This window comes from Magnolia sinica, chromosome 1 (genome assembly GCF_029962835.1).
Source record: "Magnolia sinica isolate HGM2019 chromosome 1, MsV1, whole genome shotgun sequence".
Lineage (NCBI taxonomy): Eukaryota > Viridiplantae > Streptophyta > Magnoliopsida > Magnoliales > Magnoliaceae > Magnolia > Magnolia sinica.
In genome coordinates, this window is record NC_080573.1 from 101,521,777 (window position 1) to 101,593,865 (window position 72,089).

A 72,089-nucleotide genomic window follows, 5' to 3' on the forward strand; every position below is an offset into this window, starting at 1 on the left:
CTTTTGACGAGCATGTCGTCGATGTAAACATCCATGGAGTGCCTAATCTATAGAGAGAACATTTTGTTGACAAGCCTTTGGTATGTGGCGCCGGCATTCTTTAGTCTGAAAGGCATGACCTTGTAGCAGTAGATCCCTTTGTCGGTGACAAATGTCATCTTTTGCTTATCATATGAGTGCATAGAAATATGGTTGTAGCCTGAATAGGCATCCATGAAGCTCAACAGCTCATGCTTAGTCGTGCTATCAACAAGCTAGTCGATCCTGGGTAAAGGGAAGTTATCTTTGTGGCAGGCTTTGTTCAAGTCTATATAATCAACACAGACCCGCCACTTCCCATTAGACTTTTTAACTAAAACTAAGTTAGTTATCTAGTCCAGATAGTAGATCTCTTCGATAAAGTCGGCTTTGATAAGTTTTTCGACTTCTTCTCCGATTATGGCGTATCATTTAGGTTCGAACACCCTTCGCTTATGTCGGATTGGTCGATGGTCGGGGTTGACATTCAACCATGGATCATGACTTTTGGTCGGGCATATCCTGATGAGACCATGCAAATACATCGGCGTATCCTCAAAGGATGCTCATGATTTCGTCTCACAAAAGTGGCATCAGGGATGACCCGAACTGCACCGTTCGACTTGATTCTGAATTGTCAAGTGAGACGAATACAAGGTCCTCCATAGGACATCCTCTTTCACTTGAATCTTCTCAGGGATTAAGAGAGGTGATCGCCATTGCTTGTTGTTGGGTTCTTAATGCCATGGTATAGCATTGTTGAGCTTCCTGTTCATCTCCCCTAACCAATCCAGCATGATGCACAGTGGGGAACTTCATCGCAAGATGGTATTTCCACACAACAGCCCGTAAAGCGTTGAACGAACGTCGTCCAAGAATAACGTTGTAGACGAACGAGCAGTCTACCACTAGGAAGTCGATCATGGTCATTATCTGGTTTTGCCCGTCCCCAACTATGACTGGGAGCTGGATCGATCCTTCTAATGTGACCTTGTCTCCCACAAACCCGTTGAGGTCGCCCAACTCTCATCTTGTCAAATGCTTCGGCAAAGAGGATTTTTGTCGAGTTTCCAGTGTCCACTAGGATATGGAACACTCTGTGGTTGGCTATTGTCATAATTACAATGAGTGCATCGCCATGGGGGTGGTGAACACCTCGGGCGTCCTCTTCTGTGAAGGTCAGATCACAAGGCATTATTTTCTGCTCTTTCGGGGGCCTACTAGTGACGAGGACTTGATGCTCCAAGTTGGAGGTGCTGATACTTCTGGCATTGGCTTTCCAAGCTTAATTCTAATCACCTTCACCAGCCGGCCCTCCAAAGATTGTGCGGATCTCCCTGGTTGGTTCGTTGTTGATGGGTTGTTCATTCTTTGGGTCGGCCTGTTCCTCTCTTCTGTTGACATATTCGCACAAGTGCCTGTTGCGGATCAGGGCTTCGATTTCTTCCTTCAGGTTGAAATATTTGCCAATAGAGTGGTTGTGGTCTTGATGGAAGTGACAATATTTTCGCTTGTATCGCCTGTCTGCTTCAGATTTCATCTTGTTAGGCCATTTGAGGATTCGTTTGTCTCAGACCTCCATGAGAACCAACTTAAGCGTCGCATTGAGAGGAGTGTATGAGTTGAACCTGCTGTTAGGTCATCTACTCAAGCGGTGGCCTCTAGGAGTTTCATCATCTTTTCTCATCTTATTGTTGTTGGTCGAGGTTGGTTCCTCCTTAGGATGTTTTTCCTTGGTCGAGCTCTCTTTGCGCCGAGCCTCTCTCTGCAGGCCAGCAACTTCCTCCACATTGGATTATTTCTGGGCTCTGTCAAGGAGGTCGACCATCGTCGTGGGAGGAATCTTGTCAAGTGAAAAGAGAAATCTCCCTTCTCTCAGTCCTCTCATCATGGCAGTCAGGGCAATACCCTCCGAATGAGCTTGCACTTGCATCATTTCCAAGTTCAATCGCTTGATGTAGTCGTTGAGCAGCTCAACTTCTTTCTGGACAATGTGGAGGAGATGAGAGGCCGATTTGAGGCTTTCTTTCCCCCGATGAAGTTGGTGATGAAGGCTCTATTAAGCTGTGTGAAAGAACTAATCGATTGTGGCTTCAGTTATTGGAACCATTTCCGAGCTACACCTGTCAGGGTTAGCGAGAATGCACGGCACATGACCGCGGTCTATGCACTATGTAATTCCATCTAAGCCCTGAAGGATTCCAAATGCTCGGTTGGGTCAGCGGTTCTGGAATATTGGGTGATCTGCAGCATATGGAATCTTGGTGGTAATTATGCATGCATGATGTCGGTGGTGAACGGAGGCTCGATCTCTTCTAGTATCGCTTTCACTGAGGTCGGAGCATTCGCATGGTAGGCCTGCTATATGTCGCCGATCTAGCCCCGCTGGTCATTCAGCTCGGCTTCCTAGGGGTCGTCGCTTTTAGCGGTGCACATCGAACCGGTAAAACCATGGAACCGGACCGGGACTGACCAAACAGTCCAGTTTGGTCCGGTTCTAGAGTGTATTGGTTCCGGTTCTAAAAATCAAAGAACCATGTAGTTCGATTCAGTTCTCTATTTAGGGGTATGTAGAATTGAACCGAACCGAATCGTGAACCGATCCATGGATCCAAATCGTGGATCCGAACCTAGAACTAAAACTATATTTAAAATAAAAAAACCTAAACCCTAAGTCCCTAACCCTATTCACTTTGACCCGGCCCTGCTGCGGCTCCCCTCTCTCTGTTGTCGGTCCTCTCTCTCTCTCCATCATTGTTCCTCTCTCTCTCTCTCTCTCTCTCTCTCTCTCTCTCTCTTTGTCGACGATTATCTCTCTCTCTCTGTTGCTAATCCTCTCTCTCTCTCTCGCTGGTCCTCTCTCTCTCTCTTGCTATTACCGGTCCTCTCTCCCTCTTGCTGGTCCTCTCTCTCTCACTGATTGGATTGGATTATAAAAAAACCTAGAACTGTGGAACCGAACCAGTTTTAACAGTCCGGTTCCGGTACGGTTATAGGGTGGTAACGGTCCGGTTTCGATTCTGAAAATCCTAGAATCATTAGGAATGGTTCGATTTCGATTTCACCCAAGAACCCGACCGAACTGACCCATGTGCATCCCTAGCCACTTTCAGCCATAGCCTCAGTGGCTACCTCAGGAGCTTTGTTGCACTTATTCCTATCCAACTCATGACGGAGGTCAGAAGCGGCCAATGCTGTGGTGCCAAAGATGTGAGAGGGTACCAACCTTGATGTTCCGAGTTGCCGGCTTCTACAAGAGACAGCGGGTACATCAGAAGGCTCGGGGGGCTCCTAGAACGTTGGTCCCGCTGCCTGCTCGACCCCTTGCATAGGTCAAGGCTGTAATTGTTCCAATAGCTGCTTTATGAAATTCATGTTATTTGTTCAACGCTTTGACTTGTTGTTCGAGGGAGACCAGCCATCCTCCCTGATTACGGGATCATTGCCTCAACCCTGCAAGCGCGGAATTAGCCTGCAACTGGGAAGTGGAATCCTGGTGGCTGGCAGACTGATCTGATAATGCAAGGTTGGGCACAACAGAGGACACCTGGACCGTCTTCTTCCCTTTCACCATTGCTGAACTTATGGTGAAATGAGAACGACTTTCGATGTTGGTTCCCACAGACGGTGTCAAACTGTTGTTGCAAAAATCTGGTTAGCCCCTGCTGGACCTGCTTACCTGTACAAGGAACAGACAAGGAAGGCCCTGGCTAGAGCAGGGGACCCTCCGAAGCCTAAGTCAAGAAAGGGATATGGGTATAGTCGAAGATTGAGAGTTTAGGGTTAAAGATAATGCGTACCTTTCACCATTAGAGGCCTCTCTATTTATAGCTTATGAGAAGCAGTGGTGTAGAAGTGATCTACCTATTTAGTAGGTGCATTTTGCAGAAGGATTTAGATCCCAGACTAATAGGAGGAAGTTCCGAGATCCTGAGCTAGGATCTCGGGATTTCGAGCGCGTCGCAAATATCCCTCAAGATCTTTGGGGAAGACCACTAGCGGATCCCCCTTGGATGAGGCTTGACTCCCCGAAACCATCGAACCATTAGAGACATGCGGTGGGAGGCCGAGGTGGTCTTGGCCGACTTGGGCATGTCGACTCGGGCATGCCAACCTGGATAACGCCTACCTGGGTCATGCCAACCTGCCTTCTTAGTCAAGTAGGAAGAAAGGGGGTCCTGACGAACTTTGGAGATCTTGGAGTCGACGAAGGTGGTGCTCTTATGGGCATGTCGCTTTATCACGATCTGGGAGTAGGAAGCGAGCCCTCGTAAGATCCGGGCTCCATGTTGGTCTTTTGCGAGGCCGAGCTCACAAGGTTCCGACCTGACCTTTCATTATAGGTCGGTCCATTTTTCCCCATAACACAACATATATAATATCCATGGTTTTAAGACTTGTCTGCATCAAGTGCAATTTGCACTAGTCCACACGGACTCAGCAGGACTCAAGGGTGACTGTTCTGAGTGGAAGCAGATTGCATACTACGTAAACTTTGTGGGGTCCACCGTGATTTATGTATTTTATCCACTCCATCCATCCATTGTACTGGATAATTTTAGGTCGTGAGCCCAAAAACAAAGCACATCCAAAGCTCAAGTGAACCACACCAAAGGAAACAGTGTAAATTGAACGTTTAACATTGAAAATTTCTTAAGGGCCACAGAAGTTTTTTTATCAAGTTGATATTCGTGTTTTCCCCTTCATCCATGTCTGTGTGATCTTATGAATAAGTTGGATGATAAATAAACATCATTGCGGGCCATTGTCATGTGGACCCTAGCAAGGTTTCAACGGCATAAATCATTATTCCCGTTGTTTCCTGTGTTATGATACAATTGAGCATGTATATGCTTAAATTTTGGGTCAACCCCTAAAACGAGCTGTAAAAATGAACAGACAGTGTAGATAAACCACACATTTCAGTGGTACAATAAAAGCACATTAAGCAATCCGATTTCCTTCCCAATTGGGTGGGACTGAGGGATATGGCTAAGTTCTGTTAAGTTGGTCTGGCCCCACTTGTCTCCTCTTCACTCTTTTTGCGGGTGATAATTGTTCATCCCTATTTTTGCCAATTCCTACAAGAGCCAATCAAAAAAGGTTGCATGTAATCACAAGGGAGTTCATGGTGTATTTGAAGATCTTCAAATATATATATATATATATATATATATATATATATATATATATATATATATATATATATATATATATATATATCGGCAATATAACTAGTGTTTATCGAGTAGTGCCATGTCATCCATTAAGAGAAAGTGGTCAAGCAAAGAGTAGTCATGTTGAAGTAGTTATCAGGAAGATGGGAGGTTTAGAAACAATAAAAGCAAGTAGTGCTAAATCAGTTATAACAACCATTAGAACGTGGGAAGCATCTAGATCATCGATATATAAAAGCAACAACATTTACGTACTTGACTTGACCATGTTCGGTCGGATTGTGACTATGTGTAAACACCCTACCCTAGGCCAATAAGCTGATTGAGATTGTAAAAACCTTAATCCAAACCCTGATCCATTCCTAAATCCTAATTCAAGCCCTAAACTCTAATCCAAACCCTAAACCCAAATCCAAATCCTAATCCAAGGCAAACCCTAAACCCTATAAGCTTGAAGCCTAAAAGCCAACATTAAACCTAGTCAACCTAGTTAGATAGACTAGATAGAAACCTAACCTTAAGAAAAACTAGTCAACCCGCTAAATCAGTTCACTTAGTCAGCCAACCTAGTCAACTCACCTTCTCAAACTAGGCCCAAATCTATTTTAGTCCAATTCCAATCGGAGTACAGAGGGAGACAGCAAAGCAGCCACGTTTATCCAGAGCTCCCCACATGAGTGGGAGAGCTCGCCTACCAAAACTGGAGAGTTGGCAAGGTACAAGCGGCCCCTAGGATACCACTCACCACGTGGCTCATTTCGTACTTTTACAAGCTGTTCATCCGTGTGTGGCTAGTTTTTTGCAAGCTCCAAGCATGTGGAAATGTTGAATTACTCCGATACCCATCCCTTGTGCTAAAATTATGCTTTATGCCATCCAATGCAACCCATGAGATTTTGCCACATGACAATCTCAAATATCAGTCATTCAAACACTTTCTAACCCCAAGCTTTATAAGAATTACCAGAAAACCAAGTTGGGGGCTATAAATACCCACCTTCCCTTCACATTTCACTCCATCCCAGAAAAATTCAGGTCTCCTCACTCACCTCTTAAGCCTTTATCCTAACCACTCCATTCTTCTACCAAGGAGAGAAAAGAGTCCAACCCAGGTTAAGCTTAGCCCAACCTAATCTAGAGCCTCATGTGCCATTAAGATCTCAATCCAATACACGCAATCCAATCCTTGCAATACTACCGTCCATCCAGCCGTTTAATCTCCATTCTCCTTCGTCTAAATCCCACCATTAGCATTGTGCAACACTTACTTACTTCTCAACCCCCTTGCTCATCTATTTCATCATTGCTACATAACATTGCATCTTGTACCTAGCCAGTATAAAGGTATGCTCTATGGCTTGCCAACTTAGTAAGATCCTCAAAAAATTGTACTGACTGGTTTATTACTTTGACAAGTAGTGAGGGCGGGTTATCCATCTCGAATCTAAGCCTGTCATAAGCTTTGCATTCAACACATCAATCCATACATGTTTGCATCATTTTTATAAGAGAATTGATCCCTAACCCTCAAAAATAAGTCAGATCTTGTGAGGTAGAGACCGTAGGACAGTACAGGCAGAGTGGTGCCTAACATCTTCCCTCTCTATAACTGTGGTCGCTTACCTTGAATCTCTGGTAATAGAATCATTGTAGGATTGAGAATCCTCGGATCCTCTCTCTTAGCGTTTTTATAGGGTCTAATTGACTATAGAGATGAGGAATCTGGCTAGTGGTGACTTTGGTCAAACATAACACCATTTTAATCACAACACCTTGAAAAAGGCACCCATAGAAACACGAGTCAATTCCACTACTCGGGATCCAACGTCGACACTATGGCTCCACCTTAATATATATGTTGTATATCCATGCCGTCCATCCGTTTGGCCAGGTCATTTTAGGGCATGGGCCCAAAAATGAAGCATATCCTAGTCTCGGGTGGACCACACCATAGGAATCATTGATAATTGAACACCCACAATTAAAAAATTCCTAGTGTCGCCGTAATGTTTATTTTCCATCCAACCTATTGATAAGGACAAACAAACTTGGATGAAGGGAAAACACAAATATTAACTTGATCCAAAACTTTTATAGTCATCAAAAAGTTTTCAGTGGTCAATCACCATTGTTTCTTGTGGTGTGGTCCACATGAGATTCAGATCTGCTTCATTTTTTGGCCTATTTGTAAAATGAGCTAGCAAAATGAATGGGCATCATGGATATACAACACATACATCGAGGTAGCCCCCACAGCCATAACTTTGACTTGATTAAACCCACGTTGGTTAAAACACTGGTAATAAATAACTAATGGGCATTTTTTTGGGTTTATAAAAATATGGTTTCTCAAATATATCTACACATTGACATACAATGGTAGGTATCCAGATGTCTAATGGTGCAAAAGTTACTAGCTTTATTTTAAATATTTTAAAAGTTGATGGTTTTCATTCCATAACCCAAAGGGCAAGCGGTTATATGAAAATTTTGTTTTTATTTTTTATTGTTAAATAAATTTTGATGAAATAGTTAATAAGATAATATAAAATGTCTAACTTAGGGTTCATTTATACATCTAAAGTGAAATCATAATTTAAATAGTTTTCATGTCCTCATTCATGCCTCAATCGTAGACTCACAAGAGTTTCAACATGAGGTTATAGGTTTTAGTACCCATTGTGGTGTGCGTGCATGGGTGTGTATGGGGGTGTGTAGCAAAAAAAAATAATAGTTCAATTTAAATGCTATGTGTTAGCTGCTCGGTTTGTTTTTAATTATGCAGGCATGTTATAATCGATACAACAGCTCAATCCAAACTAATTAACTTTGACCCCAAATGCCAAAAGAAGTAGATACGTCCAATGTGAACGTATATGACCAAATTCTGAGAAGATCGGTCACTTACTCAAGCACTTGCAGAATTTGATAGTGATCAGGCGATAATCAAAAGATGAAGTTTTTCCTCCGAAGATAGATTACTTTGTGCCCTTCACAAGAAAGGACTTTCAGAATACCATGCAATCAAACAAAAGGAAAAACTCACAATCGGTCACTAGGAGCAAAGACAAGAATGTCTCTTGAAAGAACTGTATGATATTAGATAAAAAGAACAAATCCAGCATATGAGCATAGACTTGGATTATAAATAAAGATTATAGCTAACAATTACCGCTACTACATTATTTCTATTCCTAAGATAAGATGAGATCAAGAAAATTTTGTTATTAATCGTTGAAAAAAAAATTTAACTATCACATTCTTTTGTTATTTATAGATTTCTGTTATAGTTTATTCTTCCATTATTGTAACGGTTATAGTAGTCAAAATGCCTCTCTCTAGATCCTTCTCTTTTTACACTTCTCTTTTGCAACCTTTCCTCTTCCAAACACCTCTCGACCGCCTACTTCACTTTTGTTGGCTAAGGTTTTGTTTTGGTTGTCCTCGGTCACTCTTCATATCTTTAAACAACTTAACCGCACTTCTCGTACATCGACTGTAATATTTTGTTTACCATCCTCTGACATGTAAAAGTAAACCTACGCCATCTGCAATCCCACAAAAAGTGCTCCAAATCTTTAAAAATCTTTTTTAAAGATTTTGTAATTTCCCTACTAATTTTCTCAGAATTGTCAAAATTAAGGTACAACATTACTTGTCTAATTTATCAATGCCTGCTATCAATGATGACGTTGCCAAGACTATAAAGTTTTTCCCTAGATGTGTTAGGAATTTTGATACTCTCGTATAGAGCAACGATTTATAATCATTCATGATGTTGAATGGTATTTAAAGGACATGGCCCTCATCCACTCATTCGAATGGAATTGTGTCCAGTAGGGGTGTACATCGAGTCGAACCAAGTCGAGCTGGCCTCAGCTCGGCTCGGCTTCGTCACCAGGCACACCCAGCTCGAACTCGGCTCAATGACCAAGCCAGCATCTCCAGCTCGGCTCGATTCAATCAATAATCGGACCAGTTCGAGCCGAGTTCGAGCCAGGTTCGAGCTTTTGAGCTGAGTTTGATTCGAGTGCTTATCGGCGGGCAAAGGGCGAGCAGGCGAGTTGCTGGTCAAGCAAAGGGCTCTGCTGGTCGGGCAGGTTGCTACTGGTCGAGCGGCGGGACGAGCAGAGAGAGGCAGAGGGCCTCCTGGTCCGACGGTGAGAAGAGCAAAGAGAGGCAGTGACAATACACGCGAGCCAGTCGCTGGCTCGTTGCTGTTGGGGCAGCGGGACGACCGGATGAATGAGCAGAGAGAGACTAGAGAGCTAAGAGGGGAGGCCGAAGCGAGAGAGAGAGAGAGAGAGAGAGAGAGAGAGAGAGAGAGAGAGAGAGAGGTAGGAGTTTGGAACAAGCAAGGAGAGATAGGGAGCAGGGACGAGCAGGGGCCAGGGAGCATGGACCGGTGTTTGGGATGAGCAAGGGCCAGGGAGCAGGGAGATAGGACTAGGCGGGAGTCGGACGAGTTGGGAGAGAGGGAGCAGGGAGATAGGTTTAGGCGTGTAAGGAAATGTAAAAGGGGGTAGATTTAGGATTTTAGGTTTTTTTTTTAATATACCAGATGACCGAGTCGAGCTGAGCCATATATTGATCCGAGTCAAGTCGAGCTAGGGCCAGCTCGAACTCGGTTCAAACTCATTTTCGAGCGGTAAAAAATGGCTCAACTCGGATCAAACTCAACTTCGATCTGGCCAAGTCGACCGAGTTGACCGCGGTGGCTCGGTTCGTGTACACCCCTAGTGTCTAGTATAGGGCACTGGACGCAGCCAAATCAAAAGTCACCGTGTGAGGCGTGAGATTCACGGTAAAAATTAATAAAAAAGATTGAAATAATAATTTCGTGCAACGAATCTTCACTCCTTTTTTTTTTTTTTTTTTACGGGTCACATGTTGTAATCTACGGTAGTGCTTTTCCAAAGGTTATGGACACAATCTGCACTCCCCTGCTTTTCACCTTAGTCCACTTGGTTTAGTCGTGAAAGACTCTAACAAGCTGGTTGGTCCCATCACCTTAACCAAAAGCTATTTGGGATCGGCCGACCCACCACAATGTCCATGTTGTCCACCACACCTATTTACTACACTTTTATGTCTGGGTATTGAAGTAAAAAAATGAAAATAAAATCAGGCAGATTCAAAACTGAGCCTGTTTGGCACGTGGGATTAAATGTTATAGAATTGCATTAGATGCAATTAACATCATTATTGCACAATAATTGCATATAGAGAAATATTGTAATATGTTTGGAATCAAATTCTTTCTTTGAGAAAAGTACAGTATTAAGTAAAGCTTCCGTTTGGTGGACCATGGAATTGCAATCAATAGATCAGATATTACAACCAAACATGGAATTGCAATCAATAGATCAGATATTACAACTAGTGATGACGATCACGTGTATACATATGCAACTTGAATGTCACATGTAAATGGTGCGTATGCATGGACGGCTTGGATAAAACACATATCAACGTGAGGCTCTCAAATGCAGTGGATTTCAAAATCTATAGAAAATCTTACAGCATGTGCTACTGGCACGGGATGATGTGATACCGGGATAGGAGAATAAAGAGATTGAGAGCCTGCTATTGTTACTTTCTCGAAAGCTTTGGAATGTCTACGCATCAAGCTCAGAAGTTAGTTGTCTTCAAAACTCACCTAGGCCACACAAGAAACTGGGGGATTAAATGCGCAGCCTTACAACTAAGGCCCTTTGAAGTTTTGGATCAAGCTGATATTTGTGTTGTCCTTTCATCCTGGCTGGAACAACCTTGCGAATGACTTAGATGGCATGTAAACACCGTAGTGGCCCCGGGAAGATTTCAATGGTAGGTGCTACATCCTCCATACTATTATTTGATTTTAACAATAGCTTGTCAAATTGATGGACAGATTAGATGTCATATAAACAACACAGTGGGCCCACAGAACTTGGTTCAATTATTTCTCATTAACTACAAAGTACAAAGGTACATAGTGTAGTTGAGAGAGAGGGAAGCGGATTGGCTGGTGTACCACACATCAGCTGTATAACTGGTGTAGGTACTGTCGTGCGAAGACGACCGCTGACGCTCCTCGAGCTCCCAATTCGACTAACGGTTCAAAGGAGATCAAAGTTACATGGCCCCACAATTATGTATTTATTATATCCACACCGTTCATCAATGTTTCGAGTTCATTTTAAAGTACTATCAAAAAAATGAATCATATCCAATTATCAACTGGACCACACCACAAATAGAAGTGGAGATAATGATTTTCACCGTTAAAATTTTCGTAGGGCCCACCATAACGTTTATTTTCCATCCAATCTATACGTAAGGTAAAAAAGACCTGGATGAAGAGAAACAACAAATTTCATATTGATCCAAAACTTCTGTAAACCCCAAAAGGGTTTCAATGGCAGACGTTCAATCCCCACTGCCTTTTGCAGTGTGGTCCACTTGATCTTTAGATCTGACTTATTTTTCCTCTGAATCTTTGTGACTAGCTCGCAAAATGGATGGACGGTTTGGATATAACACATACCTATACCAGCTATATAGCTGTTGTAGGTACCTGTCTTGCGAAGACGAGCGCTGACGCTCCTCGAGCTCCTAGTTGTACGAACGGTCAAAAGGAGATCAAAGTTACATGGCCCCACAGTGATGTATTTATTATACTATACCGTTCATCTATTTTTAAAGATCATTTTAGAGCGTTATTCAAAAAATGAATCATATCTAAATATCATCTGGACCACATCACAACTGGCAGCAGAGACAATCATTTTCATTGTTAAAAAATTCATAGGGCTCACAATAACGTTTATTGTCCATCCAATCTATTCATAAGTTCACAAAGACCTGAATTAAGAGGAAAAATAAATTTCATATTGATCCAAAACTTCTGTTACTCTAAAAAGGGTTTCAATGGTAGACGTTCAATCTCCCACTGCGTTTTTCTGTGTGGTCCACTTGATAGTTAGATCTGTCTTATTTTTCGTCTCAGACCTTAAGATGATCTCTTCAAATGGATGGACGGTTTAGATATAACACATACCTTGTGATGACCCACATAACTTGTTGACGTCAATATAGCTGTATAGCTGTGAGGTACACCAGCCAATCGGCTTCCGCTTCCGAGAGGGAGGTACTACTCCCACCAGGACCTGGCTAGACACCGCTCTGCCTTGGTGAGACCCTTTAACCGGCTACATGGGTGCGACCCTGACCGTAGGGGCCTATCTTGATGCGTGCATTGTATATCCATGCAGTTCATCTGTTTTTCCAGCTGATTATAGTCTATAATACCTAAAATGAAACAGATAAAATTTAAGGTGGACCGCACCACAGGAAACAGTGGTTAGTTAATGATTAATGAAGCAGATACATGAGCCGAGCTTCTGAAATTGATGGACCGATTGGATGTCATATGGACATCAAGGTGGGCCCATAGAACTCTGCCCAATTATTTTTCATTAACTATAAAGTACAAAGGTACAAAGGTGTAGATGGAGAGAGAGAGCATGTACTGGATAAAGAGACTCGGCTTGGGTACTACTCCCCAAACCAGCAATGTGGGTGAGATCTTGACTGCAGGGGCCACCTCGATGTATGCATTGTATATCCATGCTGTTCATCTGTTTTTACTGCTTATTAGAGGCCATGGTCCCAAAAATAAAATAGATACAAATTTAAGTTGGACCACACCATAGGAAACAGTGGTTAATGACTATTGAAAACCTTTTGTGGGCTATAAAAATTTTAGATCAAGCTGATATTTGTTTTTCCTTTAATCTAAATCTCTTTGACCTTGTCAACAGGTTGGATGGTAAATAAACATTATGGTAGATGCTAGGAAGGCTTTAACGGTGGAAGCTGAATGACCACTGTTTCACGAGGTGTGGTCTATTTTAAACTTATATTAGCTTCATTTTTTAGTCTTAATCTTAAAATAAGCTGGAAAAATAAATTGACGGTGTGGGTATACAATGACTACATCGAGGTGGGCCTTACAGTCAGGTCTCACCCACATTTCTGGTTCTGGGGTGCAGCCAAATCAGGACGTTCTATCAGGGGCTCTGTTGGGACCACCATGATATATATGTTTTATCCATATTATCCATCCATTTTGAATGATATATATGTTTTATTCATGTTATCCATCCATTTTGAAATATCATTTTAAGGCATGAGCCCAAATTTGAGACAATCGATGGTTAGGTCAATCGCACTGCAGGAAGCAGTGGAGATTGAAATCCTAACATTGAAAAAGTGAGCTAATGGCATGGCATGCTAGTGAGACAATCGATGGTCAGGTCAATCGCACTGCAGGAAGCAGTGGAGATTGAAATCCTAACATTGAAAAAGTGAGCTAATGGCATGGCATGCTAGTGACGGTCCTAACATAAAGTAAGCAATTGCAATTTGATTCTTGCGGGGCACAGAAGTTTTGGATCAATCTAATACTTATGCTTTCCCTTCATCCAAGTCTAGGTGACCTTATGGATAGGTTGGTTTGCAAATAAACATCACCATGGCCCTTGGAAGTTTTCAATAGTAGAAGTTTAATTCTCATTGCTTCCTGTGGTGTGGTCCATTTGAGCCTTTGATTTGCCTTTTTTATGGGCTTATGCTCTAAAATGATCTTTCAAAATAGATGGACCGTGTGTGTGTGTATATATATATATATATATATCTATCTATCTATCGGAAACGCTCACCTGCGAACCAGTTCGTACGTATTACTTACGAACTTTTTTGAGAACCCATCCTACGTGATGTGGATCCAAAATCTGAACCGTTCATGTGAAGCAGCACCTCGTGAAACCCCCCGGGCCCAAGTTTTACTTTGATCTAAAACTTTGATGGCCCATGAAAAATGAAAACATTTTCCTCCCTTGATTTGCATTTCTCTTTGTTATGGCCCAAAAGAATATTAGATCAGAGTGAAAATTTGTCACATGGGGTTTCATGGAATTCCGCATCACATGGACCGTTCAGATTAGACACCCATGACACGTGTGAAAAGGTGCGCACATGCGTAGGTGCGCAGGGGAGCATGACTCTCTCTCTCTCTCTCTCTCTCTATATATATATATATATATATATATATATATATATATATATATATATATATATATATATATATATATCAAGGTATGCCCATTGAGGCCCTAACAAGATTGCCAATCTCTAGCTAGTCCCGGTGGAATAGTACCCAATCGGTGTCTTTGGACAAGTAGAGGTGTGAAAGCTTCTAAGTTAATATATTATTGTTGTGGTTCGAATTTAAATTTGGTCACGTGATTAGTGAGGGCGTGCCACAATTGAATGTGTGACTTAATTTAAATCAAACAACTACGATCCTAAGCTCAAAGATAGATGAATATATTAGAAATTAATTATATATGATCAAGTTCTAATAAAATCACTCGCTTATTCAACCACTTACACAATATTATCTAAGATAATCAACCGACAATTAGAGAGTGGGGTTCATCATTTAAAAATGAGCCACACTTCTTCCTTCCATACGAAAGAACTTTTTTCTCTTCAACGAGGCAGCAATCATATGAAAGTCTCACGTAACCACATAACTTCTAACTAGCACAACAGGGAACATTTAACAGATACCAAATGAAAAGTAATAAATGGTCCACTTCCAACAAACAAATGTGCATTAATCAGAGTTCAAGATCATCTAATTAGCAATGACAAAGATGGAGTCAGGTGCATCACCTATACTCCATGTACCTGCATTCAATCAAAACCTACTTTTATTTTATACAATGAGAGAGTACCACGGTACACATGCACCTAGAAATTCCACCCTCCACGTTCATGTAACTCAGATAAATTGTCCAAATCATGCACCCACTGCAGATAGGTGACAATGTAAAAATCAGATTATTTGAGTAATTGAAACTGATGATTACGTTTTATTTAATTCTTTTTTTTTTTTGTTGAATATGGCTTTTTTTGTTGGGATTTTTATATAAAGCTGCCCATTTTTTTAAACCTAATTAGATAAGACCATCTTGAATAATTTTTTTCATTGAACTTTATTGTACCTATTTCAGCCCATTTCAACAAGTCAATCACCTTTTTCTTTTCTCTTTTTTAATTGGCTAAATTATACTAACCTGCACAATTCCCTGATGTGGATAGTACACTTTATGTGGATGAAATCCATCCCATTCATCAGGTTCACTACCTTTTGTCGGCACTAGATCCCAAAAATCAGGTAATTTGAAGCCGAGGTGGCTACATCATTGGGAATGATTGAGATGGGAAGTCCCACCGTTAATATCATCCAAATTTTATGTGGGGACTGGTGTATACATGCCATCCAATCTACTCCCTGACATGACACACCAGAGTTGAATGGATTCCTCGAAAATCATGACGTTATTAGACTTATGTCACACCACGTCAAAGTAGAGTTTTTAGGCATGATTTACACTATTCCATATGGTGTGGCCCACCTAAGTCTTTTATGAAATTTATTTTTAGGATCCACGGTGAAAACTTAGTGACGCACCCGATGGATGGGGTGGATCTGATTTGCATTCTCCCTCATGTGGTGTTGGGTTAGTTGTAGGCACGTAGTGGACGCTTAAAACATACACGCTATGCCGGACCAGCATGTTTTGCATGAAAATCTACTCTGTCCATAGGTGAGAACCATTCTTTTAACCATATAAACATAAGATCAGCCTGAGAAAAACACAACAGGGCCAGAAAATGGGAACTATGTAAAAAGTGCTACTAAAACCTTTAACTATATAGGGGTGGCCCACTTGATACTTGTGTCAGGCTGATTTCTGTATTTTCACTTCATGCTGGTGAGTTACACCTGATTTACGGGTTTGATGAATGATACACCTAGAGGTGTACACGAACCGAGCTAGCTCAGTTAGCTCGCTCGACTCACTTGAAAAGGCTCAATTTGACTCGGTTCGAAGCTGAGTTTGGGCTGAGCTGATCTTTTAAGCTCGAAAATGAGTTCGTGCTGGCCACGGATCAACTTGACTCGGATCAAACCCAGCTCGAATCAAACTTGGATCGAACTAGTTCGGTGACTCGGTTACTTTGATATTGATGTTGCTCACCACATGTTTGATAAAATGACTCAAAGAAGTGTGGCTGGTGGCAAGGAAGGTATGTATATGAAACCAACACCCTTTTTTTCTTGATTTTTATGTTGCTTAGAAAGTGTTTGATAAAATACCTATAAAACCATTGCTGCTGTTTCAAATACAGTGGGATTTTGAAGGTGCAGTCCAAGTGTTTGTGAAAATACTGCAATGGCAAACTCGGCTCAATCTTGGCTCGAACTCGGCTCAAATTGGCCCAAGCTGCTGACCGAATCCAGACGAGCTGGCCAGTCAGGCTCGAGGACCGAGCCAAGCCAAGCTCGAGCTAAGGTCAACTAGTGGCCGAGCTGAGGCCAGCTCGACTCGGTTCAACTCGATGTACACCCCTAGATACACCATAGTAGCCAAACACATAAACCTACAGCTGGCATCCCATCCCCATTGTTCCCTATGGTGTGGCCCACCCAATTGAACCGCGCTAGAGTACCTTGCTCTAGGTGCCAACCAGGGTTATTTTCACAAACCAACAGCCACATGGGTGGCATTTCCATTAGATCCACCTCGTACGAAAGTAGGCTGCTGCATTTTAATCATTGAATACAAAAAACTCAGGGAGGCCACCATTAGTGTTTTGTAGGGCCCACCATGGTGTTTATATGCCATCCAATCCATTAATCTAACGTGCCTCGTCAAGATGAAAAATCATGGTAATCCAAAGCTCAGGAGAGTTACAACATAGGAAATAGTTGGGATAGAAGCCCTACCACTAGTTTTATATACAGCCCACCATAGTGTTTATATGCCATTCAATCCATTCATCTGATATGACTCATCAGGATGAAAGAATTACCCAAAATTCATGGTATTTCAAAACTTAGGTGGGCCATACCTGATTGTTGAATCAGACTGATTTTTGGGATCAAGGATAAACAAGGGGTTTTGCACTTGATGGACAATATTGATTTCATGCACCTTTAAGTAGTTTTCCCTGTTTTAGAAATGGTAGCCAGAGCGATGTATACATTCTTTAAAATCTTTATTCACTCCCTTATTTGAGGAAGCAGTAGCACCATTAAAATGACTGCTGATCAGGTGAGAGGTGAGAGAGCAAAGCGAACAAGTCAGTTTCAAAGAAGAGGTTTTCCAATTGAATTTGATCATTGACCATAAAGTTTTTAACTGTACCTGAGAGCCACCAATTGGATGGTTAGGATCATTTCATTAGTATAATTTTAGGCCATGCTCCATCCAAGCAAGCCCCTTACTTTCAAAACCCTAACATTTTAATAGAAAATGAAAAGTTATAAATAAGAGAGAACTTCCAAGAAAATTTTCAAGGGACCCAAATCAAACAGAAGCTAGGAAGAGCCTGGACATTGGACAAAAGATTGCCTATGGCAGCCCTGCTATTTCCACTTTTATCCTTAGATGTGGAGTAACAGCTTGAAGTTTCAGTAATCCAATAGCCTGCTCAAAGAATGGTAATTTTCATTATACAGCACCTGCGACGCACCAACATGATGCCCCCAAGAGACTGATGCAGTCAATTTTCGAGCCAGGGCATATTAAGAGAGGGGCCAACCTGCTGGACGATTTGGATCTTACACAAACTTTCATGATCACACATTTTGAATGTCTATATATAAATCCGCATATCACGTGATTTATAAATAATCTGATGAAGGTCCTAAATGCAGACACTAGAAATAGTTCTGTTTGATGCAGCAGTGACTGAAAACTCTATAGGATCGTGCCCATGGAACCACAGTTAAGGTGTGCCAACATCCATGCCCCTGTAATTCTATAAGCTAACATAGTGTTTAGGCCAACAGATTGTACAGCATTTGGACTTTCAGTTCAGACATTCAATAATCCAAACCTGGGTCTGACAGTGTATCATTTATCTAGTAAAAATATCCCAGAAATGTCCCAGATGGAAAAATCCTTACTTCCATTACATAGCTAAACAAAGGTACAGCTAAGAAAGAGAACCTGACCACCATCCACATTCAACCAAGAGAAGGCCAAATATTTTAGATGATGATCACAGACGGACAGTTGCATGTGGCAACTGATTCTTTTATGCCTACAAAATTTTCGTTTCCAATTGTGCCCTCCATGTCCATGTTTGTGGTGTAAACTGTCCAAATGACGACACATTGTATATTGATGACACGCCCAAAATCGGATTAACAATCATAGACTTGGATTCTCCACAAGCATGCATATCCATCAGATGGGACATCACGGACATAGTTCCCATTGAGCAGATTCGGGGGCGGGCTAGGTGGTGCAGAATTGGATGATGGTTAGAGACTTCATGGACGTAGTTTCCATAAGCGTCGTCTGCGTGATGAGTGGACCAGTCTAAAACTGCCGCACAACATGTTCTTGGTGGACTGCACTTGATTAATTTCCCCATGTTTGGTAGTTCGGCACACCAGTTCTAAAGTCATAAATCCTTCTCACTCAAGAGAGTTCACTTTGGCCTTTCCTCCAATGGGCCAACACTATGGTGGATTTTAGTGGAACCTGACTATGGCAGAGCTCTCCCAGTACATGCCGCAGATTGGCGTATCAATCTGGATGGTTCATCTTGCGGGACCTGCTGTGGACAGAAATTTTTCCGAGATCCACCGATTAGATGGTGTAGAAAACAACGGTTACAATAAGTGCACAGGAAGAAAAGAAATGGCTAGAATTTTCGGATGTCTGATTTTTGAAGCACAGCCCTTATATAAAGGGCCTGCCACAGCCCTATTAATGCATGCTGTTCTATGTAAAAGTCATTGAACTGGGGTGGGCCGTCAATGGGCTGGAGCCCGGATTTGTTTGGGTCCAGATCTTGGACTGGTTGGACTGGACCTCCCGGACTATTCAAAAAAATTATTTCGCTTGGCTCAAACCTGGCCTCCTGAAGTTCCAAAACTGCAGTTGCAATGGATCAGTAACTGAAAAACTACTGATATTTCATCTTTGGGAGATCATCAATATTTTTATTTTATTTTTTGAAAGTAAAGGAGAAAATATATTAAAAGAAAAAAGCATACAAAAAGGACTGCTGACATAGCAGACCCAAGGCAGAACTAAGAGCCTAAAAAAAGCCTAAAAAAACAAGATTATAGTCCTTTAAACCCATTACATTCGTCACCCATTCAAAAACCAAGTTTTTGGCGAAGGATCCCACAGATTTGGCTGTAGCCTGAGAGTCGTTGAACACTCTCTCATTTCTTTCCGTCCAGACAGCCCACCAAATAGCAAATATCGCCATACTCCAGATTCTTGTTTTCACTTTACCAATCTTGTGACTGTGCCAAACTGCGAGCAAGGACGCGGCCGAGGAAGGAATGCAGCCGACAAAATTGAAACGAGGCCAAAAGTCCCACCAAATGTGAGAGATAAAAGGACAATGGACCAAGAGATGGTCTACTGTCTCTTCATCACACATGCAGCAGCTGCAAATATTAACAGGTTGCATCCCACGCTTCCTGAGATTATCGATCGTAAGGATCCGGTTCATAACTACAAGCCAGCCAAAGGAAATGAACTTGGGAGGAGCTGCAGTTTTCCAAAAGAAAGGGGAGATCTGCGACGAGGAGGAAGAGTTAGCGGCCAAAAACGCGTATAACGATTTCACCGAAAAATTGCCAGATCTATGACTATTCCAGATGAGTTTGTCGAGAGAGGAAGCGTCCAAAGAAACGGTAGAAAGACATTGAAGCAGATCAACATATTCGATCACCTCCCAATCCCTCAAATTTCTGATGCAGTTAATTTCCCAGACCCCACTGTTTCCTGAATAGGAATAATTGCTGGCTATCATACTGAATCAGTATAGCTATCCTTCCTCGCACATGTATCTTCAGTTTCTATTCCAAAGCCAGTAATGAGAAGCCCTTGAGGAATTCAAAAAGGTGATTCACAAGACAGTGCCAGCATGTCACACGGATTGGGGGTCTGGGTTCCTCATTGGATGGAGGCCATGTTGAACATGCCTGTGCCCAAAATGCACGAAAATTCGCCCACCAAGAGGACCATGTGTACAAATACAAGCATCATAGATCCATGATGCAACTATCAATGATGTGACCATCCATTTCTTTCCAGCTCACTCTTTGTAACCCACAATAAAAATCATAATGGATGATACCCATCTATTTTTCAAGCCATAGATCAAATGATTCAGCATCCGACCAGAGTGATTCTTTACACTGTCATGGTCATAGCACTAGAATGTGGCAAAGAAGATGAATGACTCAAATTGATTAAAAGACCCATTTTTCTTTGAATAGTTTTCACCCTCCATTTTGCACACTGCCAATCAGAAGCTTAGGAACATCCAATCAGCTGACTTTTGCATGATAGCCAGGGTGATCTAAATGGGCAGTTCAAATCAATGATTTGAATTTTTCTTTGTCCAGTGAAAATTGATGTACCATAGCCCCTAGAATTAGGGTGAGAGTGGACCAGGCTTTATTTGGCCCCAGTTTAAAGAGTTTTGGACTTTGCCTAGGCATAAACTTTCAAGTCCAATAACTAATAGGACTGGACACTGCTACATTATGCCTAGAGACCTGAGAGGACGCCTAGAGATCTATACATGTATGAAGGGAGATGCAATATTAATGCATTAGAAACCATTATAAACTACAATAACGAAGCGGCAGAGAAGGCTAGACAGGTTTTCAGTAGAAAACAACAAAGGCGTTGAAAGTGCTGCAAATTTCATGAAACCAAGACTCACCGCATGAAGTAAACCTAAAGCGCCTCTTTAAGCTGAAAGGTCCTCAAGACTGCCCTGGCTTTGTCATATTCATTGAGCTCAACGAGCATCTTCTTCAAGCGCCGAGCAAGCCCACTTATCTCAGTATCACTATTCGCACCTGAAGCATGCCGCTTCTCCAAAGTCTTTCCTAATGTTGCTATGTGCTCCACCAGCGGTTGCAACTTCTGACTGCACGATACAAGAAAAGAGAGCTTTCAACATCACAGCATCAGTGATATCTCAGAATGGCACGTGCACCATCATCTAGTCTTATTCAATTAGTAAACCATGTCTGTGTACATCCAGTGACGAGATATAATAGTGACGAAGACATGAAGGCCTGTACATGAACTTTCAGAAACAGCCCCGTCCATCCCGCCAACATGTCATGTGTGTAGGATATGTTGTTTGTGCGAAAGATTGGGGTAAAGATCACCTTGCATGAACATCAGGCTGATCCACTGTGAGGTGGGGCCAAGCCTGTATGTTGAGTCAGACCATCCTCTAACCATTGAATGTGACTGTGCAGCCCACATGAGCATATCAGCCTGATTTTCAGCGCAGTTGATATTCACGTTATGGCCCACATGTGCTGGCTTAAATATCCTACATAAGTGAGACATCAGGAAAGACACAAAACACAGATGTATGTATTGACAGTTCACATGTATTGAATTACAGATGCCACTGATGAAATACATGATAAGCTATTGTGAATGTTCACCTGTTGCTTGATGAAATACATATCTCGAGACACAGGACCAGCCTGAGTATGTAACCAGGATTCCAGATTTGCTATGGAATGATATAACATTTCCTCATTCATTCCCATCAGAAGAAATTGTGGGCAATTCTTCCACAAAGGAATCTGACAAATGAGAAGTTCACATATATCACCTATACGTGATTACTTCTCTATATAACACACAAAACGAAGCTTGCGTGCATAAACATTAATGAGAAGGGTTGATGTCAGGTTAGCAGTCTTTCCCCGAGCAATCATGAGAAATCCTGTTTCAAATATGATTGGCAAAAATGGATTCTTGGAGCCAACCTCAAATAGTTGGGACAAGCCTATGATGGTGATGGTGATGATGTATGTAAACATGTATACCAGGGTGTGTCCCTGTAAATCACTCCATAATCATCATAGAACAAGATAGATATGGCAGTGTGCATGGTCAGTTTCCATGTTGGGGGTATTGAACAGGTGCATGCAGTGGTTGCTGCTGCCAAGTAGTAGTCAGCCCAACCTTACCAATTAACACCGCATGTCATCTAAGTTGTGTTCTAAGTGATTACGTGCATCCAGGGGGAATAGTCCCTCCTTAAAGGGGGCGGGGACACCCTGTCATCATCCAAAAAAAAAAAAAAAAAAACCAAAACAAAACAAAAAGGTATCAGCCCCATAATAGGCCATTATCGGTCAAATTTTCCATAACGGACATTACGACCCCATAACGCCTAACAGATGCCACTGTTGCCGTTACATAGCCTCCATCATGGCACACTGTGGTTCATAGTCAAATTAAGCCAGTCATTCATATTCGCTATTCTCAAAGGTTCTTTCTTCCTTATTTGTAATTTTCGCCAAAATAGCCCATCAAGTATTTCATCTAAGTGGCATCTGTAATTTAATTACTCCAAGCAAGTATTTTGTGGTTCAACGTTCAGTATTCTCCATTCTCTCCGTATCTTTCAATTTTTAGCCTTTCATGACTTCCAGAGGATTTCATCAGACTATCTACAGTTTACCACACACATGGTATGGGCCTCCTAGTCAATTCTGTTGGCTGCTCGTAACTTACCAAGAATTGACAAAAATAATAATGGTGCACAGAATCGCTACATAAACCTTCTAGAATCAGAACATTGTGAACATCTCGATTTTCTTGCAATTTTCTTTTACACAAGTAACAACAGCAACTTCTCAGACCACTTAAAAATTGCTGCTTTCGATGACAATAATAACTTCGCAGGCTCTTAAACATGATATCATCAGCACCTCTAGAAAGTTCAATTTCCTAATGATACCAAGGATGAAACGGCTAGATTTCCATTCATCACCTTGAAATCAATAATACGTTGCGTAGTCAATGACTGATCATTTGAACAGTAATGCCTCATGAACATTACTAGATAGTGAGTGCTTAATGCCTCATGAGTCGTGACCATGACCTAAAACATAATAACATTCTAAAAGATACTATATGAGCCAAGTGGCATACACACGTGAACCCAGATATGTGCATATCCACTCAGCTTATCAAGTCAGATATGACACCATACTTATACTGGCAGCAGGTACTTCTCAATGTCTTAAACACAATCCTATCATGTTAAATTTGTTATTTTGAAATCCCAACAACTTTCTTATATTATTGTCATATTGTAAAAGGTCACTGTAAAAACCCCACAAATGTTTGTAGTTTTCACTTAATATTCTAGAAAAAAAAAAAAACTAACCATTACCTCAGCTTAGTAATTTTAATAGAACAGTTAAATATGTCCCGAGTAGAAACTATACTTGTGATTATGAATAGTATGTCAAAAATGGAATACTTAGATCCATGTCCATGTCTAGGAATTTGAGAAGTGGAGAGTCTTATCCCTTTAATGTCAGGAGAGACGAGAGTTTATCGAAGTCATGTTTAGATTTATTTGTTTATTTTTCACCCCATTCATGGTAAAATAAAAAGAGTACTATGAAACATACATGGTAGTTGGTACCTATTTATAAGAACAAAGGAGACATACACAGCTGCACTAACTATCGTGGCATTAAACTTATGAACCATACTATGAACTATGGGAAAGAGTGATTGAGCAAAGACTATGGCATGAGATGAATGTATCAGAAAATCAGTTTGGTTTCATGCCAGGGAGTTCTACGACTGAATCTATATTCTTATTTAGACAAATGAAGAAATATAGGGAGACGAGGAAGGATCTTCACATGGTCTTTACTAATTTAGAGAAGCTTACGATAGGGTCCCTAGAGAACTAATTTGGTGGGTGTTGGGAGAGAGGAGTTTCAAGATGATATATTGATATGATTAAGGATATGTATGAGGTAGCAATAACAAATGTGAGGACCCCTAGTGGAGATATAAGTGAGTTTTCAACTACTATAGGCTTGCACCGGGGTCGGCATTGAACCTATAACTTTTCACATTGGTCATGGACGAGTTAACAAGGCATTTGCAGGAAGAGATCCCATGGCATATGTTATTTGCAAATGCAATAGTTTTGATTGACAAGATTAGGGACAGCGTAAGCACAAAGCTAGATTTATTGAGAGGTGCTTTAGAATCTAAAGGATTTAAAATTAGTCGGACTAAAACAGATTATATGGAGTGCAATTTTAGTAACAATAGGAGTGAGCATGAGGAATTAGAAAGATTGTTGACAAAGAAGTTTCCCAAAACGACCACTTTCAATATCTTGGGTCGATAATTCATGAGTGGAGGGATTGAGAAGGGCCTTACCCATAGAATTCAACCAGGGTGGAAGAAATGGAGATGTACCTCTAGAGTTTTAATGAGATTGAAGTGTACCACTCAAACTGAAATGGAAATTTTCTACGATAGTTATACAACCAGCCATGCTTTATGGGACAAAATGTTGGGCGGTTAAGGAACAACATGTCCATAGGATGTGTAGCTGAAATGAGGATGTTGGGATAGATGAGTGGCAAGACAAGGAAAGAATTAGAAATGAATGCATTTGAAGGAATTTAGGAGTAAATAGGTAAGAAGATGAGAGAAAGTAGACTTAGATGGTTTGGCCATGTGCAATGGAGACCAAGAATTGCACCAATTACAAGGGGTTTGTTTTTACAAGTTGAAGGCCTTAAAAGGGGAAGGGGAAGGGGAAGGCCCAAGGGACAAGGTTGGAGGTAGGTAAAGACTTGATGACCTATGGTCAAACTGAAATTATGGCCCTTGATAGAGTGGAATGGCGGAAAAGGATTCATGTAGCTGTCCCAATTAGTTGGGAAAAGGCTTAGATGATGATGATGATGATTTTGTTTGTGATTCTTAAAAAAGGTGAAGATTTTGTTTGCGTACAAGATACACCATCGAAGAGTTTAAGTTGTGTGCTAATTTGCATAGACATACAAGTTATGAAATTTTTATAAAGATCCCATGGCTTCGCAATTTATGATTTCCGTTCTCAATACCATTGACAGTTCTATGATCTAGTTAGACTTTCTGAACTTTGTAAACAATCATTTGTATATGATCCAGTTAGACTTTCTGAACTTATTCAATGTTGCATCAGACCATTGGCCGTCCCACTGACTTCCAGGGTGTAGGCCGCATGATGAGTAGAACATCCTGGTTGTCAGCCCAGGTGATCTTTATGGCACTGGACACCTTCTGCACATTTTGGATGTTCTACAACACGGCACACTGGCAGGAAAAGAGGTGTTGAATGCGAAGGATCACATACAACATGGTACGCAAACATTTCTCATCCCACAAAACCTTATCGGTTTTATACAATTCGAGTACAAATAAGAAAAGAATATAACATAATACAAGTACCCTTACCCCAAACAATTACTGTAATTACAAAAATAGGCCTATAGTACAAAACACATCATCATCTAACAATCAAGAGGACCCCAAAAAAGAAAAAAATCAAAGCCGTTGGTCTAGTGACATATTCCAACAAAGGTTCACTTCCAGAAATTCCTAGGCATCTATCAGTATCAGTTAACAGTAGAAGCTCCTAGTTTGGATACAGAAGGGTACAGTTACATAGAACATGTAATAAAATTGTTTCCAGCTCAGATTATTCCTGCTTTTCTTGGACAAAAAAGAAAAGAAAAAAAGCTTAGGGCATGCTCTGGTTTTCCAAGTTCTCAAGACAAACCGGATGCACAGTCCCAAAACATGGATGAGATAAGAACAGGATTTTACCATTCCAATCTCAATCATGTCTAGGGGCAGAGGAAGTGGAAAACAGAAACTAGCTTACTTCGACTCCATTTTTCCAAGTCACCCCAAAAGTTGAGCACATTAAGGTTGGGAAAATCCGCCAGCCACAATTTGGCGGTACAGCTAAATGCATCCATAAGCAAGGCAGTTTACATATTATCAACAGAAGCAGTTGGGATAATGAGTAATCGCAGAACTTTTACAACATTAACATGCACCCGTCAACAGATGCCATCACTGTGACCCATAGCATTTTAGACAATAATGGGAAAACATATAATGCAATGACACCTCTGCAACACTTATCATCTGCTCATATTGCCTGTTAGTTGCCCAACACTCCCATTTTGTAACAACATTTGGTGATAAGATACAATGGTATGATGATGGTAGCTGTGGTGGTGGTGATGACAATAATGAGCCAGTAGGGAAAAAAGAGGTACCTGTGCCCCCCTGTGACACTAGGGCCAGACCAAACCCCTGATAATGACGCAATGACCCTCTCTGTCCTCGTAATTGCATCATGGATATTGGGTGTGACACTTCGAATGTGAGGCAGAACTTTTCCACTTAAAAGTTCATCAAGAACAAGCTGCTCGAGAATTGGGAGTGCAAGGATATCTTTCCAATAGCAAATATTTTTCAACAAACGAACAGACATTCCAAAGCGATATGCGGCGGTCCGTCCTGCATTTGGCACAACCTTCATGACAAGACTGTTCCAAGTTGGGACCTATAAATTGGAATGTTATAGAAGAAAGTTAGATCAAAACAATTATCATAATATTCACATGCAGATACAACCAATTATCGTGCATGAAAATGGTAGGGCTGAACTGATTAGAGGACATACAGAAAGGTTATCAACGGCATCAGCTAGACGGTTGCGGACAGCAGCCAACAATTCCTGTAGAGCTTCACTGGAAGCTGGAATGTAACTAATAACCAATTTCGTAGCAGAAACTGCATTTTTTGTCCCTCTTGTACTGAGCATATCCCAGCAATGAGCAATTTCGTGATGCAGAATGGGAAGAGCAACCTTTTCCACAAGTTCAGGAATAAGGTTAGCATCAGCATCATCTAGATTGAAGTCACTTCCATCTTCTGGTAAACCATAATTGAACAGTAGAGAATGCCTAAATGCGTGACATTAACAAAAACAAAACAAAAAAACAAAAAACAAAAAACAAAAAAAGAATCAGAGCAAGGAAGGAAAGCAACGGAAAAAAAATATTGCCACCACAAAAAGGATAGAGCATGTAGGTAAAACATGCACTTAGTTATGAGAATATATACCATTGCATATCATTGAAATCGGCAGCTTCATAGAGTGGGTCCCATTTTAGAAGCTCCAATCTCACATAAGGGGAGAAGATAGCAGGTGCACTTAGAGACATATAAGCATCACGGTAGCTAGATGAATAATATTTCTTCCATTTCTCAAGCCTTTCTTTGACAATGGAAAGTTCAGAATACTCATCAGCTGCATCACTGAAAACTTGTTCAGCGGTTTGCAGCAGCACGTCACGGTTAGACTGGTAAGAGCTACTCTCACTTTCGCTCTCATCAGTGCTCGACTCTCCTTCTACTCGATATGCACTGTCATCACCAGTAGATGACAGTCTCTTCGACTCGGATCGAGCCCTACGGCGTTTTCGCGCCTCAGACCTTCGGATCAAATCCATGCGTTTCTGCTGGTTCACATCTCTACCAAACTCATCTAATTGAACTGGTAAATTTGATTGTTCTCTTGCCGCCAAAGATGCAGCCTGTGCCGCCGTGGCGGCAGCAGCAACCGCTGTCGTACCACCACCTTTACTGAATATTGGCATTGCTGCGTTCACAGCTGCTTCCACTTCTGTCATTTCATCAGCAATATCAGCAGCCCGTCTTTCTACAATAGCTGATGCACGTTCTTCATGAAGCTTCTGCATTTGCTCTTCAAGTTCTTCTATGTAAGGAGCTTTATCCTGAAATTAAAATGGTTCCAATAATGTGGTTTAAGAACCATAGCAAGTTGAATTAGGCATACTCGAGAAAACGCTATATGGCTTGCAAAGAATATCATGCCAACAGAGAGGCATATAGAAACTTAGCAAGTAGTGAACCACAAATTCTCTACCTCAAAACCGAAGAAAAATGTTAAGCATAGCGACGGTAAAAAAATGACTGAGGCTCTCAACAGTGTCATGGAGCACCACTCAACCTGGGAATCAAAACAAGTGTCTAAAAAGTTGGTTCTATAGTTGCACGAAGTGCGAAGGGAAGCAGCATTGGATTCAGTTGCAGGTGCAGAAAAGCACCTATTTCAAAATGTTTGCAAGCAGCTAGGACGCAAGTGTAGAAGTGTGAGTCCGAAGCATGTTTGAAGCAGGAGCAGCATCTAGCTAGAAGGTTTGGGCAACTTGGCTCCCTAGAAATATATCTGGATTCAATTAGATAGAGAGCTCATGTTTTTGCTATTTTATCTTTCTTTTTCATAAATTATGATCAGGGTCATTATTGTTCAACTCGAACAAATTTTAGCATTAGGATCTCCATTATCATCATCATCTAAGCCTCATCCCAACTAATTGTGTTCCGCTACACAAATTCTGCCATTCCACTCTATTGGGGACCATGTCTTCAGCTAAACCACAGATAACCAAGTATACTACCTCTACCCACATCCTTTTGGGCCTTCCCCTTGCCCTTCTAGAGACTTCAACTTGAACCAACTTACTCCTAATCAGTGCAGAGAAACCAAAAGTATCATAACCGTAACAATAATCAGAGGAAAAGGCTAAAAGAAGGAAAGAAGAGAAGAAACATAAATCTACCAAACCAGAACAAATATATAAGATTCAAGTGGGCAGTATCCAGGTGATTTTCCCATTGTGCAGGTGCACATGCACCATAGTAGGAACCCAAAACTTCATCCAGTCAAATGAAATTCATCAGAGTGTGATGTGACTTGAAATAATTGACTCAATGAGTTTGTCAGAAATCAGCATCTAGTTTAGTAAAAAACTTGACCAAGTCAAGCTAAGATGTAAGAACCATGAATTAAGTTTCTTTTTTTTTTTTCTTTTTTACTGAAAAAGTAATTTAATCAACAAGGAGAACACAAGCCCTCACATCCACATTACATCAGAATTTCTTAAAAATTCCTACAGGAGTCTTCTTTCCCATAATTGCAAAGTTTGTTTTAACTTTCACCCATCCGCTCGAGTAGCTACTTAGTTTCTTCTTTAAGCTGAATCACTTTTCTTGATAGAAGACCTATCTCATCTCTTATTCCAAAGTGCCCAAAAGACGGCTAGAGAATATAGACTTCACAACACTGTCACATTGGCCACGTCTCCATCACTGCAGCCATAGATCCAGGCATCAACAAAGCAACACCAAATCGGTTGCAACGGCACCACCAAATCTTTCTAGAAAATGGACAATGACCAAATAAATAATACACACTTTCAGCATCCTTCTAACAAATGCAACAATCATTCACACTTATTATTTTCCAGCTGTACAAATGATCAATATTGAGCACCCTTCTCCTGGCCCACCAAATACCCAAAAGCAGTAATCATAGGAGGGAAGCTCGCATCCCACAACCACACCATTGAGGCATCCCCAATGCCTTCGTCCATCAACTTTCCATAAAGCGGCTACAGAGAAAATTTTCCAGACCTCTCCCATCTCCATAGTCTTGTATCTTGTCCCAACACAAGATCAAGAAATTCACATTTGTAGTAAGGACCATGATAGCTGAGGGTGCAACCGTGCAGGTTGAATCGGGTTGAGGGTCAAACCAAGCCCGACCCAACCTCAAGAGGACCCAACCTCCAACCTGCAACCTGACCCGATCCAACCCAAAATACATGTGATTGTTCCCAACGTACCTAACATGACCCAAATTTACTCAACCCGAACCCAACCTGTTTCAATCAGCTTGGTGTTGTCCAACCTTAACCCAACCCGACGACATTGACAACCCAAACTCGGCTTGGGTCATTTGGGTTTTGGGTTGACCAGAACCCCTAAGGATAGCAATAGAGGGGAGCAGGATTTGATCTACAACTTTATTTTCAACATGAACCAAGCATAAGCCAGATAACTCAGGCTGCTCAGGTAGCAACTAAGACCACTTTCAGAATGTATGGTATAATAGGGATATATGAGTGCACAAACAAATGCAAGAAGAGGTCTCTAAAGAATGATAAGAAGTCGAACAGACTCCTAGAATCTTTTCACCCCTAATTTACCCAATGGAACACTAAACCCCAAGTGAAGTTTTCTAAGGGATGTACTAATTCAAGAGGGAAACTATTGACTTAAGTAAACAACAAACACAGCAATAGACGCAAATACTTCGAATTAAAAGACCACATACGCACATACGTAGGGGTGTACACGAACCAAGCTAGCTCGGTTAGCTCGCTCGACTCGAAAAAGCTCGATTTGACTTGGTTCAAAGCTGAGTTCGAGCCGAGTTGAGCTGATTTTTTGAGCTCGAAAATGAGTTCGAGCCGAGTTCGAGCAGGCCCCAGCTTGACTCGACTCGGATCGAATCCAGCTCGAATCAAACTCAGATTGAACCAGTTTGGTGACTCGGTTACTTTGCCATTGATGTTGCTCACCAAGTGTTTGATAAAATGACTCAACGAAGTGTGGCTGGTGGCAAGGAAGGTATGTACATGAAACAAATACCTTTTTTTTTCTTGGTTTTTCTTGGTTTTTATGTTGCTTAGAAGGTTTTTGATAAAATACCTGTAAAACCATTGCTTCTGTTTCACATACAGAGGGATTTTGAAGGTGCAGTCCAGGTGTTTGTGGAAATGCTGCAATGGCGAACTCGGCTCGAACTGGCCTGAGCCGCTGACCAAACCGAGCCGAGCTGGCCAGTCAGGCTCGAGGACCAAGCCGAGCCGAGTTCGAGCTGAGGTCAGCTAGTGGCCGAGCCAAGTCGAGCTGAGGCCAGCTCGACTCGGTTCGACTCGATGTACACCCCTACACATACGCCTTCCAACATAAAATTCTTGGTACAATTGCCTTTCAAAAAAAAAAAGGTAACAACAGAATTGTGATAAGCATTCAAGGGGCAGGTGTTTTCCACCCATGTTATGAATGCACAACAGAAAATCCACAAAATTGTGTTCAACTATTATTCTGTTCAAGAGATGGATCAAGCATGGTGGAAGCTATAGAGAAGTACAAACACAGACAAAGAATCCAGACTGAAACTCCATACCTGTAAAAAGGCACATATAACAGAAACAAAGTCACGAAGCTTTTGCATGAAAACGAACTTCTCACCAGCAGCTGATAGAGACTTTTCAAGAGCAGTGATATTCAATAGTGATGCAGACAAACTCTCATCAGTTCTTGCAATTGAAGACATGGTTCTGCCATGAGTTTCCTAATAAAAAACAAGTCAAGTTCAGAGTCAATTAGAACCCATGCCAAAATTCTCAACAACATTCCTCAGTTATACAGAAAATATTGTAGTGAAAGGATTTGAGTGTACAATTTTTCAAGAATGATATTCAATGGTTGCAGATAAATTTTCATTGGTAACAGCCATCTAAGAAATGGTTCTTCTGTGAGTTACTCCATAAAGAAAAGATAAGAGTGCAAGGTCAAATTAAAACTCGTTACTCATACCCAAATGTATCAAAAGATGTCAAATTGAACTAAAATTGTGCATGCATATGCATCAGAAGACAGCATTCCTAAATTATATCGAGTAGCTGGCGATGCGACTCGGTCAGATGCTTAGACAAGTCTCACCCAAAACTGATTCTTAATCCTTGCTCTCACCACTCCAAAAGTCACCTAACTAAATCCTAGAGAAAACAAGGGCAGCGAAATTCACATACTACAACAAGCTGAAACTGCAACAAAACCAACAAACACAAACGGGAAAAACAAGAAATGAGGCCCAAAAAACAATAAAAATTGTGGCTATGGAGGCGCCGGTTAGTGCCCGATGCACATCTCCACTTTCTGAAGAACTCTCTCAGGACTCCATGCAATTTGGGACTTACTAGAGCCCAATCAACCATAGAAGCAGCTATTTTCCTTTTGAAGGTAATTTATTGAAACAGGACACAGTAAAGAAATATGGACTAAAGGAAGGGAGAAGATAGATAAGAGCGTCGTCTTTATATCAAGCATCGGGGGCTTGGAATGCAATAGCAGGATTGAAAGGGAAGTCCGAGGTGGGTGTAGGCTTTTCTATTTAGGGGATGGAGGGAGTGTACATTCTTGGGAAGATGTTTGGATGGGAGATAAACCACTTCAAGAAGTTTCTCCCCGATTGGCTAGAATATCAATGAAGCCGAATATCATGGTTGCTCGTTGTTACTCTTTCGAAGTGAATGAGATTATTTGGGCCCCTTTATGCAGAATGAATCTGTTGGAAGATGAAGTAGAAGAGATTATTAAATTGTTGGAATTGCCTCAAAAGAGAATGCCATCGGTGGGAGAGTAGGATTCTATGGTATGTATTAGGGAAAAATCTAACAAATTTTCGGTCAAATCATTTTATAATTTCATTTCTGGGTCTTCAACAGATGGGCAAATTAGCCATACAGCTTTTGTATAGCATTGTAGGGCTCCTCCCAAAGTGGCAGCTTTGGCATGGCTTGTGGGAAGAAAGAAGGTGCTAACAGTTGATAATCTTGGACCTATCATGCCACATTTGTGGCATGTACGAGCTTCATTGGATACACATGGGCTTAGCATAGCTTGAAAAGGAGAGGAGAGCCTTCTTCTCCACTTTCTCTAAGAACGTAAAAGATGGTAGTGAGAGAGAGAGAGAGAGAGAGAGAGAGAGAGAGCCATTCTCTTCTTTATAGCCAATCTTTCAAAAAAAAAAAAAAAAGACCTTTGAGTGAAACTCACTCACGGATAAGTGAAATGTCTCCTTTTTCAAATGTTTACAAATGGCGATTTTTCCCGTAAGTCACTTATAGCTAATACCTCATTTACAGGTGAAAATTCTCATCCAAACGCTACCTGTGGATACAAGTGAGTTACATGTAAACCCTTTACAACTAACACAACTTACAGGCATCCAAACAACCCCTAATGGAGCGTGATCTGAACTTGATCTTGAGAGGATGGATTGAACTGCATTGTGGTAGTGCGTCACCTATCCACTTGAAATGAGGAAGCAATCTAGCTTGAACATTACCAGATTTTGTTTTTTCGCTTTGATTACTCGATCAAGGGTAAGGACCCCCACTCAAAGGAAGATCCATGTGATCATTAGCTGCCAGGAATTCTGCAAAACCTCTCATGCTGGTGTTTTATCTCCAACCCTCAACTTCTTATATAGGAAAAAGGGAACATATTGATCACCCACCCCAACAAAGACCAAGGTTTCACTTTCAATTTGCCCCATTTTATCCTTCCCAGAAATTACATAGCAGTAAAAGACCCATGAAAAATGCTCCCCAAACAAAATAGCATCAAAACAAGACTGAATATTCCCCTATAAGGCCATAGCTGACCCCAATTAGTTGGTATAGGGCTTAGATGATGATGGTCCTCTTCAACTACCACCGTGTCTTTGTTCCACGTTACAGTGACACCAACTAATCCCATCACAAGAAGGAAATGGAAACCAATATTTGCAGCTCAGCAAATTTCTAAGATCAACTTACCACCAATAAATTCCATCCATGATTCTTGCATCACAACAACATCCACCTTTCTTGTTAGAAATTCCTTCAATGTCATCTGTTTATTGGGGTCCCCAAGGCCCCTGGCATGCAAAGATGATAAAAATAATTTACCCACTTTATTTTTTTTTATTGGTGATCAAGATTTTTATTGAAACCATGAGAAAGCAACTACAAGAGGGCCCAGAAAAAAGCCCAAATCAAAGAAAGAAAATAGAGCAGGAACACTAAACAAAAAAGAAATAACAGCAGCGAGAAGCTGCAGCAAATTGAAGAAGACAGGGCTACTTCATCTCTGATCTACCACAGAAAGGGAATCTTTACTAGCACCATTCTTAGCAAGGTAGTTAGCTTCCAAATTTGCTTCACGATGAACATGCAAGAAAGAGATGACTTGCCCATTACACAAATCCTGAACTTTCCTATCACGTCTGCTAATCTCAAAGGCACGAGCATGGTATGTGAAAACAGTTACGTAATGGTAACAGCTGTAACTGTTACACGTTACAGGGCCGAAACATCCATTACAGAAAAAATGACCGGTGGTAATGGTCCTGAAACAGATTTTTTTTTTTTTTTTACAGGCCATAATGGCCTTGACAGCCTGTATCATAACAGTAACGGCAATGGCCATTACAATCACTGTTACTGTTATAGAACACCTTGGTCATGAGAGAACCACCAGCCACAAAGTAGCATTATTGGAGTCACCTTCAACAATGAGATGACAGGGCTGAAATTTCGCCACCAGTTTACATGATAGGAGAATGACTGTTGGCCCTGCAAAACTGGAGCGTTCAATTCCCACATGCCCAGAAATTTCTAGCAAGTATGACTGCTACTGTTCCCTAGTGATTCTGCCAATACCTGCGGCCCCAGATTACTGAAAGATCATCTACCACAATTTAATTTAACAATCCCAATAGGAAGGTAGTCAAAGCCACTGAAGGAGTATAATCTAGGGACCCAATAGACAAAATTTCAGCCTATCAGGATTGGAACAACACCACAGCATTCCCCTAAAATTTTGACGAACCGCATCCAAGAGATAATCATAGAAAAGATCTTCTTAGCTAGTAATGCAAACCCCAAAAGGGGATACAAATTGATCAAAGAAAAGAAGAAAGAGATTGCAAGAAAGAACCTGACAACCATCTAGCCAAATGCTAGAGACCGCAAATAACCCCCTCTCCAAATCTTCTACCAGATAAAAAAGTAAAAAAGCAAAGAAGTTTTATTTAAATCATCATAATAATGCATTACACTTCCATAACATAGCCTTATATAGGCTTCAAACCAAAAGACAAGTCCTAATAGGAAATGACCAAACTGCCCCTAAGTCTCATCACTGCCATATGAGCCATATATAAATGGCCCAAAACTCATCCAGATGGAGTTAGAATTGCATGATCTTGGGCTTGTTTGGAAGTTAACTCAATGGGCTACCAAATGGGACCAATCTCATATCATTCAAACATCAATTGGTGCCCCATAAGTGGCCCACTAAAAAATGATGAAAATAAGAAAAAGGCAAATTATTAAATACTTGATCAAACCCTAATAACTAACTAAAACAATAAGTCCTAAAAATATACTAACCATCTGATTGATCCTCTCAACCTCACAATGTAATCTAACCATTGATCCCATCAGATTGATCATCAAACCATGGATTTGGTCTAGATCGTCAAGAGAAGTTAAACAGGTGGATTCTTCGAATCTTAATCAATCAACTCATGTGGCCATTTGGTTGCATCAACTCCCCCGGCTTAAAAAAAGGACCCATCCTTGAGTTTAAATTGGTGATCACAATCTCCTAGGAAGATCCTTGTTTGTAGCGCGTCTTTTCTTCAGTTTCGTTGGCAGTTGATGGAGGAGACCTATACACCTGGCGAGCAGCTTATGCATAATAAGGCGTTGAAATACATGCCATCTTTTCTTTCGCTTCTTGGTGGTTTGCCTTGTTCTAGATGTCATTTGTGGGCCCTTCATCACAGCTGGCCTTGATTGACATTAATTAAGATGGCACCATGCTGATCGTGAAATTATCCATCTCTTTGACCATTGAATCATCCATACTTGTTAATCCTTCAATCTCCTTTACTGTGTCACACGATGATTGTTCATCCATTTTTATTGGTGCTTCCTTCAATCGGAGTTATTAATCCATCAATAGGTGCATTCATGGATCCATCAAGCAAGCCAACAATGAATTCCTCTTAGGTCGCCACACTTGCTTCAGGTACAAAAAAATAAAAAAAATAAAAAATAAATAAAATTAAAATTCTTAGGAACTCCAGAGACGATAGATTGAAGTCCATAACGTTTTTCTTGTTCAATCAAGGGCTCGAAGCAAGCTCTTATCGCCTCCTTAGATTCTTTCACAATATCAAACTTTAACGCTCTAATCTCTGAGTTCCCATAAATTCTCCTCATACATCACTTGAACACCCTTAGCCATTGCGGACATTTGCGTGCAATAGGATGCTTTTGAATAATGAACATGTGGTTGTCGTCGTTCATAACATATGGAGAGGAGTTGAAGGGAATCACCATAAGCCACATATGAAGATGGGTATGACTCGAGGTGATACAATGGACAATCTCAACCATCGAAGTAACTCAGAAAAGAATAACGCAATGGATGTGGACAGGCATGGGTGTCCGAATAGAGATAATTGTATAAGGTATATGAACATCTTCCTATCTATAACATCTCTAAGAAAGAACATGAAAGAATATAGGTTAAACTTTAGTCTTGAGTTCTAGATCTAAGCGTTTTGGGGGTTTGGGATGGATTTTAAGGAAGAGGGGGGGCAAGAAAATTGATGGGTTTGATGGGTTGGAATAGGATTAGGATTTGGTAGTTGGAAATGGGTACGATCAGGGTTTGATGTGTTTGATGGCACGCACGCGCATGCACACATATAGTACAGTTAGGGTTGGAAGAGTTTGGGGGAAGGGGGAAATGTACAGTTGGATGGGTTGGAACGGGATTAGGATTTGGTAGGTTGGAAAACGGGTACAATCAGGATTTGATGGGTTTTGTGTGTGTGTGTGTGTGTGTGTGTGTGTGCATGTACGCACGCATATATGTATGTATGTGTGTGTGGACACACTTAGTACGGTTAGGATTCAACGAGTTCGGTAGAAAAGGGGGAAATGTACAGCTCAGGGTTTGGTGATTTGGGAAGGGAAAAGGGTAAAGGAAAAGAAAATGGAAGATAAAGGATTGAGGAAGGAGGGAATGATGAAAGGGAAGGATTGAGATGAAGAAATTACCCTTTTTTAAAAGTTTCCGAAAAGTAGAACTTGCTCTGATACCAATTAATACAAACCCCAAAAGGGGATGCAAGATCAAAGAAAAGAAGAAAGACATTGTGGGAAAGAACCCAATAATCCTCTACCCGAACACTAGAGACCACGAAAAACCCCCTCTCCAAATCCTCTACTGAATAAACAAAAAATAAAACAAAGAAGTTTCATTTAAATCATCACGATAATGCAAAAAAATTTACATCTACATAATATAGCCTTATATAGGCTTAAAAAGAAAAAAAAAATTCTATTGAAAAACAAGCCAAAAGCCAAACAATACAAAAGAAACTTTAAAAACGAAAAAAAAAAAAACCCCAAAAAAAAACAAAACAAACAAAACAAAAACAAAAACAAAAACAAAAAAGGCTACAACCTATAACTTGCAGAAGCTTTAAAAAAATAGCTACTTGTGCCCATTCAATTACAATCCTTTTTGCCCTATTAAAAATTTCAAGAAAGTGGTCTCTTCAAATTTGGAAACAACGACTATTCCTCTAACCAAATGCTCCAAAGACCTGCTAATAAATATAAATGTCAAATTTGTTTCCCAATCTTGCTTTTACCCCCTCCATGCCAAGCTAAGAAGAACCGATCAATTGATCTTGGAATAACCCATGAAACTCTAAACATATTCAGGAAACTGAACCACAACTTTGATGCAAAAGTACAATGAATAAATAGGTGATCAATCGACTCATCATCACTATAACATAATAAACACGCATTAGGAAGTATCATGCTGCGCCTTCGTAGATTTTCAACTGTAAGAACCTTTTTCCTCCCCACCAACCATGCAAACGCGGCCACCTTGAAAGTTAGTTAAACCATATTAACTAACTAAAACAAATAAATTCTAGAAATACAATGACCATCCGATCAATCCTCTCAGCCTCACAATGGAATCTAACCGTTGATCCCATCAAACCACGGATTTGGTCCAGATCATCGATTAAGACAATTTGAACAGGTGGATTCTTCAAATCTTAATCAATTGGCTTGTGTGGGCATTTGGTTGCATCAACCAGTTGTTCGTGGATATTTATCATTGAAAAAATCAAATGGAAGTAACGTGATCATAGGGACTCTCTTCAAGTCATCTACAATAATTTCCTACAAGTGGAGGAAATCAAATGGAAGTAATGATCGTGCACCACCTAGCTCAAGGAATGGGATAACAACACCAATTTCTTCCATGGGGTCACTAGTGCTAGAGCGCGCACCAATAGAATCAAAAGTGTGACAGTGAATGGGGTCTGTATAGAAGGGAAATCCAACGTATGTGATGCCATTCTTCATTTCTATAAGGACTTACTTTTTTATCCTAACATATCCAAACCATAGCTAAACAATCTACAATTTGAATCTCTTTTTTTCCGAACCTACCGTCGCATTAGAAAAGGTTACATTGAAGTATGAGGTATGTAAGGCGGTTCAAGAGCTCGGAGGGGACAAAACGTTAGGTCAGGATGACTTTCCGATTGTGTTCTTTTAGATATTATGGGGTTTGATTAAAAACGATTTTGTGAGATTTATTGAAGAGTTCTCAATGAATAGCAAGCTTGCTTTAGAGTTGGGTGCTACATTCATAGCGTTGATTCTTAAGAAAGGTGCAAAAACCCTCAAAGATTTCCACCCTATCAGTTTAATTGAAGCTCCATACAAAATCCTAGCCAAAGTCCTAGCCTTGAGATTTTGCTCTTCTCTAGGGCATCTTATCTTAAAGTTCAAGGGGCCTTTGTGGAAGGTAGGCAGATTATGGATAGCTCGTTGATAGCGAATGAGGTTATCAATTCATGCCATAGGGAAAGGAAAAAGGATTTGGTTTCTAAATTGGACTTGGAGAAAGCTTACGATCATGTTGATTGGGAATTCTTAGACTACTTGCTTCAGGGTATGGGGTGTGGTTGAAAGTGGAGAGGCTAGATTGCAGAATGTATGAGCTCAGCTCACTTTTCCATGCTTGTCAATGGATCTCCCAAAGGTTTCTTCAAATTGGGTAAGGGCCAAAGGCAAGGGGGATCCCCTTACACCTTTCTGATTAGATGTACCATACACATTACAGTGGGCCCACATATCATGAGTGTATATCAACCATTGTGTCCTACTATGTATAATGCCTTTTTAGCTGTAAAGACTTTACCTGTAATCTGAAATATGGCTTTTTGTCAGGTTTCAGGTAAAGTCTTTACTGGCAAATACAGGTATTCAAACAGCCCCTGTAATCTGATTAGCTGTAATCCCTTTACAACTTAAGTACCCCTAAAATATTTTCAAGAAGACTCTTATTAGTTTCCATGGAAGCAAAAGACAATGCAACCCAGATTTCAACACTCAAAAACCAAATTTGGGAAAGAAACCAAGTCACATACCTTGAGCCGCCTAACGCTCTCTTGTAAAGCTCGTGTGGCGACCTCAGCCTGCTGAGATATGGACATGACCTCAGCACTCCGTGAGACACCGACAGTCCCCGTACTTGAGACATGAGATGCCATCTGATACACATTCCCTGGGTAGACAACAGAAGGTTGCGGCTGTAGAGGCTGGACTGCTGGGATGCTGTGACCCCCTCGGTTTGAACCATCGTCCATTCTCTTTCCCAACCCCTTCCGAAACTGCTCCTCTTCCCAAATCTTATCCTCCTCGTCCTCCTCATCCTCATCATCCACCCTCGTCCTGGCCTCAGCCGCCATCCTCCCACTATCAAAGCTTTCGAATATACCCTTCGTCGCACCATCTGTCTTCTCCCCAAGCAATGCAATTCTACCTTCGAATTCAGGCTCATCATCGCTTAACCCCTGTTGGTTAGTGCCCCCATCCAAGGAGATGTAATCAGGCGCTCGCGACTGCCGGAGCCGCTCCCTCTTGGCTCGGATGGCATTGATGGTGGCCTGATCAGGTATCAGAGAATCCTTAGTAGATTTGCCGAGACCCATTGTAGCTAGCCGGGACTCTGCATCATCCTTGTCTCTCTCCAAATTCCTTCTTCTGTGGTCCAATACTACCTCTTCAGATGCTGCTACTTCTTCATCTTCCAAGGTGAGTGGTGGCGTAGGAGGGGAGGTGGGCTTGAGGAGGCCCTTCAAGACGACAACCGGCTCCAGGGATTTGGTTGCGGAGGAGGGCTTGGAGCTAGCGAGGGTGCGGGTGTTCTTCTGCAGCTCGCGGAGCTTTTCTGTGGTGTACTCACCGGCCTGGGGTTGGACGTTGGAAGGTGTGGAACCTGCGGTCGAGGAGAGGGGCCGGCGGTCCTTGGAGGAGGTGATCTTGTGTTGGTGGGAAGAGGAAGGAGGGAAGCCAGACGATGACGGCTTGCTCGGACGAGAATGGGACCTGTCTCTGTCTCTGCGGCGATGGACTGTAGCGGTTGTAGGAGAATCGTTTTCGTCGTCTTCTTCGTCTGCGGCAAAGCTGAGGAGTTTGGGGGCTTGATGATTGTGGCGGTTTCGTTGTGGTTGTTGTTGTTGTTGTTGTGGAGGAGGCTTCTTGGCCTTGGTGCCGTTAGGGTGGGATTGGGTGTTGCTGTCTTCTCCATTGATGTCTTCGTCTTCTTCGGCTCTACGACGGAAGTTCTTCCCTTTGCTACTCATCTCCTTCTTTCCTTCCAGACCTGATTTCTCTCCTTCTCTTTTCTGTGGGGAATTAAATCAGGCGACGGTGATGAATGCCCAGCAGCTCTCCTCACACGGTCCGTCGGCCGCACACGTGAGTGAGATCCCTACGGTAGTACGCAAACGTAATGGAAAACGCTCGCCTGGTTACATGCGGACTCGGATTTCCGGGAAAGCCCGAAATTCCTGAACTGAGATGCTTGGTGGGCCACCGTGATGTTTGCAGAAATCCACTCCGTCCATATGTTTTGCTAGCTCATTTTAGGGCATTCTACAGAAAATGAGTTGAATAAAATGTTTGGGTTAGGGCGGAAAGATAAAAAATTGTTCACCTAAAGATAAGCTTAAAAGTGTGATGTCGCTATTTTTGAGGTGATATTCGCAGCCTACTAGTGGCCAAACTAATTTAGTTCCAACAAATCCGCCGGTGGGATATAATATGTCTCTTCTCTATGATTAGAGAAATGTAAGTTTAAACCTACGGAATTGAAAAACCATCCCTCAAAGACATTTTTACAACATACACCCTTAACTTTTGTGCTGTTACAATTTACTCTTTGAAAATCATTTGTAATTCACTATCTAAAAAACTATTTATAATTTAGTGCCTAAAAAATATAACTTTTCAAAAACCATCCAAAAACGAAAATAAATAATTAAAAATTAAAATGAAAAATTGAAAGGAGATTATTGGAATTATGATTTTTATATTAACCCAAAAATGAGTTTATATAAAATCACAAAAGATGCCTTAAGACAATTTTTATGAAAAGACATATTCTTTCATGGTGTCTTTTCAACAATGGCATCCCTCCACCATTTTCAGATTCAAATGATGCTCAATTTTTCAAGAAGCAGCATCATTCACAAATGAATAGTCACCAACAATCATCGAAAAGCCACAATCATTTTCCCAAAATTTCTTTATAAATTAAAATATTTTCCTTCTTATTTTGAAGAGAAAAAAAAACTCAACAATTCTCCACTATTTTTCAAAATATATAGGTCAAGGTATGTACGAAAAATATGTGCATAGGAGAGTGTATCTTATGGACTTAAACTTCCACTTAGTGTAAACAAACAAAGTTGAATCAGAATCCTTAGTGACAATGGTCTTGAACTAAGTATTCTAGATGATATAATCGAACATGTCACACACATATATTTTAATTGTCATGTATTCTAAAATTATAGCACATTAATGGTCTAGTGCTCTATCTTGAATTCACGAGTTCATAAGAGTAGTTAAAACTCTCAAACACCAGGAAGCGGCCCCACTTCCAATACTCACATAGGTGAGTCCTTATAAATGCTCAAATCATTATAATTCAATTTATCTCTCTAAAAGTGTAAGTGATGTATTAAGAGATATTGTAACTAATGATTCAAATATTTTATCATGGACGTAATGCATGGTGGGTAGAGACTCTTTTAGTCGACACGTAATTACATGAATTTTTGGGTAGTGGTGCACAAATCAATATAAATAATTTGCAATGTGTATTACATCACTTGCGAGATTAGATGTCACAGATAGTCGCTCCCTGAACAAATCGTGTCACGTAATTTATTGGACTCATGTGTTGTGCCACTTCGAGGTGTTCACGTAAATCTACAGTAACGTTGACCATGCCAGCGAATATCCATAGTTATGGGATATGGGTCGAGTTGAATTTTCTACAAATTATATTCCACATTGTGATAATCTATATTGCAGTGGGCCTGATAGAGCTTTATGTTTGGGCTGTATTCCCCGCTAATGCTCTATGGACCCACCATAGTACTTGCATTTTATCTACGCCTTCTCTCTATTTCTCCTTAGTCATTTTAGGGCATGAGCTGAAAAAGATGACGCAGATCTAAATCTCAAGTGGACCCACCACAAGAAAGCAATGCTGATTGGAAAATAAATGGGCGGCGTGGATAAAACATATACATTATGGTGGGACCCACGGAGCACCGTCCAGTAGCCAGTAGGTAATCCGCCTAGTTTAGGTCTGGCGTCCGCATGCGAGGCTCCATTGAAGACTCGACTGTCGATGTCGCGGGACTCTGCAAAATTCCCACCGCTAAGAAGCTAAAACCCTGCTTCTACGTTCGACTCAGGAAATCAGGATCGGGATTCCTCAATCAGACATGAGCGGGTGGAGGAAGAGACAGAAACCCTATCTCTCACAGCAGAATCCCCTCCCAAAGCGCTTAAGGCGTGATGAGATTGCTGCCCCGGAAGAGCGAGGGAGAGAGGGAAAGGAGGAGAAGCCCTCCAAGCAATCCTCTGTGGTGATCGTCAGTGGCCTCGCCCCTGGCTGCAGCGTCCTCGAGCTCAAATCTCGCTTCGAGATGTTCGGCGCAGTCTCTCGTCTCCGCATCGACAACAGCCTCGGCTTCGCCTACGTTACCTTCCGCTCCAAGGACTCCGCTCAAGACGCCATCTCCGCTGCCCTTGATCCTTCCTCCGGTATCATCATTCAATCCGAGAAGGTACTTGCTCTTTTATCCATTTACTTCATTAGCTTCCTTCCGTTTTCGCTGACATACATATCACCGCCACCAACGGAAGCAGCTTTAGGGGTCGTTTGGATAGTGGTAACTGGTAATGGTTTAAGTTGTAAATGATTTAAATCATTTACAACTTAATGTTTACAGTGTTTGGATAGCCTGTAAATGGTTTATATTCTGTAATTATGTATTCACACCTTAGATAATTTAGAGAAATGATTCATTAAAAAACATTCAAATGGCAGGTAAGAGTGGATTTTAAAGTGGATCATTAGGTTAAGCCCATCTCACTAAAGCTTAGGGTTGATCCTCACATAAAACCAAGCATTGGGTGAGCCATTGAAGTGGGGCCCACGAATTCTTGCTAGTAAATCATTTTCTACCAAATGAAATCCCAACTTTTTGCCAGCAAATGAAATGCGGGAAAAGGCGGTAAATTTTTTACAAGCAGTAAATGATTTACTAGCATTTTAGGGCATCCAAACGCAAGTTTTAAATGATTTACTGGTGAATTATTTACAACTTGCCTCATTTAGGGGTCATTTGGATGCCTGTAAGTTTTCAAGTTGTAAGTGAAAGTCACTTACATGTTTCCTGCTTAGATGTAAGCTGTAAGTCACTTGCAACTAAGTCGTTTTTTGTGTTTGGGTAAGCTGTGAGTCAGTTGCAGGTAAGTAGTTGTGTATCTACACTAAGTAGAGCCTGGAGTAGAGAATGTTCTTGGCACAAAATATGCCATTCTGTTAAGCTCAACTTGATGAATATTTGAACCTGGAGTAGAAATGTAAGTCAGTTGTGTATCTACATCAAGTAGAGCTTGGAGACTTGGAGTAGAGAATGTTCTTGGCACGAAATATGCCATTTTGTTAACCTCAACTAGACGAATATTTGAGCTGATTCTTAAGGTGAAACCAATAATCAATTGGGCCATGAAAGTGGGGCTCACAAATTCAAAATACATGTAATGTGGAGCAATAACTTAATATAAGCAACAAGGAAACTAAAAATAGTAATAATAAATAAATAAATAAAGTACATCAATAACATCCTCTTTAACCATACATGAAATATGAAAGTTGGGAAATTGGTGATTTGGTCACTAGGCAATCTACTTCCATGAAAGAGGTGCGTAGGATGATGTAGTCTTTTAGGTGTCCTGGCATACACGTTTGAGATTTGAGCAGTTAATCCATCCATTGTGACCCATCGTATTTGTTCTTTGGCCCAAGATTGTAACCCATTGTATTTGTTCTTTGGCCCAAATTAAGCCAATCTATTCATCCGGTTGGCCTAACATAAGAAAGGTTGGCCACCGTGATGATTGGCTCTCTAGAGGCGTTGTCTGAGAATCTTGACATCTATGGAACCCATCCATGTGTCCAAACACAACATCACTATGTCCATAAAAATCTTAGACATGGGCATCTTGGTCTTTACAAAAGCTTTATACACATCCAAATGGCACCTAATATAAACAGATTTTGAAAACCCACCTCATTTCTGCCCAAGGCCGAGTCAAGCTGAGAGTTTCTCACCTCTCTTCTAGCTTTCTCTCTTTGCATCGGCAAGAGCTTTTCGAGGTTAGGGTTCTTTCTCCTTCCAATTTCATTCTCCTTTTTTGTGTGTCCAATCTTTTATTTCACTCTTGAATCCTTGATTTTTACTCTTTATTGCTTTTTCCACATCGATCGGCTTCGAAAATTGAGGTCTTGACACTGTATTGTATTTTATTCTTGTTCTTCATGAATGGAGCTTACATGGATCTTTTTTCTTTGATCTGAGTGGTTTTATTATTTTCTATTCGATGCGCCAGACTCTAGCATTATATTGTAATTTTGCTGGAGCCACTTCAGGTGTGTTTCCCCCATCTTCACCTCCTTGTGAACAATCGGAATGTTGGTCTATACAGGGAAGTGACTTCTCATCCCAGCTCCATGAAGTTTCCAGACTGTTTTGCTTGCTAGTGACTTCCAAGTTGTAAGTGACTTACTGTGTATTTCCTCTCCCAACACCACTAGTTAGTGAATTACCCATAAATCGCTTTCAACTACAAAACTTGGGGGCATCCAAATGACCACTTACTCTGTTTCACTGTCCCACATCAAAACCATCTTTTCCATTCCATCCAATTTATTTATTTTTTTTTTATTTTTTTTTATTATTATTATTTTTTTGAAGTTACCTGTGGGAGGAATAGGGAAGATGAATTTCTATTCAGACTCTTGATTCTGTCTTAACAGTGGTGAATGTGCTCTTTCATTGCCACATCATCATCTCATCATAATTATAGCCTTGTCTCAACCATTTAGGGTCAGCTTTATGAATCGAAAACACCTGCTTGTACAGATATGGTGGGTGTTACTTTCGATGACATGGATGAACGACTTCATGTGGGTGAGATGCCCACCATACATCAGGTTACCCACCCTGATTTTGGACCGTGGCTCAAAAAATCAGATTGATTCAACACTCAGGTGGGCTATGCCATGGGATAGAGTTGAGATGGGAAGTCTCACCATTAAACTCATCAAAATTGCATGTGCTGTGTGTATATGACATCTAATGTATCACACCAGGATGTATGGATTCCCTGAAGATTAGGACATTCCAAGACTCACGTGGGCCACACCACGTAGATTTAGAGCTTTAGAATTGACCTGATGCATGTTTGCTCACACAAGTCAGGCCCTCCACATGCCAACTCAAGTCAGGCTAGCAAAGTCCTTAATGAATCCCGTTTCTTCAATTATCATTGTCTAAGATCCGATCCTCGATAGGTAAGTGTTTCATCATATCCCTACTTGCAATCTTGATCGAAGTCCTCTCAGATCCATGGTGAAAATGTAACGGTTCATCTGATGGATGGGAGTGGCCTGATGCATGTTTGCCCACACAAGTCAAGCCCTCCACATGCAGATGTAAGTCAGGCTAACACAGTCCAAATACTGTTTCTTCAATTATTCTTGTCCAAAGTCCAATCCTTGATAGGTGAGTGTTTCATCATATCCCTTCTTGCAACCTTGACCGAAGTCCTTTCATGCTTTCCTCTCACAAACTCTTTAGGCCTTAGGTCTCTACCTTAATAAATGTTCCTCTCCTCACAAGAGTTTTCTCCCATCTTTGTTGCAAATGACTGAACCATCTCGATATGCTTTCCATCGTTTCATATCTTATTGGGACTACTTACATGTGCTGCTTCAAATGACCCGTTTGTAATTCTTTCCTTCCCAATCTTCCGACACATCAATCTCAATATGCTTATCTTTGCAACGTTCATTCTTTTCTCATGTTACCTCTCAATCGCCCTAGCTGGTCTAATAACAATCTTATAAAAGTTTCCATAAGTTTCAATGGCATATGGTCAACGTATTCCGTATCTATTATGATACGACTGTAAATGCCGATACGTATAGGTAACGATCGTAACCGTTACGCGATAGGGGGGGTGAAAAGGTGCAGTTGGTTTTCTGGGACCGCATCGGCTGTTATAGGGTCATGACAACCGTTACCCTTGTAACGGTGGAAAAACAACTGTTAGCCCACTAAACGGTTGAAAAACGACCATTTTTTTTCCCTCCTCGTTTTTTCACATTTCTTATTCCAAAAACTTTCTTAGATTATTTTACAACAAATTTTGACCACTTTTACTATATCTTTTAGGATTAAAACTGTAGGTTGAAGCAATTTGGGCGAATTGAAACTTCAAGAGCCATTTTTTCAAAAAATAAAAAGTGGTATTTATGCCCCTTTTTTTTTCTTCTTTTTTTTTTTTCCGAATTCTAGTTCTAATGCTTTATTGTGATGTGTAAATATTAGAGACACATAAGTATGTTCATAAATTCACGAGACAACCCGATACAACACTTTCACCAAAGAGTGGACCGTTACGTTACCACAAACATGTTAAAAAAATGAATACATATTTGGAATATTTACATTATTTTGGATTTTCTAAATATTTTTTCAGAACTTTTCAAACATTTTTTTTTCCAACCGTTACAGGGGTCATAACGGTCGTTACATCACCGTATTGGCTGTTACGACTGATACCCATATCGATAACGACGGTGATTGTTGCAACCACCGTTACCGATACAGAATACCTTGCATATGATGGTGATGTGAGACAATTAACCACTTGTTCTAAAAGCTCGAACTAATAGAGCATGTTGAATATCTCATAGCCCAGGCCTCACATCCATCGGTTGGGTCCTTGGCTGAACCCTCCTCGTGGGCTCCAAATCACATGGGTTCCCCCTCACATGGGCCGCCCATACCGAGTGTGCCCCCGCATCCCACAAGCCATCCCACTCGAGCCCGGTGTGAAAATGCTTTTGCATTAGGTAGACACACAATACTCAAAAGGTGCATCTCTGCTTTGTCCACACAACTCTTTCATTTAATGTTTGTTAGAGTTGCTTGTCTTTCATTATTTTCCGACTTTTTCATCTTCTTTTGAAAGATAACAATAATAAGAGGCCCCTTCGAAGTTGAAGCAAAGGCAAAGGGCAAAATTACAACCAATAGCAGAAAAAAGATTACAAAAATCAATGGTATTAGAACCGGATGCCTGCTCCACGACATCAATCTTGATCTTTCTTACCAAATCTAGCATTGTCCCACTTGTATTATGAAAGCATCGATTGTTCCTTTTCCCCATATAGCCCATAAAGCTTCCATTACTGCAAGCCGCCAAACCATACCTCTCTTAACCCCTCCGCCATGCCAAGCTAAGAGGAGGTTTTCTAACTTCATGATACTCGGTTTTCTTAAAGTTTCTTTCATTGATAGAATGTTTAAGCTAATTTATTTGACATCCAATCACATGAATTTCGAGAGGCAGATTAAGTAAAATTGTGATGATGTGGGAAGTGGCCAAAGTAGGTATTGTTCCTTCGTAATGTTTGCAATATTGATAGTATCGGCCAATATCATCGATATTGCACCTCAACGATATGAAACCCGCAGGAAGCTGCAGGACTTTTGTTTATCAATGATATTATTGCAATGTATTGCATTATATCGTAGTGCATTGATATACTAACAACAACACTTGGATTTTTTGGAAAAAGTTTAAAAATAAAAAAGCTTACAAAATCCCATTTTTTGTCAAAATTTCCACTTCTAATCCATTTCTTAGATTTATGAATAATATTAATTGATTTTTAATATAGTTGCATCACTTATGTCAGACAATGCATGGTTTAGGACCTTATACAAAGGAAACTTATTTTGTGCACTTGTTGTTTATAATCTTTCGATTTCTAAGTGTGTAATGATGTCTTTTTGTAACATCCCTTGAGGCTTTTTTGTATTCTCTTTTTCTCTCTTCCTTTTTGTCTTATGCTTTTTGGCTTCTAATAAAATTTCCTCAATTCTCAACTCTCTCTCTCTCTCTCTCTCTCTCTCTCTCTCTATATATATATATATATATATATATATATATATATATATATATATATATATATATATATATAACTCTTCATAGAAGCATGTACTGTCAACCATGCATCAATAATTATGTGGTATGGACCGCATGGTTAGCTAATTGTATGAGGTCCAAGTGTTGTTTTTGTTGACATCTCTCTCTCTCTCTCTCTCTCTCTCTCTCTCAATATCTAGGCCTCCTCAAGTAAGTTAGGCAACAACTTTGTTTTTGGAAATGTACAAGGTTGTATACGTAGCATGGAAGAACATTTTTAAAGTCTACCTCATGCAAGATCTCCATATAACCCTTGTACATCTATAATCTCAATAAGAAAACATATAAGAGGTGTTGAGTTTGGAATAGGGTGAAATACTAGACAATACCTTTTGTGGTCTAGGGAGCTTGCAAGCCTAAATATGGTAGGTTGTGATGCAGGACCGATGCATGAACTAAGTAACATGTGAGATCAAATAGTCGAATTAAGATATTTAACCAAAAAAAAAAAAAAAAACAAACATCGCTATAATCATCACAATTATCATGAAAATCAAAAGAAAACCATCCATAATCCTAGCCTAAGCTATTAACATCGTAACTCAAGATCATTAAATAAAAAGAAACTAAGATCTAATGGATGTAGGGACATCCAATTAGTATAGGATAGTCTATTTCAAAATAGGAAACCTAATACAACCAAGGGTGAAAATTAGGGTTCGGGTAATTTGGGAAAGTAGGAAATTTGGGAATTTTAGGTTTAGGGTTAGGGTTTCGATTGTAAATGGGTATAGAAAAGTTGGGTTTAGGAGAAGACGAAGATTTGTGATGGGAGAATTGAGAATCTAAAGAAAATACCTGGATGAGGAAGAAAAGAGAAGACGGTGTGGGGATAGATGGGGACCTCGCACCTCCATTGATGAAGATTAGCTTCATACCAATCTTCCTTCCAAATTGCGTGAAAGTATCTTCAAATTGCATGAAGATGGGAGAAGAAAGCAAGAGCTTCTCTCTCTCTCTCTAATCACAAAATTCAATGAGGGAGAGGTCACATGCCCTCCTCTTTTTATAGATCCAAGAAGTTTCAAAAATTACAAAAATCCCCCTATTTTGTGAACTTTAACGAAAATAGTCATAGTGTAAATAAAATCAACTAAAACACTCATAGTGTGTCCAAATATAGAATAATTAAAAACTAAATCCTAAAATTTGATAAAGTCTAAAACCGATGTCGACGATCAACGATTAATGGTCCGATCATGTGATCCATACGATCCAATGGCCGGATCGTCGCGTCCCTTTGATCCAACGGTTTGGATCACTCCATAAAGCAGCCCATGTGCATCTTCCCAGTGTGGGGTCTTCTAGATGCTCGCACATACACATGGGGTCTTCAGCACGATCATGAGTAATTGCCTAGCCATAGGGAAATCGGCGCGGCCCACCTCCTCTTCTGATACGTACATAAGGGTGTATATGATGTGATGTCCTCATCAGGTTGCCTTTGAGTTAGGTAGATCAAAGTCCTTAACAAGGCCTTCTAGGGAAGTGGTAGAGAACGGTCGGTGAGTTCTACAACTTTAGGAAATTTTTGCCCCAACTGAAATGTGGTTATGTGGTTTATATTAGTAGGTTAGGGTGGTAGAAAAGAATGGCATTTGGAATACGCTTGGTTGGTGGGAAGCTTTTGACTAGCTTATTAATAAGATTGGATTTAGCATCTATGATAGTGATCACCTTGTTCTAGGATTCTACCTTGATGTTCCCTTTTAATTGAAAGTGAGCTTGTTTGTATTTACAAGTTTTCTGCTGTAGAGCTTAAACCATCATCGTCATCTATGCGTTATCCCAATTTATTGGGGTTTTGCCATTCCATTCTATCAAGGGCTAGACTGTAGGTCATCAAGTCTTTTCTTACCACCTCCATCCACATCCTTTTGGGCCTTCAACATGTACCAACTCAGTCCTTCTAACCTCCATTTGAACTTAAATCCTGATAATAATTATTGGATTAACAGTCACTATGAAGATCAATTCATAAGGCAAAGTATCTCTAAAATATATAAGGCAACACAGACCTTCAAGGAGAACAACTTTGCTCCTAGGTGATTGTGTACGCTCCTAGTCAGCAATTAGGATCCTATACTGGTAATGACAACTGATCGGTCAGCACATAGGATACATGCTTAGCATAGAAGGTATTCACTGGTTATGACTAAACAATGAAAGAAAGTTTAGGGTATATTTTACTGTATCCTAGATGGTGGATATGTCACAGCAATAGTGCATTATCATTAATTTAGGTTGTGGTTTTTACTCTTCTTTAAGGTAACATCCACATCACTATGTCCATGCCAGTTGCCAATTGCAACTTTAGAAGAGTTGTAGGAGCACACCAGAGTGCCTATTGCTCAATCATCCCAAATATGTTTAGGAATTAGTCAAAAAGAGGGATGATTAGAGAAATCTATGTTTTAGTTCTCCAAATCCACACGCTGATTCAATGTATTCACAAGAATAGTAGTATACAAGGACGAGATTTCACCTCTACTAGAAACAAAGAGTACCTTAGGAGGCGGTGGGAGAGGTTGGCATGGTGTGAGAGGGGCTGCTTGGTGGGGAGAAGGGTGAGCATTAAAAAGGTATTTGATGAAAATACCTGATGAATGAATTCTGAGAGGGGCTGCTTTGCCGTGAGAAATAGGTTGAACCAATTTTGTAAGGAGCAATTACCTTCTAATTTTGGGTTTAGGCTGTAAGTAATTCCAATGGGGCAAACATGCCCAAACACATCTTAAAATAAAACATGCTTGTATTGAAATAGAAGCCATGGCTGATGTTCTAACATAATTACTAAATGCACCATTGGCAAGCATTTTTTATTATTACATAGCACTATTGTTGCATACCACCATATGGAATATCATTCCTGTTATAATGGCCTCTTTGATGTTTTTCTAATCCTCGACCTGAGCTCTCTCACTCTCTAAAATTTCTCAACAAAGGAAGAAAGAAAAACCATCTAGGCTCCGAAACACTAAGTTATGGTGGCACCAGGACATTGGACAGTCTAATCAATTAATCTAAGCTGTCCATTAGTTCCAACCCACATTTCATGTGCCATCAGGAAGAATCACACTGATAGGAGGATCCTATTCATGTAAACATTCGCCTAATCGTATGGTTATTCCTTTTCCAAACCAAGAGTCAATTGGTTTGGGTGTCTGATCAAATTGTTCTTTATGACATAGGCAATCCTTGATTGCTCCCACAATGTGAATGGACCAAAATTATTGACAAGTCCTGTTTGTCATTGTACTATCTCGACCTTCCATTTTTGGGTTATTAGTCAGATGGTTAGGGTCATCTGATTTGTGTGTTTTCCGCATTGTGGCTCTGTGTTGGATCTCATGGATAATCCAGAATGTGCAGATCAGTTAACATGAAATTATCAAAATTGTTAGAGAAATCTGTTGAAATCACTAACTACTTTATGTGGGGGCTCAGTCATCCAAGTATTCAACTTTCGCTTTTGATGAAGCTATTTGGAGTAACAACAGGTCTTTGATAATCTTGGGTTTAGAAGTTAGAATGCTTTCTTGTATCGATCTTGGAAATAAATTTCTCAAGTACAGCTGCACTAGCAAGCACAAACTTTATGAATTTCAATTCATGTTCGACACCATAAATTGCTGTTATCTTGACCATCTGGAGGCTAGTGAAAAAGCAGCACAAGTGGGCTTGTGCAGTTGTGCTTCATAGAAGTTCTGAGCATGTGGGGTGGTATCTATCAGTTTGAAATTGACCTTGAAAGGGAGAGCGTCATGGAGATTTGTCTCTTCTATTGGCTTTGTGGTTGATTTGGGTCTAGTGCAAATGAGAGACGCTTCCATAACTATTAGTGGCTCGCTGACAAGATGTCGAAGTTGGATGTCATTGATCTCAAGCCTTTTCCTAATTGTTCAGTTCTCTTTTGATTGTTTTTGGTCTACCTTGTTGTATTTTTTGGGTAGATTCCTCATGAAACTCTGTAATCTTGAGTTCAGCATCGGTTCCATATCCTTCTTGAATTGTTCGAGGGTGTGATCATTCCATTCTTTGTAAGCTGGGACTGCTGGTTCTTGGATTGAGACTGCTCTAATATAAAAAATTCTCTTAATTTCAAAGACTGTTATCCAGATTCACTCCACAGTGGGGTTCTCCCACCTTATGCTTGTGTTTATCGATCATCTTTGTGAGATCAAAGCATCATGCATGTGAGAGTGGTATGGGAGTATTGGAATCATGACATAACAAATTGGCAAATCCATTTTCAACAAGCTGAAACTTAATTTTCTTCTGATGGATGGATGCTGAAAATTACCTTGAACAAAGATTGCTCTGCCTTCTATCTGGCCTTTACTGTGGAAGAGTTGGTAGCTTTTGCTAAGATAATGTCATCGTTGAATAAGTGCAGGAGAGGGTGATGTGTAAAATTCATCAAGATATGACTGAATAAGTGTTGACCTTTGACATGAGAGGCAACTTGAAAGATGGCCCGTTGAACTCGTTGGTTATTGAGGTAGTAAGTCGTAACACTTCAAAAGATTTAGGCAACATGAAGGATGAAGAAGAGATTGAGACTGATGAAAAGGAAGAAAGAGGAAAATTAGGGTTGAAAGAGGTTAGGAAGGGTGATTAATAAAGAGGGATGGCTGGGAAGTAAGAGATTTAATGTTGAGTGAGGAACAAAAGTGAAGTTTGGGAGAGAGGAAGTTGCAGAAATGAGTGAAAGGGGAGTAACAATCAACCCTCAGAGTCGACAAAATTTTTTAAAAAAATGAGGTGAAGAGGAGTTATTGAAAAAGTTTAAATATATTTATATATTTTTGGATAGAGTCAAGTCTGGGTTTTCAAATGATGTAAGGAACGGCCTCTCTGTAGGAGGGAGGGAGATTGCTGTGAATAGAAAGTACTTCAGGACATGTCTTCAAATATATGAAATATGGGATAGTGTTGAATTGAATGAGAAGATGCGCTAGAAATAAGAGGGATTCAAAAGGGGAGATTTGGATGTTTAATGTTTAAGAGAATTTTGAAATTATAACAGAAAGTTGCCAACCAAGATATGTGATCATGTGAATTTAAGTGGTCAAGATTTTCTTGTAGACTTACCTTAAAAAATAAAATAAACTTGTAGACTTGTTGTTTTCTGTTGTTTGATTTCGAAGGATAATGAATTTATTCAAAGCTTCCGGGCAACAACCCAAAGCAGCAAAAAATACAGAGAAAGAAAGAAAAGCAAACATTATAGCCCCAATAATGATTGAGCTAAGGAGACATCACAATGGTGAAAAGAACCTGCCCAATCAATTACATCCCTTTTAGACTTCCAATAGACTTCTTCCCGAGGCCCTGATCTATTCTGAAAACACCGCACGTTGTGTTCCCTCCAAATGTTCCAAAGAACCGCAAGCAAACACAAGTACTATAAAACTTGGCGCTCCTTGGCCAGCTGCACCTTGTGCCAAGACTGGAGCAAAAGGTCGACTGAGGGAGGCATCGCCCAAGCAAAACTGAAAGCCTTAAGAACCTGGTTCCACACTTGACCAACAAATGAGCAAATGAATAAATAAATGATCAATTGATTCCTCATCGGCCATGCATAAGAGACAGATGTTGGGGAGAATCATAGCTCTCTTCTGAAGGTTGTCTATGGTTAGAATGCGTTTTCTTCCGACCAACCAGGCGAAGGAAACAACCTTAGGGGGAGCACCATAGAACCAAAAAGCATGAAAGAAGTCTCCATTTGAATCATTCCCCACATTCCTAATTTTTTAACAGAGAGATTTAACTGAGAATTTGCTTGAAGGTGAGGCACTCCACACTAGAGAATCTGATGAAGATGGAGAAGACCAGATATTGTGAAGCCTCTCCATCAATCTCACGAAGTCCTCCACCTCTTCCTCTAGTAAATCTCTTCGAGATGGCAGGCACCAGACTCCTCCACCTCCTTTTGTAAATCTTATAGACTTCAATAAATAGATAGAGAAAAGGTTGCAATGGACTGATGAAAAGAATGTGTGATATTAAGAGGACACAAAATGGAGTTATGAGATAAAAGCAATATAAATAAAAATAAAGGTATATTGAAGTAGAAACACGAAATTGTAGATACGATGGAATTGAGGAAAGACATTAAGGTTGCATTGGAGTGTAGAGTCAAGAATTAGCTGGAGGCCCTTTTACAGCCTTTCCAGCGGAATGATAACCCAGAGAGCCAGATTGAATGTTTGCAATCGTACCAGTGGAAAATATGGAAACGTATTGTTCTCAAACCTTTCAACCCTCCAATTAATCCAACTCCAATACCTAGCCCAAAATAAAGTCCAGACACATGCAGGGAAAAAAAAAAACCCTCCCTACTCCCTAGCCCCAGAAATGCTTGAGCCAGTCAACTTTGCAATTAACAATTCAAATGTCACATCTCCTTCATGTGAATTCTCATCTGGTGCCAACACAGCCCATATAATCAACTCTGATACCCAAAATTTAAATCTTTTCTATTTCTGAAACCCAGTGTGTTTGGGTTGAACACCGTCGCCTGGAACAGCTACCTAGGTGTGTCTAGTCTGCTGGTATCCTACTTTGACATCAGTCCAGAACTTCACATTGGCAGAATATCAGTTGTACAGATAATAAGGGTTTGCAGATAATGAGGCCTTTTGGTTTGGGTTGGGTGTAATGTCTGTTACATGTAAATTGTTCGATATGCTCTGACTCACTATCATCGCTCAGCTTTTGCACTACAAAGGTATATCAGGTAAGTCGGCTCATTAAAATGTAAAAATAAAAAATAAAAAATCACAGCTGCTGTAGTAAAACATGATTTGACCCCTCTGGTCCTCCCAAGTTATTTTTTTTTTTAATGGGCGTGCCAAGCCTTTCACCAATCTAGTTTTCTCATGTTCATGACATCAATAGACTTTTTATCAGAAGAACCTTGTGCATAGACAAATGTGGCTGTGGATTATCCTCTTTCTTTGTTTTCCTTAAAAAAAAAATCTGTTCTCACTGAGGAAATGCAGGTACAAGTTTCTTGGGCAAATGATCCCCTTCCTCAGTGGAAAGCAGGAGTGAGGGCTTCGTCTGGCCAGGATCGTCGACCGTCGTCCAAGCTGCTGCGACCAGAAATACCCCTCAGCAGACATGGAAGAGATAATAGGAAGCTTAGTGCAGGTAAAACGACGTCCCCCAACACAAACGGTCCAGATTTGCCTTTCAAAGGTCGTGAAATCATCGCTTACGATGATCTTCTTCCATTGTTACCAGTAGTTTTGAGGGGTTCTTCTGTTGTGACAACTGAGCTGTGATTAAAATAGACAGTAGCTGTGATATGTTGCAGTTCGTAATTGCTCGAAGGCTGGAGCTGTGTCAAAACTACTATGTCAGTCAGCTACAACATCGGCTTCAGTTTGTTCATAAACTCTCATTTAAGGGGTGATGCAATATTTTGTTGCTGGGATATCCCAAGGATTTGAGTTGTTCTATACCACACAGTCTCTCTGTTTCCTTTTTCTTCTATATCTTCTTGCATGAAGCCCAGGTGCTTGATAGTTGATAGTTCCATACAATCGTTTATCTGTGTATTCCATATGGGTCTGTAATAATCTTACACTAGATCAAGGACTGGATAGTTCTATGCAACTGTTTGTTTCTGTTTTGGTTCGGAAATCATCTGACAAAGAGAGCACTTGGTTATGCTTTTGATATTAAGTAGGAACAAAACTGTTTGTAAAATTACCCTTGATAGAGTGGAATGACCAAAAATGATTCATCTAGCCGACCCCAATTAGTTGGGATAAGGCTTAGATGATGATGACAGAACTGTTTGTAAAATTGCAGTTTTTTTTTTTTTTGTCCTTTTTCTTTTTCATTCTTGTTTCAAAAATATGTTAAAAATAAAATAAAATCTGGGCAGTGACCTAGGATTAGCGGTGACTTAGAAGTTGTAAGGTAAATCAGTTTGGAGCTGATGCTGTGCAGAAACAGATTTGGGGTGCACGTTTTTGGGATGAACATTAGTTCGAGCGGTGAAACAAGCTCTTCTCGACCCAAAATCATGAGCAGCAGAAAAAACATGGAAACAGGTGAGACCTGCTTTTCTGCCATCTTCACCTTCTTCTTCTTCTTCTTCTTTTCATCCACCAAGATTTTGGGCACGTCTCCTTTCCCATTCATACTAAGGGTCTATTTGGCATGCCTCATAGTCCCTGTATAAATCTGTGTGGATTGCACCATTTGGTGTTTGGGTGACACAAAATTATCATGTCATATATTGATGCTAAAATATGAAAATTATGTTTTTTCAATTATTTAAACAAAAATTTATTATCAAAACCTTATTAATATATGTAATAATCCTAAGAAATGTGGGAAAAAAAAAAAACAAAAAAAAAACCTTGAATTTATGTTCAAGATGAGCCAAATGTTCAGAGTAATGTTCACTTACCAAGCATTTAACCATCAAAAGTTAAAAGAACCAAATGTTTTATATATGTTCACCACCCAATGTTCTTGCTCCATGCATAACGACTAGCATCAGAAGCACTGTCCCTTCTAATTTAAGTTGTCACATTGCCTTTGCAGTGAAGTCCTGCAATTCTTTTATAGCTTCTTGTTTTATAGTTATGAAATATACTGTGACGAACTGCCAATGACCCAACCTGTGGCTGGTTGTCCAATTCTTTAAATAACTCCTAATTCTGTTGATCTTTCTTAAAGTTTTATAGGACGCATGCTATCTAGATGTACTCATTATTTGAATTATCTCTGATATTATCGAAATATCTCTGATATTATCGTTATCTCTAGCTCGGCGATATCATTAACACCGGTAGTATTATAAATTTCAAGCATCAACAATATATTGCTAAGTACCACCAATGAATCGATATCGCCAATATTTTCAATTGTGTAAATTCTAGGAGCCGCTTGTATTGCTAATGTATCGATATCGCTAATATTTTTGACTATGTAAATTCTACTAGGTGATGCTTGTGTATACGTTCTTTTTGCAAATTTTTTATTCATAAATATGCAAATGTGTATTTTAGCATTTCCTGAAGTTTCATTGAAGTTTCCACCATTTTCCCCATATTTTCTCACATTTTTTGTTATCACAAATATTGATATTGTTTCTTTACCTCCGACTAGCGAAACTTGTAGCGATACCGATACTTCGAACACTGGATGAACTTCACCAATTTCCAATAGGGATAGGAAGGCATGTCATGTAGAACTTAGAATTGCTTCTTTTGTACTTCAATATACATTCAGTGGCATTTCTCAACTTCAAATGCGCAGATTGAAATCGATTAGTTTGGTGAATGCCCAATTGTTATAAAAATATCATTATGCATTCTTCAATTCTCCTAAATCGATTAGTTTGATGAATGCCGAATTGTTATAAAAATATCATTATGCATTCTTCAATTCTCCTAAATTGATTAGTTTGATGAATGCCCAATTGTTATAAAAATATCATTATGCATTCTTCAATTCTCCTATCAAGGGAAGTTTGAGTTGTGGTGAGTTCCTCGAGTTCTTTGAGGTGAAAACGCACAATTTCACAGGACAAGGCATTCAGGATGTTTGGATACCCTGAGTCAGCAACTTAATATTTACCTGTAGCATTGAAAAGAAGCTTGTTAAAAAGATTTTTTTTAAAAAAGGAGACCGGCTTTGACTGAGGTGCATGAACTTTTTTTTTTTGTTTGTTTTTAGGCACACCCACACCCCTGCACTCACGCCATAGTAGGATTTTACCACCCATGGAAACTCAACCCAAGTCCTCGTGTTGAAACTCCTGGTAGTCTACCACCAATGCAAGGACTCAAATCCATGAACATGATCTTTCCCTACGCTCTTTACAAGGTGTGTTGATCCCTCAAGACTAGTAGTATCCATAATTGGTAGAGTATCAGATTCCGTAGGGCAGCTCACAGCTTCTTGTCTCAATGGAGGTGGGGGGTAGAGTGAAGGATACATAAGAAGCAAATCTTGAGAGAGTAAAGAGCCACCGTCAAAGTGGTTCTGAGACCAGTGTGATCGATTGTCCTTCAATACTGCTGCTGCTCTCGCGAGCTCTAGCAGAGCAGTCCTTGCTTGCCCAAGCAAGCATAGTAGCTCCCTTATTCTCTTATTGCGCTACAAGGCTTGGGCAACTGAGGTAGGGTTAGATTAGAGGGAGGGGGACTGTGGACAGCCATCCCATGAAGTGCCAAGGAACCATTGGATCCGATTTGTCATTTCTACATATATAATATGTTCACTCTACAAATATAGTATGATCATTATGTTGATTGGATGAATTTCTAAATTTTTTATGTCTTGGAATGGATCAAACTAAGTTTCGATCAAAGAGTAAGAACTCAATAGGACTTTATCCCTATTTTGAACTTGTTTTTTTCATGATCCTTCTTAACTGAGACATGAGATCAAATGCATAAAGAAGGAATCAATTTGATTCCATTATACATATTAGCATTGGGTCATACTTAAAAACTATTCTTTCTTTCTTTTTCCACTTAGTTATATCAATTTATTTATTTATTATTATTATTTTTGGCTCGGCTATCCAACTTAGTCGGGTCATTCCTCTTTATGACGTTGGGCCCGGACAAACCAGAGAAGAATGGTACCTAGAATCATTGTTCGTCAACAATAATTAAAACATGTCCTTTTAGTGACAATGAATTAATTGTATCAATGAGATTCATAGTCCATGCTTGGAATTGTTAATTGACAAACAGTAGGATGTAGGTTCAGTAACAGCACACGAATGATGGTTTGCATGTATGTGAGCAAATTGCATGCCACCACTAATAAACACTGGAATAAGCTATATTCATGGGGTGTACTAACAAGCTAACCCTAATTTTGTTTTTATTTTTATTTAAAGAAGCTATATTCATGGGGCCAAAAACACCTCTTGGAATGAGGATCCTAACTCATGGGCGCAACCTTTATTTTTATTTAAAGAAGCTATATTCATGGAGTAAAGGCTTCTACAGCAGGTTGATCAAAATGAGGATCCTAAATTACATGAGCAATAGGTCTTACATGTAAAGGGTCTTGTGCTCATGAGTTAAAATTTCCTTGCCAAGTTAGTTAAAATTTCCTTGCCAAGTTACATTCAAAGGAAGTTATTGGGAAATATATTGCCCTCGTGACCTGGAATAAATGGCTTATATATTTTCCATGTGTTCCATTACACGTCTTTCCTTGCCCTACTAGAAAGGAGGGGGCAGGGTCACGCCCCGAGCCCAGCACTCGGGTCTGACCTTGATACTGTACTCGATGGCGAGATTCAGTATTTCAAATTCTCTAGTCTTCAATTTTATAAGCTATCCATCACATGGCATTCAATTAAGATTCAAATAAAGGAAAATGCTATCAAATTTCCATTCCATAATAAAACATTTCTCCAATCCAATTAAAACATCACCCAAACTTATTACAAATAAAAAATTAATTTCTAAGAAACAAAAAACAAGTAATCCAATCTTCAATTACTTTGATGATGGCCCAGTCCTAAAAGTCATCAACCATATATGTGGGTGAGTTAAAAGCTCAGTTGGTGTACTTATACACAATTTTGAAACAAAAGCATATTCATTTCGAGAAAAACTATAGAAAAACCACATGTATGAGATAAAACACTTAGGGGGCATTTGGCGCATGGAATTAGATGGGATTAAATGGGATGGAATTGAAAATATCACCATTTAAATCCCACACCATGTTTGTGTTCTTGGTATATATGCTTTGGAAAATGAGCCTAGTATTGAGAAGAATTATGAAAAATTCATTTGAAACGTGGGATTTGTAGTAGAGGCTTTTCAAATCCATTTAAAATTTGAAATGTAGCAGGCTATCCTGCCTGTGCAATGGGGATCCAACTCATGAGTGCGTTGATGTCAACAAGTTCTGTGAGTCCCACCATGATATATGGACTATATCCAAACAATCCATCCATTTTTCAAGATCATTTTAGGGCATGAACCCAAAAACTAGGTAGATTGAAAGCTCACATGGACCACACCACATAAAGCAATGGAGATTGACCGCCTACTATCGAAAACTTCTTGTGGGCCACATAAGTTTTGGATCAAGCTGATATTTGTGTTTTCCCTTCATCCAAGTCTATTTGATCTTATGAACATGTTTAATGGGTAAAAATACATCACGGTGGGCCCTAAGAATGTTTCAACTGTCGACGTTATTATCTCTACTGCTTTCTAGTGAGGTCCATGTAAGCTTTGGATCTTCTTCATTTGTTGGCTCATGCCATAAAACAATCATGCAAAATGAATGGACGGTGTGGATATAACACATACATCACAATGGGGTCCACATAACTTATTGAAGTCAACATAATATGAAAGTCTGTGATATCTCGAAACAATGTCTTTCGTGGATGGCGGATTTTGTTGATTCCACATATCAATCCAAGCATGATTTCAAATAAACCTTAGAATTTAACTTTTCAATATTTACAATTTGAACATAACATACAATACCTACTATACCATGGGATTTGTAGACAAACTTTGACACTATGTCATCATTGCAAAAAATCAATTTCATCCCATTTAATCCCATCTAATTTGACATGCCAAACACTCCCTTAAGAACTATTAAATACAATGCTTCTTATTTAAATAATATCATGAATAGATAAATACAGTGCAAAGTGACCACAATACTGGGTATAATTAATTTCTTAAATATCAAGGACATTTAACACAAGTTGGCCAATACTTTCCAAAAACCCACCCGACTTGTATAAGTGGTCTTTGTAATTCTCATTTGCTCACCCACCTAACCTCCACTCAATGGAGGTTCCAATTGGTATTAGTTGGGCTTTTGAGATTTTCAACCCAATCTATTTAGGCTTTAGGAATTTTTAATCCAAGGAACTCAATCACTCTACTTATTTTTTTAGTGTTCTAATAATTTATAATTTCTATGTTTTAATGCATGATTCAACTCAATCATCATTCTCAAACATCCCATTGTCAATTTCATTTCTGGTCTCCAAAACTGAAACTGGATCACAAGTCTAGAAAAATTATATGGTTCTCATAATATGAGAAGTCACGAGCATAAAAGACTCAAGTAACAATTTAGATAAAGATAGAACACTATACCAAAAATACGAAACTTTCAAGCCAGTTGTGTATACAAATCAACGGGTCTCGATCGTACTATTTTTGTATATTAATGTATGGTCTGATTTACACAATTTTTGTGCACGAGTTCTCAACTAGATTCACACATTTTTGAAATAAAAGTGTATGGTCAGGTTTACGCTCGTTCACACCTTGATCCATAGCTCAAGTGGTAGACTGAGTGAAAGATAACTCTGAGGTATTGGTATCATCCCTAGTGGGGTTGGCTAACAGTGAAGTGTGAACTGACAGTGTGGTGTACTAACAAGCTAACAAAAAAAAAAAAAGTTTACACTCGTTCGTGTACAAAAAATTAGGATCTAGTCTGTAAACATCAATAGCCAGATTTTTTACACTAATGGTGGTCTGATTTGTACGTATTTTGGACCCAAATGCGATGGATTTGTACAGATTTTGTATACAATGTGTATATGATCAACGGCCAGATCTTGAATGGTTTTGAACTCATATTCAATGGACAAATTCAATGGATAGATTGAATGGTCTGATTTAGAAAGTTTGGGATGCCCAATCAAAGGTCAGAATGGGCAGAATTGGGTGCCCAACCAATGGTCCGAATTGGGCAGATTTGGATGTCCAATCAAAGGTCAGAAATGGGCAGATTTGGATGTCCAAACAGTGGTTAGAATTGAGCAGATTTCGATGGTCCGAATTGGGCAGATTTGAACGCTCAAATCAGACCTGGACAGATTGGGACGCCCAATGAAGGGTCTGTTTTGGACAGATTTGAAGGCCCATTCTATCCAGTTTTCCCCCAAATCAGACCATACAAGTCTTGTCCAATTTTTCACACAATCATACGGTGCAAACTGTCCACATTTTTAAAAAAAGAATAATAACGGCCAAAACGTTCCATCTTTAGGGACAAAATGACAGCCCACTTAATCAGATTCGTTTGCCAACATTGGCCCACTTTATACCCAACACACCCCTCTCTCTCTCTCTCTCTCTCTCTCTCTCTCTCTCTCTCTCTCTCTCTCTCTCTCTCACACACACACACACACACACACACACACACACACACGCACACGCGCATGCACATGCACGGACACTATCTCTCGGATGCTGGGGGCTAATGGAAAGGCGGAGGCGTGGGGTCCCCTTTTCATAGTGGTGGGAGAGGGTGATTTGAGGGGAAGATTGGAGTGATCGGGGGTTGATTAGGATTTGATTGGGGTTGATTAGGATTTGATTAGAAGTAGGTTGTGTGAGTGTGGACTTGTATGAGTGTAGGGGTGTGTGTGGCACACGTGAGGCCCGTATGTGTAGTGTGAGTGTATTGTTGAAATTGGGTGCCTTTAATCTACGCTGAATATGGGTATTTTGCTATGATCGACAAACCGCTCGATATAATCGAGAAAATTTCTGAAATTCTGATTTACTTGCTGGACAATTTTTGGGTCATTTTCGATCCTATTAATAGATGCCTCGATCATATCGAACGACATAGATGGCTATCGATCCTATCAAAGGTCCTATCGATGGAATTGTGCATTTTTACGTAAGTGCGAGTTTTGTTTCTAATTCTATAACGATAAACTGTGCTTATATGAATTAGGGTTATTCTAAGAGAGTTTAAACATTTTCTAAAAGAGTTTTGAAGGGGGCTAGGGTTTTTTACTATAGGGTTTTGCATGTAAGTTAATATCATCTCTTGTAATTTTGTTTTCACAGTAAATTGTTTGTCGCTTTGTGCTGTGGTTTTTTTTCTATGTAAATCATCGTGTTCTTTATGCATGCTCGAATTTTCTATCTTTGTACTTGTTTGATTCGTGTCTAAGTCACATCTGGGTGACGTTTCTGTACCTAACAAGTGGTATCAGAGCAATTAGGTTATCAAGTTGGAGTTTCAAATTGAATCTGAAGATATGGCATAAAAGAGAACGAATATTAAGTTCGAGATGGAGAAGTTTGCAGGAAAAACTAATTTTGAATTATAGTGGGTGAAGATCAAATCCCTTCTAATTCAGTAAAGGTTACAATAGGTACTCCTTGAAAAAGCGAAGCTTCTTGACATTATGAGCGAAAAAGAGTGGGATGAACTAGATCAAAAGGCAATTAACACAATTCAATTGTACTTGGTTGATGAAGTCCTCAGTAATGCCATTAATGCGACGACTACCGCATGATTGGGGGGGGGGGGGGGGGGTGAGTTGGAGAGTATTTACATGACGAGATCGCTCTTCAATCGTCTATTTCTGAAGAAGAAGTTCTACAATCTAAAATGTCAGAAGGGACAAATATCTATGAAAATATTAGCAACTTCAGTAAAGTACTTTGTAAATTGATAAGCATGGGGATGAAGATTAATAAGGAAGATCAAACCATAATGTAACACCCTGGATTTTCGCTATTTTGAAATTTCTAAAAATTCTAAAAATTTCTTTTTTATAACTAGCCATATCATCACTTACTGACCCTCGACACTCGAGATGGGCTTATACGCGGCTGGTGCCGATAAAGAACCGTACAAATAAGATTGATCGACTGTTGAAGACCAACGAATCCGCCCGATCACTTAAACATCGAGCTTTGCCTTAAGATTTGTTCATGTAGGGTCCAATTCTAGCCGACCCATCACTAACTAATTGAGATGACCGTAACTAAATAAACGGTAGATTAGCTCAGGCCATCGTTTTCACAAACAGGAAGGACTAAAACCATCAATACCGCTGACTCAACACTGCTTAAAGACCTAGGAGAAATTTCAAGAGCTTGTTGCTCTCGGGAGTACATTGAAACTCCTTATCGGACTTGGACCGCACGTCGAGAATTCGATGACAGCGAAACTATAGGATTATGTCCATCCTACTGGGCTTGACAACCATCGCGAGAATTGAGCCTAGATAGTATCCAGAAATGCAAAATTTGAGCCCTGAGCGAAGTGTGTGAGAAACACGAATATCTTTAGAAAATGTATTGAAACTTAAGTGAATTGGGCCATTCGCTCACGCATGAAATTGAGTAGTTCGGACCGTCAGTTTTTAATTAAACTTCACCCATGAGAAAAGGAAATTTCCCTGCACATTCATATGCTTATGGCCCCGATCGAGTAAGTACGACCATTGATCTAACACAAGTCCTCCACGGTCGATCTGCTTATTCGATCACACCGAAATCACATCCTAGCATAGATTCATTGTTAAGGAACTTACCCTATGACGTATGTGAGTAGTGGGCTCTCCTATGAGTCATGTTTGTAAAAAACAGATGCCTAAAGGATATAACTCATGTATATAGTGGCCCTGGGGCCATTTGCATCACTTCTGGGCCTATATATAGCTCTTTTACCACCCCATCTCTCTCTCTCATACGAATTTCTCCAAACCCTAGAAGAGAGAAGAGAGAAAAGAAGAGGAGAAATTTTGGGAGATCGTTGCTATGATTCCCTCCCACAACTCCACGTCTCGAATCCCCTTCCCATTTCGCTACACCATCGGTTTCAGCTACGATTTGGGTAAGAAATCCTAACCCTAATACCGTAGTTGTGATCCAGAAGAGTTGTTTGTCAATCTAGCTAACCGATTTCACCATTTAGGTACCCGACGTTCTGTTTTTGAGAATGTAAAATTCGAACCGAATTCAAATCGAGTATTCCGACGAAAGGTGCGGGCTATAAATGTTTAGGTTATAGTTTTCAATGCTTTCAATATCAGTTAATGATTTATGTCTGACTTGATTGCTACTATATCGTCTTAGACATGCTGATTTCGATGTAATATACATGTATGTACTATGTTGAATAAAAGATGCATCTCATGTGTTTGTTGAAATGTTTGAATGAACATGTGAACCTGATTTGTGCTGTCATGATTACTAATCTGGGATTCATGGTTTTCATATGCATAATGACCTTTTTGTGTAAGGAATTGTCATAATATATGTCGTAACTAACCTAGTCTATGTATTTTGGTGAAGTGTAACCTAAGTGTTTGATAAATTGTCTGAATGAGAAATTGTCGATGATTTGTATTTATTAAGAGTATTAAGATAGGATTCTCAATTACCTTATTCATATGTATAGTATCCTCTATGAAATCTTAATTGCGCCTACGCGATTTATGGATAAATTGTAAGTGTTAAGTAGTATGATTAATGTGTATGATGAAATGCTCAAATGAGGAATTTATTTGGATTGTTTGCTAAATGCTGAGATTATTGTCACATGTGTTTATTTACTGCATCTGAGTAAGATTGGGGCTACAACGTGGCCCAGGCAATCGATAACAGTCCCCATTTAGGTGGCCGAATTATTCTCGCCACATTTGGTATATTCGACGAATCCGGGTCACTCGACGATTGTCGACAGTGGTTAGGTCACAAAGAGTACTTATGCGCTCCATGTTGATTAAATTAGCGTATGTTCGTACCAATCGAACCTGCCTAATAAATCGATTGGCCTATTATGTGTTTATCATGTATGGACATTACTGCTTGAATCTAAGGTACCCCTACCAATGTAAATGCCTATGTCAACTATGGTACCAAGATCTGCTAAGATTCGTGAGTCGAGCATGGTGGTATGGGACACCGTGGTCGAGCTGTCGGCCTACACTGGGGTGACGAGCCTCCCCGTAGTGACCAGTGAGCAACCCAGACTCGTGAACCGGGCATGGTGGTATGAGACACCGTGTTCGATCTGTCGGCCTACGCTAAGGTGATGAGCCTCCCTGTAATGACCGCAAGTATAAACTTTGAATTTACCTATCGACTGCTTTTCATTAGGGGTGATGCCCTACAACTTACCTGTCGTATGTGATTAACTAGGATTGACGACCCTAGATGGACCTTTGGTTCGGGTTAATGATAAAAAGGTAGGTACCTTAGCTTCCTGAACCTGCTGTATGAATAAGCTTAATTAAGTACTCGGCTAACATGGCCATGCATCGCATTACATTAGTTAGGATGTGCTTTTGGTGAGGAAGGTGCACTTTAGGGAGTGTTGTCATATGCGAACTTGGTTGTCGGAGTTGCTTGTGAGAGAGCTTTGTGCAAGGGCATACATCATTACCTGCACACCATTCCTGCATTAATAAGTGTAGCTAGTAAGTGATTGTTGTATTGTTTTATCATTACTGCTTGATTGACTTAATAACATGTTTACCTTTGCCTTATAGTACCACTGAGTTGATCATTCACTCCCACCCTGGGACGGTGTTTTAAAACACTAACCAGACTCTGTTGTAGATGCAGGTGATGGGGAAGTCTATGCAGCGGAGTTGGACTTCATAGATGAGGAGGAAGAATTCTCCTACGTTCAGCTCTCAGGTGGGTCTATGTAGACCTTGTGCTGATTCGACGGGATTACAGGGACATATGGATTAGTTAGATACTTTACATTTTGATATTTTGTCTATTTTGAAACAATACATGTATATATTCAGCCCGGTTACATAATCATACTCTGGAGGTTGTGAAACACTTACCTGTTCAAATATATATGTTTCAGTTTTCCTCTTACTTAATTTAATTATATCTGGAGTACGATACGTTGTTTTGGTATAATCCACTCATGTTTAACTTATTAATATGGATGAAATCTGAACATCATTATCCATGTTGCATAAATGATGTGCTGGATCTCGGGAGTAGAGCTTTGCTCGACCCTTGAATCCAGGGCGTTACACATAATCTCATTGAATTCTCTTTTAGAATCCTACAAGAATCTCGTAGACACTTTGTGCCATGATAGGGAGACCATTTACGTTGAAACCATCATCTCAACCCTTCATTCGAAGTAATTGAGAAAGAATAACAGTGATGAGGGTTCTTCTACAAATGTGTTGGTTTCTAGGGTAAGAACTTCTGAGTGGGAGAAGAAAAATTTGTGATCGAGATCTAAGTCTAAGGGTAAGGATCAGATGAAGTGTAAGAATTGTGGGAAGATCGGACATATGAAGGATTGTCAGTCGCCTAAAACTCAGAAGGATGAGAATTCAGATAATTCTACAATGGTGACCAATTCAGCGGAATCTCATGAAGGTTCGGATGGTTACGATCTATTATTGGTGTCCAAAACGAGTCACTCCTATCAAGAGTGGATTTTGAATATGGGAGATTTGTACCACATGTCCCCTCACCAAATTTAGTTCACCACATACAACGAGTATGATGGTGGCATGGTTCTTATGGGCAATAATCATGCCTATAATATGATGGGGTGGACCATGCTCTCACTGATATGAGACATGTTCCAGATTTGAAGAAAAATCTGATTTCTCTAGCTGCTTTGGATGCACTAGGATGCAAGTTCACTGGCCATGATGGTGTCCTGACAATTTCAAAGGGAGTACCCATCGTTATGAAAGCACAAAGGAGTGGCAGTTTCTATAGGTTGATTGGGAATATTGTATCAGGTGGAGCTACAACATCTATAACGGAATCTACGTCAGTACGTGTGTGGTATGCGCGCTTAGGCCACAGGAGCCAGTGCAGTATGAATGTACTCCTAGATTGTGGTTTAGTTCATGCTTTTAAAATTTTGATTTAAATGTATGTGAGCATTGCATATATGGTAAATAATGAAAATTATCATTTAAAATTGGGAAGCATTGTAGTAAAGGAGCATTTGATTATATGCACTCTGACGTGTGGGAGTCATTGCTTGTGGTTTCTAGAGGAGGGTTGTCATTCTTTGTAACATTTATTGACGACTTCTCTAAAAATGTGTAAGTTTATTTCATGAAAAATAAATCTAATGTGATTGCCACTTTTAAGTCTTGGAAGGTCATGGTTAAAAAACAGTCATGACGACGATTGAAAGTATTGAGGACGGATAATGACAGAGAAATTACTTCAAAAGAATTTAATCAGTTTTGTAAGGATAAGGGGATTGTAAAGCACAACACAGTTAGGCACACACCAGAGCAGAATAGTGTGACAGAACGTATGAATCAGACTCTTTTAGGGAGAGTCTGAAGTATGTTAAGTACTGCTGCGTTGGGGAAGGACCTATTAGCTAAGGCCGTTAACAAAACTTGTTATTTGGTGAATTAGTCCTCATTTACGGTTATTAATTGTAAGATTCCTTAAGAAGTATGAAGTGGTTAGGAAGTAGACTACTCAGGGTTGTATATATTTGGTTGTGATACTTACTTTTATATACTGTCTATTGATAGAGATAAGCTAGATTAAAGGGCGAAGAAGTGTACATTTGTTGGCTACGGTGATTGAGTGAAGGGATATAAGCTGTATGACTAGGCAACACAGAAAATCACAATGAGCTGGGATGTCAAGTTTGATGAGAATTCCTTATTTGTTAAGAACGAACACAAGAAAGTGGCGAAATAAGTGGTGGTTGATGTCAAGATCGAAGAGGGTGAGACACTTAAAGAAGCCAAGCCGCAAAAAGAGGTACATGAGCAGGTAGAGCTGCCACCTATCAGGAGAAATCCATAACAAGATTGCATGTTACCATCGAGGTATAGAGATGCCTCAAACATTGCATTCGCCATTATTACTGATAAAGGGGATTCGTCTACTTTTCAAGATACTTTTGATGATGTAGATGCAGAAAAGTGGATAGCTGCGATGCAGGATAACATAAATTCTTTGTATAAGAATAAGACGTAGAAGTAAGTGAAGCTTTTTACTAGACATAAAGCGATCGGAAACAAGTGGGTTTATCGGAAGAAATATAATAAGTATAAGGCCAGACTAGTAGTAAAGGGTTATGCATAGAAGGATGGTGTCAACTTTAGCGAGATTTTTACACTTATGATAAAAAAAAATTATCTATTAGATTTTTGTTGGCATTGGTTGCCCAATACAATCTTGAACTGGAACAGTTGGATGTAAAGACTGCTTTCCTACACGAGGAATTGGAAGAATAGATTTACATGAAGCAACTAGAATGATATGGGGTACATGGCTCTAAGAATAAGGTTTGCAGGTTGAGGAGGCCTTTGTATGGCCTAAAATAGTTGCTTAGGCAGTGTCCAAAAAGTTTAATTTTTTCATGTTGAGCCAACAGTTTATTAGAAGTGAATTGAATCACCGTGTTTACTTCAGAGCATTGAGTGATGGGGAATTCACTATCCCAGTACTATATGTTGATGATATGCTTATCGTCAGTCATATAATGTTTGAGATCAACATATTGAAGGCTCAATTATCCAGGACATTCAAAATGAAAGATCTAGGGATTGTGAAGAGGACTCTTGGCATCGATCTATCCAGGAACAGGTAAATAAGCGGGCTATTGTTGTCTTAAGATGAGTATCTTGAGAAGGTCTTGCTCAAGTTTGGGATGGATAAGGTAAAACCGATTAGCACTCGCACACTGCTCACTTTTGGCTTTCTTCATAATAGTGTCCTACATCAGATGAAAAAAAACAGTATATGCCTCGTGTACCTTACTCGATCACAATTGGTAGTTTGATGTATGTTATGGCTTGTACGAGACCGGATATTTCACATACAGTAGGTCTTTTAAGAAGATACATGCTAACCTCGGCAAGTAACACTAGGAGAATGAAATGGCTAATTCGTTACATATGAGATACAAAAAACTACGTCTTAACATTTGAAAAATCAAAGGAGAAACTAGTAAGCTATGTGGATTCTGACTACATAGAGAATGTGCACAATAGAATGTCAACTTCCAGTTACTCGAATGTGTACAATAGAAAGTCGACTTCCAATTACTCGAATGTGCACAATAGAAGGTCAACTTTCAGTTACTCGAATGTGCACAATAAAAGGTTGACTACCAATTACTCGAATGTGCACAATAGAAAGTTGACTACCAATTACTCATCTGCATTAGCGGGTGGAGAGATTAGTTAGATGTTGAAGTTTCGATCTATGTTTGCCCACAACCGAAGTTAAGTATATGGTAGTGATGGAGGCATTCAAATGTTGATTTATTCGCTGGATAGTTTTTTGGTCATCTTTGATCCTATCAATGGAGGTCCTGATCCTATCGAAAGGCATCGATGGCCGTTGATCCTTTTGAAGGTTCTATCGATGGAATTGCACGTTTTTTCATAAATGCAGGTTTTGTTTCTAATTATGTAACGAGATTTATATAAACCGTGTTTACGCAAATTAATGTTATTTTAAGATAGCTTAAACATTTTCTAAGAGAGCTTTGAATGTTATTTTAAGATAGCTTAATCTTATAATTTTGTTTTCATAGTGGATTACTTGTCGCTTTGTGTTGTGGTTTTTTTCCTGCAAGGATTTTTTTTCATGTAAATCGTTGTGTTCTTTGTGCATGCTCGGATTTTCTATATATGTGCTTGTTTAATTACTGTCTAAATGATGTCTGGGTGACACTTCCACACCCAACATGTATCACATGTGTGTGTGAGTATATGTGAATGTATTTTCGCATGAAATGTATGGATGGATGAATGGGGGAAGAGCTTTAAGACGTTTGTTTGCCTACTAAGTTATTTGGATGGGAGTAAATGGAGGTAAATGGGAGGAATTAGGAGTAAATTGAGGTAAATGGCCTTTACACACAGACTTACAATAAGGTTGCTTAGTTGGTTGTTATTTCTTGCATCGGTAGAAAGGAGGAAGAGCTTTAAGAGGTTTGTTTGCCTACTAATCTGTTCAAATGGGATTAAATGAAAATAAATGGAAGGAATTAGAAGTAAATTGAGATAAATGAACTTTGAGGTGTGTTTGGATGGGAGTAAATGCATGGAAATAAATGAAATGGAGTAAATGGACCTGTAAATAAAACCATCTCTCAAAGGAAAGATTTGGAAGTAAATGAGGTGAGATCAACAATATATTGTGATATTTTGTGCTCTCTAGGCAAATTTAGTAACTCTTCTTGTATGTTGCATCGGCCACACGCGATATCAATAGTATCTGCTGATATTTCGGCTAATACTATTGATACTTAAATCATTGCCTGAATTATGGATCACATTATCCTTAAGATAGTAAATGTCCCTAAGGTTAGTTAAACACCTTAATAGAATGACTCAAAAATAGAAAGAATATAGAAGATTTGATAGTAGAATTTAGTAAGAGAGAGAAGTTATTGGATACAAAATGGCTTTCCACGCCTAATGCATATCAAGCTCAGATGGATGTTGGTAGGGCCTGAGAAGGTGCTGAAGAGGTACTTGACTGTTGGCAGGAGTCACTTAGGTATTTTTTTCAGTTGAGTTGGGAGTATTTTGGTAATTAACCTAACCATTGTTGGTTAGCACAATGTCTAACAGCTTTTAACTGCTAACTAAGAACCGCCATGTAACCAAATAGTATATAACCAACACTTGGGTGCCATGTCACGCCACAGTCAAACAACCAACCTGTCTACCAATGCACCACATTTGAGTTGCTGGTTTAGACCCATGGTTCTCGCCATGACTTAGTCTGCATTTTGTC

The 72,089-nt window shown here is 39.9% G+C and overlaps 2 protein-coding genes across 7 annotated transcripts; one reads left to right on the plus strand and one right to left on the minus strand.

The window, feature by feature from the left end:
- Window positions 1-16,869: 16,869 nt before the first annotated feature.
- LOC131252609 (transcriptional repressor ILP1) lies at window positions 16,870-40,731 on the minus strand. Of its 6 annotated transcripts, XR_009174605.1 has the most exons (8): window positions 39,345-40,731; window positions 31,221-31,388; window positions 27,284-27,957; window positions 26,841-27,123; window positions 26,431-26,720; window positions 21,021-21,230; window positions 17,462-17,551; window positions 16,870-17,357 (listed from the first exon to the last, which is right to left on the minus strand). XR_009174605.1 is itself a non-coding variant. In XM_058253263.1 (7 exons), the coding sequence occupies exons 1-6, from the start codon at window positions 40,560-40,562 to the stop codon at window positions 21,035-21,037; spliced, it is 2,829 nt and encodes a 942-aa protein (XP_058109246.1). In that variant the 5' UTR covers window positions 40,563-40,731; the 3' UTR covers window positions 16,870-17,461; window positions 21,021-21,034. The 6 variants fall into 6 exon arrangements, 5 of the variants coding, with proteins under 5 accessions (XP_058109246.1, XP_058109250.1, XP_058109237.1 ...); XM_058253263.1 differs by lacking the exon at window positions 17,462-17,551 and having other exon boundaries at window positions 16,870-17,461; XM_058253267.1 differs by having other exon boundaries at window positions 16,870-17,551.
- A 1,845-nt stretch (window positions 40,732-42,576) lies between these two features.
- Window positions 42,577-56,244, plus strand: LOC131252630 (uncharacterized protein At1g27050). Its single transcript, XM_058253281.1, has 2 exons — window positions 42,577-43,064; window positions 55,572-56,244. The coding sequence occupies exons 1-2, from the start codon at window positions 42,720-42,722 to the stop codon at window positions 55,854-55,856; spliced, it is 630 nt and encodes a 209-aa protein (XP_058109264.1). The 5' UTR covers window positions 42,577-42,719; the 3' UTR covers window positions 55,857-56,244.
- Window positions 56,245-72,089: the final 15,845 nt, after the last annotated feature.

What these genes read in the sequence shown, in the direction of transcription:
- LOC131252609 (XM_058253263.1), bottom strand. Translation starts at nt 40,562, where the DNA reads ATGAGTAGCAAAGGGAAGAACTTCCGTCGTAGAGCCGAAGAAGACGAA. An exon ending in TTATATGTGCCTTTTTACAG is followed by an intron (nt 27,958 to 31,220) that starts GTATGGAGTTTC and finishes TTTTAATTTCAG; the next exon opens with GATAAAGCTCCTTACATAGA. An exon ending in GATTTCAATGATATGCAATG is followed by an intron (nt 27,124 to 27,283) that starts GTATATATTCTC and finishes TCACGCATTTAG; the next exon opens with GCATTCTCTACTGTTCAATT.
- LOC131252630 (XM_058253281.1), top strand. Translation starts at nt 42,720, where the DNA reads ATGAGCGGGTGGAGGAAGAGACAGAAACCCTATCTCTCACAGCAGAAT. An exon ending in TCATCATTCAATCCGAGAAG is followed by an intron (nt 43,065 to 55,571) that starts GTACTTGCTCTT and finishes GAGGAAATGCAG; the next exon opens with GTACAAGTTTCTTGGGCAAA.